General features: G+C 40.2%; 2 protein-coding genes and 4 non-coding genes across 6 annotated transcripts; 3 read left to right on the top strand and 3 right to left on the bottom strand.

Moving 5' to 3' along the window:
• Positions 1-16,815: 16,815 nt before the first annotated feature.
• Positions 16,816-16,922, bottom strand: LOC148916882 (small nucleolar RNA R71). The gene has a single exon (XR_016127614.1). It is a non-coding gene; the product is annotated as a small nucleolar RNA R71 (small nucleolar RNA).
• Positions 16,923-22,891: 5,969 nt separating this feature from the next.
• On the top strand, positions 22,892-22,998 carry LOC148916881 (small nucleolar RNA R71). Its single transcript, XR_016127613.1, has one exon. It is a non-coding gene; the product is annotated as a small nucleolar RNA R71 (small nucleolar RNA).
• Positions 22,999-28,907: 5,909 nt separating this feature from the next.
• Positions 28,908-34,498, top strand: LOC148916879 (uncharacterized). The gene is given in 4 exon segments (XM_089052311.1): positions 28,908-30,202; positions 30,318-31,618; positions 31,621-33,920; positions 33,922-34,498. Coding segments are annotated over 4 exon segments (5,355 nt in total). The 3' UTR covers positions 34,381-34,498.
• On the bottom strand, positions 29,469-29,575 carry LOC148916880 (small nucleolar RNA R71). Its single transcript, XR_016127618.1, has one exon. It is a non-coding gene; the product is annotated as a small nucleolar RNA R71 (small nucleolar RNA).
• Positions 34,499-37,713: 3,215 nt separating the features above from the next.
• On the top strand, positions 37,714-41,500 carry LOC148916877 (uncharacterized). The gene is given in 5 exon segments (XM_089052310.1): positions 37,714-39,003; positions 39,005-39,527; positions 39,530-40,615; positions 40,796-41,240; positions 41,329-41,500. Coding segments are annotated over 5 exon segments (3,339 nt in total). The 5' UTR covers positions 37,714-37,890.
• Positions 38,257-38,363, bottom strand: LOC148916878 (small nucleolar RNA R71). The gene has a single exon (XR_016127612.1). It is a non-coding gene; the product is annotated as a small nucleolar RNA R71 (small nucleolar RNA).
• Positions 41,501-56,605: the final 15,105 nt, after the last annotated feature.

Below are 56,605 nucleotides of genomic sequence, written 5' to 3'. Positions count from 1 at the left end.
TTGTCTGATTTCAAGGACCAATACATCTGATTGAGTCCAAAACTTGGGGAACACCAATATGGTGGAGGAGCTATGGTTTTGAGGAAATCAAATGGCTAATGTCACAAAATACACCATCCACTTCATTTCAAAACGAACTCGATTTAACTTCAATTGTCCGATTTCAAGGACCAATCGATATTGATTGAGTCCAAAATCTGGGGAACACCTGTAATATGGTGGGAGGAGTCATTTTGTGGTTTTGAGGAAATCAAATGGCCACGTATGCAATACACCATCCACTTTCATTTCGTAACGAACTCGCATTTAACTGAATTGTCCGATTTCAAGGACCAATCGATATCGGATTGAGTCCAAAACTTGGGGAACACCAATATGGTGGGAGGAGTCATTTGAGTATTTTAGTGAAATGCAAATGGGTAAAGCTATGCGATACACCATCCACTTCATTTCAGAACGAACTCGATTTAACTTGAATTGTCCGATTTCAAGGACCAATCGAGCATCGGATTGAGTCCAAACTTGGGGAACAATAATATGGGTGGGAGGAGTATTTGGTGGTTTTTGAGTGAAATCAAATGGCTACATGCAATACACCATCCACTTCATTTCAGAACGAACTTAGCAACTTGAATTGTCCGATTTCAAGGACCAATCGATATCGGATTGAGTCCAAACTTGGGGAACACCATAATATGTGGAGGAGTCATTTAGTGTATTTTAGTGAAATGCAATGGGTAAGCTATGCGAATATAACCATCCACTTCACCCGTAACGAACTGCATTTAATCAATTGTCCGATTTCAAGGACCAATTGAATCGGATTGAGTCCAAAACTTTGGGAACAATGATATGGTGGGAAGGAGTCATTTGGTGGTTTGAGAAATCAAATGGCTAATGCTGCAATACACCATCCACTTCATTTCGTAACGAATTTCAGATTTAATGAATTGTCCATTTTCAGACCAATGATATCGGATTGAGTCCAAACTTGGGGAACACCTATATATGGTGGGAGGAGTCATTTGGTATTTTTAGTGAAATGCAATGGGTAAAGCTATGCGATACACCATCCACTTCATTTCAGAACGAACTTCGTACGAACTTGAATTGTCCGATTTCAAGGACCAATCGAGCATCGGATAGAGTCCAAAACTTGGGGAACACCGTAATATGGTGGGAGGAGTCATTTGGTGGGTTTGGAGTGAAATCAAATGGCTAATGCTGTGAAATACACCATCCACTTCATTTCAGAACGAACTTCGTACGAACTTGAATTGTCCGATTTCAAGGACCAATCGATATCGGATTGAGTCCAAAACTTGGGAACAATTGCATATAAGGGGGAGGAGTGGTCAGAGGTTTGAGTGAAATCAAATGGCTAATGCTGTGCAATACACCATCCACTTCATTTCAGAACGAACTTTGTACGAACTTGAATTGTCCGATTTCAAGGATCAATCGATATCGGATTGAGTCCAAAACTTGGGGAACACCATAATATGGTGGGAGGAGTCATTTGGTGTATTTTTAGTGAAATGCAATGGGTAAAGCTATGCGATACACCATCCACTTCATTTCAGAACGAACTTCGATTTAACTTGAATTGTCCGATTTCAAGGACCAATCGACATCGGATTGAGTCCAAAACTTGGGGAATACCATAATATGTGAGGAGTCATTTGTGTATTTTTAGTGAATCCACAAAAGTTATGCGATACACCATCCACTTCATTTCATAAACGAACTGTACAATCAATTGTTCATTTCAAGGACCAATCGATATCGGATTGAGTCCAAAACTTGGGGAACACCGTAATATGGTGGGAGGAGTCATTTGGTGGGTTTGGAGTGAAATCAAATGGCTAATGCTGCAATACAACCATCCACTTCATTTCGTAACGAACTCTGCATTTAACTTGAATTGTCCGATTTCGACCAATCGACATCGGATTGAGTCCAAAACTTGGGGACCACCATAATATGGTGGGAGGAGTCATTTGGTGTATTTTTAGTGAAATGCAATGGGTAAAGCTATGCGATACACCATCCACTTCTATTTCGAACGAACTCGCATAAAACTTAAATTGTCCGATTTAAGGACCAATCGAGCATCTGATTGAGTCCAAAACTTGGGAACACCGTAATATGGTGGGAGGAGTCATTTGGTGGTTTTGAGTGAAATCAAATGGCTAAGCTGTAATACACCATCCACTTCATTTCGTAACGAACTTGTACAACTTGAATTGTCCGATTTCAAGGACCAATCGATATCGGATTGAGTCCAAAATCGGGGAAATACCATAATATGGTGGAGGAGTCATTTGGTGTATTTTTAGTGAAATGCAATGGGTAAAGCTATGCGATACACCATCCACTTCATTTCAGAACTAATCAGATTTGACAACTCTTGAATTGTCCGATTTCAAGGACCAATCGATATCGGATTGAGTCCAAAACTTGGGGAACACCGTAATATGGTGGGAGGAGTCATTTTGGTTTGATGAAATCAAATGGCTAATGCCGTGCACCACACCATCCACTCATTCAGAAATCTAATCCTTGTACCGAACTTGAATTGTCCGATTTCAAGGACCAATCGAGCATCGATTGAGTCCAAAACTGGGGAACAATTATAATATGGTGGGAGGAGTCATACGGTGTATTTTTAGTGAAATGCAATGGTAAAGCTTATATACACCATCCACTTCATTTCAGTAACGAACTCAGACGAACCGAATTGCCGATTTCTTACGACCAATTGATATCGGATTGAGTCCAAAACTTGGGGAACACCGTAATATGGTGGGAGGAGTCATTTGGTGGCTTTTGGAGGAAATCAAATGGCTAAGCCTGTAATACACCATCCACTTATTTGTAACTAACTGCATTTAATCTTGAATTGCATTTCAAGGACCAATCGATATCGGATTGAGTCCAAAACTTGAGGAAAACTAATACATGGTGGGAGGAGCATTTGGTGTATTTTTAGTGAAATCCAATGGCTAAAGCTATGATACACCATCCACTTCATTTTAGAAACTCAGAACTTCGCATTTAACCTAATTCGATTTTCAAGGACCAATCGAGCATCGGATTGAGTCCAAAATCTTGGGGAACACCATAATATGGTGGAGGAGTCATTTGGTATTTTTAGTGAAATCAAAGGGTAAAGCTATGCTATACACCATCCACTTCATTTCAGAACGAACTCGCATTTAACTTGAATTCTCCGATTTCAAGGACCAATCGATATCGGATTGAGTCAAAAACTTGGGGAACACCGTAATATGGTAGGAGGAGTCATTTGGTGGGTTTGGAGGAAATCAAATGGCAAATGCTGCGCAATACACCATCCACTTCATTTCGAAACGAACTTCGCATTTACGAACTTGAATTGTCCGATTTCAAGCGACCAATCGATATCGGATTGAGTCCAAAACTTGGGAACAATTATAACATGGTGGTGGGGAGTCATTTGGTATTTTTAGTGAAATGCGATGGGTAAGCTTAAGTGGCGATACACCATCAACTTCATTTCGAACGAACTTCGTACGAACTTGAATTGTTCGATTTCAAGGACCAATCGATATCGGATTGAGTCCAAAACTTGGGGAACACCATAATATGGTGGGAGGAGTCATTTGGTGTATTTTTAGTGAAATGCAATGGGTAAAGCTATGCGATACACCATCCACTTCATTTTAGAACGAACTTCGTACGAACTCTGAATTGTCCGATTTCAAGGACCAATCGATATCGGATTGAGTCCAAAACTTGGGGAACACCGTAATATGGTGGGAGGAGTCATTTGGTGGGTTTTGAGTGAAATCAAATGGCTAAGGCTGTGCAATACACCATCCACTTCATTTCAGAACGAACTTTGTACGAACTTGAATTGTCCGATTTCAAGGATCAATCGATATCGGATTGAGTCCAAAACTTGGGGAACACCATAATATGGTGGGAGGAGTCATTTGGTTGTATTTTTAGTGAAATGCAATGGGTAAAGCTATGCGATACACCATCCACTTCATTTCAGAACGAACTTCGTACGAACTTGAATTGTCCGATTTCAAGGACCAATCGATATCGGATTGAGTCCAAAACTTGGGGAACACCATAATATGGTGGGAGGAGTCATTTGGTGTATTTTTAGTGAAATCCAATGGCTAAAGCTATGCGATACACCATCCACTTCATTTAGAACGAACTTCGTCGAACCTGAATTGCCCGATTTCAAGGACCAATCGATATCGGATTGAGTCCAAAACTTGGGGAACACCGTAATATGGTGGGAGGAGTCATTTGGTGGGTTTTGAGTGAAATCAAATGGCTGCTGCGCAATACACCATCATTTCATTTAACGAACTTCGTGACGAACTGAATTGTCCGATTTCAAGACCAATCATCGGATTGAGTCCCAAACTTGGGGAAATTATAACGAAGGATGTCAATTTGGTGCCCGATTTCAAGGACCAATCGATATCGGATTGAGTCCAAAACTTGGGAGCACCGTAATACGGTAGGAGGAGTCATTTGGTGGGTTTTGGAGTGAAATCAAATGGCTAATGCTGTACATACACCATCCACTTCATTTCAGAACGAATTTGCGAACTCTGAATTGTCCGATTTCAAGGACCAATAGACATCGGATTGAGTCAAAATTTAGCGAACAACCATAATATGGTGGGAGGAGTCATTTGGTGTATTTTTAGTGAAATGCAATGGCTAAGCTTGCGTTGATACACCATCCACTTCATTTCAGAACGAACTTCGTACAAACTTGAATTGTCCGATTTCAACGACCAATCGATATCGGATTGAGTCCAAAACTTGGGGAACACCGTAATATGGTGGGAGGAGTCATTTGGTGGGTTTGAGTGAAATCGAATGGCTAATGCTGTGCAATACCCCATCCACTTCATTTCAGAACGATCTTCGTACGAACTTGAATTGTCCGATTTCAAGGACCAATCGATATCGGATTGAGTCCAAAACTTGAGGAAAACCATAATATGGTGGGAGGAGTCATTTGGTGTATTTTTAGTGAAATCCAATGGGTAAAGCTATGGATACACCATCCACTTCATTTCTGAACGAACTTCGTAGCTTGAATTGTCCGATCAACGCTATACGGATTGACCAAAATGGGGAACACCGTAATATGGTGGGAGGACATTTGTGGTTTTGAGTGAAATCGAATGGCTAATGCTTGCAATACCCCATCCACTTCATTTCGAACTGCTTCGTACGAACTTGAATTGTCCGATTTCAAGGACCAATCGGTATCGGATTGAGTCCAAAACTTGAGGAAAACCATAATATGGTGGGAGGAGTCATTTGGTGTATTTTTAGTGAAATCCAATGGCTAAAGCTATGCGATACACCACACCATCAAACGAACCATTTCTTGAATTGTCCGATTTAGACCAATCGTACGGATTGAGTCCAAAACTTGAGGAACACCATAATATGGTGGGAGGACATTTGGTGTATTTTTAGTGATCCATGGCTAAAGCTGATACACCATCCATTTCATTAGAACGAACTTCAGACAAAACGATTTGAAGGACCAATCGATATCGGATTGAGTCCAAAACTTGGGGAACACCGTAATATGGCAGGAGGAGTCATTTGGTGGGTTTGGAGGAATCAAATGGCAAATGTTGTTCATTACACCATCCAGTTCATTTCGAACGAACTTCGTACGCATTTAACTTGAATTGTCCGATTTCAAGGACCAATCGATATCTTATTGAGTCCAAAGCTTGGGAACACCATAATATGGTGAGAGGAGTCATTTGGTATATTTTTAGTGAAATGCAATGGGTGTAAGCTTATGCGATACACCATCCACTTCATTTCAGCGTAACGAACTTGCATTTAACTTGAATTGTTCGATTTCAAGGACCAATCGATATCGGATTGAGTCCAAAACTTGGGGAACACCATAATATGGTGGGAGGAGTCATTTGGTGTATTTTTAGTGAAATGCAATGGGTAAAGCTAATGCGATACACCATCCACTTCATTTCAGAACGAAGTCTGCTTCGTACGAACTTGAATTGTCCGATTTCAAGGACCAATCGAGATCGGATTGAGTCCAAAACTTGGGGAACACCATAATATGGTGGGAGGAGTCATTTGGTGTATTTTTAGTGAAATCCAATGGCTAAAGCAATGCGATACACCATCCACTTCATTTTAGAACGAACTTCGTACGAAACCTGAATTGCCCAATTTCAAGGACCAATCGATATCGGATTGAGTCCAAAACTTGGGGAACACCGTAATATGGTAGGAGGAGTCATTTGGTGGTTTGAGTGAAATCAAATGGCTAATGCTGTGCAATACACCATCCACTTCATTTCAGAACGAACTTCGCATTTAACTTGAATTGTCCGATTTGTGGATCAATCGAGCATCGGATTGAGTCCAAAACTTGGGGAACACCATAATATGGTGGGAGGAGTCATTTGGTGTATTTTTAGTGAAATGCAATGTCTAAAGCTATGCGATACACCATCCACTTCATTTCAAAACGAACTTCGTACGAACTTGAATTGTCTGATTTCAAGGACCAATCGATATCGGATTGAGTCCAAAACTTGGGGAACACCGTAATATGGTGGGAGGAGTCATTTGGTGGGTTTGTAGTGAAATCAAATGGCTAATGCTGTGCAATACACCGTCCACTTCATTTCATAACGAACTTCGTACGAACTTGAATTGTCAGATTTCAAGGACCAATCGATATCGGATTGAGTCCAAAACATGAGGAAAACCATAATATGGTGGGAGGAGTCATTTGGTGTATTTTTAGTGAAATCCAATGGCTAAAGCTATGCGATACACCATCCACTTCATTTTAGAACGAACTTCGTACGAACTTGAATTGTCCGATTTCAAGGACCAATCGATATCGGATTGAGTCCAAACTTGAGGAAACCATAATATGGTGGAGGAGTCATTTGTATTTTTAGTGAAATAATGGCTAAAGCTATGCGATACACCATCCATTTCGCTTTAGAACGAATCGTACGCATTTAACCTGAATTGCCGATTTGAAGGACCAATCGATATCGGATTGAGTCCAAAACTTGGGGAACAATTGTAATATGGCAGGAGGAGTCATTTGGTGGGTTGGAGTGAAATCAAATGGCAAATGCTGTTCATTACACCATCCAGTTCATTTCGTAACGAACTTCTGCATTTAACTTGAATTGTCCGATTTCAAGGACCAATCGATATCTTATTGAGTCCAAAAGTTGGGGGAACATATAATATGGTGAGAGGAGTCATTTGGTATATTTTTAGTGAAATGCAATGGGTAAGTTATGCGATACACCATCCACTTCACTTCAGAACTAACTTCGTTTAACTTGAATTGTTCGATTTCAAGGACCAATCGAGCATCGGATTGAGTCCAAAACTTGGGGAACAATGTAATATGGTAGGAGGAGTCATTTGTGGGTTTTGAGGAAATCAAATGGCTAATGCTGTGCAATACACCATCCACTTCATTTCATAACGAACTTCGCATTTAACTTGAATTGTCGATTCTAGACCAATCGACATCGGATTGAGTCCAAAACTTGAGGAGGAAACCATAATATGGTGGGAGGAGTCATTTGGTGTATTTTTAGTGAAATCCAATGGCTAAAGCTATGATACACCATCCACTTCATTTTAGAACGAACTTCGATTTAACTTGAATTGTCCGATTTCAAGGACCAATCGAGATCGGATTGAGTCCAAAACTTGAGGAAAACCATATGGTGGGAGGAGTCATTTGGTGTATTTTTAGTGAAATCCAATGGCTAAAGCTATGCGATACACCATCCATTTCGTTTTAGAACGAACTTCGTACGAACCTGAATTGCCCGATTTGAAGGACCAATCGATATCGGATTGAGTCCAAAACTTGGGGAACACCGTAATATGGCAGGAGGAGTCATTTGGTGGGTTTGGAGTGAAATCAAATGGCAAATGCTGGTCATTACACCATCCACTTCATTTCAGAACGAACTTCGTACGAACTTGAATTGTCCGATTTCAAGGACCAATCGATATCTTATTGAGTCCAAAGCTTGGGGAACACCATAATATGGTGAGAGGAGTCATTTGGTATATTTTTAGTGAAATGCAATGGGTAAGCTATGCGATACACCATCCACTTCATTTCAGAACGAACTTCGTACGAACTTGAATTGTCCGATTTCAAGGACCAATCGATATTGATTGAGTCCAAAACTTGGGGAACACCATAATATGGTGGGAGGAGTCATTTGGTGTATTTTTAGTGAAATCCAATGGCTAAAGCTATGATACACCATCCACTTCATTTTAGAACGAACTCAGCATTTACGAACCTGAATTGCGATTTCAAGGACCAATCGATATCGGATTGAGTCCAAAACTTGGGGAACACCGTAATATGGTAGGAGGAGTCATTTGGTGGGTTTGAGTGAAATCAAATGGCTAAATGCTGTAATACACCATCCACTTCATTTCAGAACGAACTCGCATTTAACTTGAATTTTCCGATTTCAAGGACCAATCGAGTATCGGATTGAGTCCAAAACTGGGGAACACCATAATATGGTGGGAGGAGTCATTTTGTATTTTTAGCGAAATGCAATGGGTAAAGCTACAGCGATACACCATCCACTTCATTTCGTAACGAACTGCATTTAACTTGAATTGTCCGATTTCAGGACCAATCGATCATTCGGATTGAGTCCAAAACTTGGGGAACACCGTAATATGGTAGGAGGAGTCATTTGGTGGGTTTGGAGTGAAATCAAATGGCTAAAGCTGCAATACACCATCCACTTCATTTCAGAACGAACTTCGCATTTATGAACTTGAATTGTCCGATTTCAAGGACCAATCGATATCGGATTGAGTCCAAAAGTTGGGGAACACCATAATATGGTGGGAGGAGTCATTTGGTGTATTTTTAGTGAAATGCAATGGGTAAAGCTATGCTATACACAATAACTTCATTTCAGAACGAACTTCGCATTTAACTTGAATTGTCCGATTTCAAGGACCAATCGATTTGGATTGAGTCCAAAACTTGAGGAACACCATAATATGGTGGGAGGAGTCATTTGGTGTATTTTTAGTGAAATGCAATGGGTAAAGCTATGCGATACACCATCCACTTCATTTCATAACGAACTTCGCATTTACGAACTTGAATTGTCCGATTTCAAGGACCAATCGATATCGGATTGAGTCCAAAACTTGGGGAACACCATAATATGGTGGGAGGAGACATGTGGTGTATTTTAGTGAAATGCAATGGGAAAGCTTATGCGATACACCATCCACTTCATTTCAGAACTAACCGTATTTAACTTGAATTGTCCGATTTCAAGGACCAATCGATATCGGATTGAGTCCAAAACTTGGGGAACACCGTAATATGGTGGGAGGAGTCATTTGGTGGGTTTTGAGTGAAATCAAATGGCTAATGCTGTGCAATACACCATCCACTTCATTTCGTAGAACGAACTGCATTTAACTTGAATTGTCCGATTTCAAGGACCAATCGATATTGATTGAGTCCAAAATTTGGGAACACCATAATATGGTGGGAGGAGTCATTTGGTGTATTTTTAGTGAAATCCAATGGCTAAAGCTATGCGATACACCATCCACTTCATTTCAGAACGAACTTCGTACGAACCTGAATTGTCCGATTTCAAGGACCAATTGATATCGGATTGAGTCCAAAACTTGGGGAACACCGTAATATGGTGGGAGGAGTCATTTGGGGGTTTGAGTGAAATCAAATGGCTAATGCCGTGCAATACACCATCCACTTCATTTCAGAACGAACTGCATTTGAACTTGAATTGTCCGATTTCAAGGACCAATCGATATCGGATTGAGTCCAAAACTTGGGGAACACCATAATATGGTGGGAGGAGTCATTTGGTGTATTTTTAGTGAAATGCAATGGGTAAAGCTATGCGATACACCATCCACTTCATTTCAGAACGAACTTCGTACGAACTTGAATTGTCCGATTTCAAGGACCAATCGATATTGGATTGAGTCCAAAACTTGGGGAACACCATAATATGGTGGGAGGAGTCATTTGGTGTATTTTTAGTGAAATCCAATGGCTAATGCGATCCACTTCAGAACGAATGCCACTTGAATTGTCCGATTTCAAGGACCAATCGATATCGGATTGAGTCCAAAACTTGGGGAACACCATAATATGGTGGGAGGAGTCATTTGGTGTATTTTTAGGAATCCAATGGCTAATGCTGTGCAATACACCATCCACTTTATTTCAGTAAAAACTTACGCATTTAACTTGAATTGTCCGATTTCAAGGACCAATCGATATCGGATTGAGTCCAAAACTTGGGGAACACCATAATATGGTGGGAGGAGTCATTTGGTGTATTTTTAGTTTGGCTAAAGTGATACACCATCCACTTCATCAGAACGGCAGAAGTAAATCGATATCGGATGTCCAAAACTGGGGAACAATTATAATATGGTGGGAGGAGTCTCCAATGGCGTAATACACCATCTTTATTTTCAGAAAACTCTACGAACTTTAATTGTTCGATTTCAAGGAACTTACATAATATGGTGGGAACATTTGGTGTATTTAGTCAATTGTCTAAAGCGATCAAGCGACCAACGACATCGGATTGAGTCCAAAACTTGGGGAACACCGTAATATGGTGGGAGGAGTCATTTGGTGGGTTTTGAGTGAAATCAAATGGCTAATGCTGTGCAATACACCATCCACTTCATTTCAGAACGAACTTCGTACGAACTTGAATTGTCCGATTTCAAGGACCAATCGATATCGGATTGAGTCCAAAACTTGGGGAACGCCATAATATGGTGGGAGGAGTCATTTGGTGTATTTTTAGTGAAATCCAATGGGTAAAGCTATGCGATACACCATCCACTTCATTTCAGAACGAACTTCGCATTTAACCTGAATTGTCCGATTTCAAGGACCAATCGACATCGGATTGAGTCCAAAACTTGGGGAACACCATAATATGGTGGGAGGAGTCATTTGGTGTATTTTTAGTGAAATGCAATGGCTAAAGCTATGTGATACACCATCCACTTCATTTCAGAACGAAATTCGTACGAACCTGAATTGTCCGATTTGAAGGACCAATCGATATCGGATTGAGTCCAAAACTTGGGGAACACCATAATATGGTGGGAGGAGTCATTTGGTGCATTTTTAGTGAAATGCAATGGCTAAAGCTATGCGATACACCATCCACTTCATTTCAGAACGAACTTGCATTTAACTCAATTGTCCGATTTCCAGGACCAATCGACATCGGATTGAGTCCAAAACTTGGGGAACACCATAATATGGTGGGAGGAGTCATTTGGTGTATTTTTAGTGAAATGCAAAGGGTAAACCTATGCTATACACCGATCCACTTCATTTCAGAACGAACTTCGCATACGAACTTGAATTGTCCGATTTCAAGGATCAATCGATATCGGATTGAGTCCAAAACTTGAGGAACACCATAATATGGTGGGAGGAGTCATTTGGTGTAGTTTTAGTGAAATGCAATGGGTAAAGCTATGCTATACACCATCTACTTCATTTCAAAACGAACTGCTTCGTACGAACTTGAATTGTCCGATTTCAAGGACCAATCGATATCGGATTGAGTCCAAAACTTGAGGAACACCATAATATGGTGGGAGGAGTCATTTGGTGTATTTTTAGTGAAATCCAATGGCTAAAGCTATGCGATACACCATCCACTTCATTTCAGAACGAACTTCGTACGAACTTGAATTGTCCGATTTCAAGGACCAATTGATATCGGATTGAGTCCAAAACTTGGGGAACACCGTAATATGGTGGGAGGAGTCATTTGGGGGTTTTGAGTGAAATCAAATGGCTAATGCTGTGCAATACACCATCCACTTCATTTCAGAACTAACTTCGTACGAACTTGAATTGTCCGATTTCAAGGACCAATCGATATCGGATTGAGTCCAAAACTTGGGGAACACCATAATATGGTGGGAGGAGTCATTTGGTGTATTTTTAGTGAAATGCAATGGGTAAAGCTATGCTATACACCGATCCACTTCATTTAGAACGAACTTCGCATTTAACTTGAATTGTCCGATTTCAAGGACCAATCGATATCGAATTGAGTCCAAAACTTGAGGAACACCATAATATGGTGGGAGGAGTCATTTGGTGTATTTTTAGTGAAATGCAATGGGTAAAGCTATGCTATACACGATCCACTTCATTTCAGAACGAACTTCGTACGAACTTGAATTGTCCGATTTCAAGGATCAATCGATATCGGATTGAGTCCAAAACTTGAGGAACACCATAATATGGTGGGAGGAGTCATTTGGTGTAGTTTTAGTGAAATGCAATGGGTAAAGCTATGCTATACACCATCTACTTCATTTCAAAACGAACTTCGTACGAACTTGAATTGTCCGATTTCAAGGACCAATCGATATCGGATTGAGTCCAAAACTTGGAGGAACACCATAATATGGTGGGAGGAGTCATTTGGTGTATTTTTAGTGAAATCCAATGGCTAAAGCTATGCGATACACCATCCACTTCATTTCAGAACGAACTTCGTACGAACCTGAATTGTCCGATTTCAAGGACCAATTCGATATCGGATTGAGTCCAAAACTTGGGGAACACCGTAATATGGTGGGAGGAGTCATTTGGGGGGTTTTGAGTGAAATCAAATGGCTAATGCTGTGCAATACACCATCCACTTCATTTCAGAACGAACTTCGTACGAACTTGAATGGTCCGATTTCAAGGACCAATCGATATCGGATTGAGTCCAAAACTTGGGGAACACCATAATATGGTGGGAGGAGTCATTTGGTGTATTTTTAGTGAAATGCAATGGGTAAAGCTATGCTATACACGATCCACTTCATTTCAGAACGAACTTCGTACGAACTTGAATTGTCCGATTTCAAGGACCAATCGATATCGGATTGAGTCCAAAACTTGAGGAAAACCATAATATGGTGGGAGGAGTCATTTGGTGTATTTTTAGTGAAATCCAATGGCTAAAGCTATGCGATACACCATCCACTTCATTTCAGAACGAACTTCGTACGAACTGAATTGTCCGATTTCAAGGACCAATCGATATCGGATTGAGTCCAAAACTTGGGGAACACCGTAATATGGTGGGAGGAGTCATTTGGTGTATTTTTTGTGAAATTCAATGGCTAAAGCTATGCGATACACCATCCACTTCATTTTAGAACGAACTTCGTACGAACCTGAATTTCCTCGATTTCAAGGACCAATCGATATCGGATTGAGTCCAAAACTTGGGGAACACCGTAATATGGTAGGAGGAGTCATTTGGTGGGTTTTGGAGTGAAATCAAATGGCTAAAGCTGTGCAATACACCATCCACTTCATTTCAGAACGAACTTCGTACGAACTTGAATTGTCCGATTTCAAGGACCAATCGATATCGGATTGAGTCCAAAACTTGGGGAACACCGTAATATGGTGAGAGGAGTCATTTGGTGTATTTTTAGTGAAATGCAATGGGTAAGCTATATGATACACCATCCACTTCATTTCGAACGAACTTCAGATTTAACTTGAATTGTCCGATTTCAAGGACCAATCGATATCGGATTGAGTCCAAAACTTGGGGAACACCATAATATGGTGGGAGGAGTCATTTGGTGTATTTTTAGTGAAATCCAATGGCTAAAGCTATGCGATACACCATCCACTTCATTTCAGAACGAACTTCGTACGAACTGAATTGTCCGATTTCAAGGACCAATCGATATCGGATTGAGTCCAAAACTTGGGGAACACCGTAATATGGTAGGAGGAGTCATTTGGTGGGTTTGGAGTGAAATCAAATGGCTAAAGCTGTGCAATACACCATCCACTTCATTTCGAACGAACTTCGTATGAACTTGAATTGTCCGATTTCAAGGACCAATCGATATCGGATTGAGTCCAAAACTTGGGAACACCATAATATGGTGGGAGGAGTCATTTGGTGTATTTTTAGTGAAATGCAATGGGTAAAGCTATGCGATACACCATCCACTTCATTTCAGAACGAACTTCGTACGAACTTGAATTGTCCGATTTCAAGGACCAATCGATATCGGATTGAGTCCAAAACTTGGGGAACACCATAATATGGTGGGAGGAGTCATTTGGTGTATTTTTAGTGAAATTCAATGGCTAAAGCTATGCGATACACCATCCACTTCATTTTAGAACGAACTTCGTACGAACCAGAATTTGCCGATCAGTTCACAATTGCATATCATTTTGTACCCTTTTAACTTATGATTTGTTATGTTATTGAGTCAAACGTGCTTTTAATCCCTTTTCTGTTTATCATTCAGTTCATTGAGCCTTAGGTAGCAATGGTGCCTTTGGATAAGAAAAGATGCAAATGGTGCAAAAACGAGCAGACTGGGTTGGCAACTCATTTCGCCTTAACGCCTTTCTCCCAACTTTGATTGGCCCATATAATATGTGCCTGGAAAGATGAGAGTCTGAACTGCAAGATGGACTACTCAAATAGATCAATTGATTAAGTCAACCCCAATCCGTGAGCCCATCAAAATGCACTCCATGCTCAGAATGCAATGCTAGCTGTTGAGTCATGTGCTGACAAGACAGCATGGAAACTCAGAAGGCATGGGCAGCTGACATTCCTAGAGGCATGGGCCACATCAAATCAGCAGCATGGAAACTCAGAAGGCATGGGCAGCTGACATTCCTAGAGGCATGGGCTACACATCAAATCAAGAAGATGGGAATCTAATGGGCAGCTCAGCATAAATGGGAATAGCTAGGAATGGCTCAGGCTTCACCAGCCAATGGGGAGCACGAATTTGCACTCTATAAATAGAGTGATGCACACTCATTCAAAGGAGTCACTCCATTCAGCCTAAAATTCACTTCAGCCATCCTCTAACACTCCCATCCTTCCCAAACACTCCATTCAGTCCCAAATCACCAAAACAGCTCAACAAGCCTTCCTTCCATTTCCTACGAATTTCCTCTTTCTCGCCATCACCACTCACCCAAACTCATCCCAAATCACCTCTTTAGTTGCCATACTCTAGATGAGAAAGCTCTTGAGCAGCATTAGGTGTGGAGAAGCACTTGGAGAAGCCTTGGACACCACAAGTAACTTCAGAAATGGGTTTTTCCACTCTTATTACATTCATTATGTTTTCATTTCTGTTTAAGTTTCATTTCCATTATGAGTAGCTAAATTCATAACTAGGACTTCATGTAACCTAACATGAATATTCTGGGTTTATAAGTTGAAGTTTTGAGTTTCAAGTTTGATTCATGATTCATGTTCTTATTCATTATGCTTATCAGTTAATATGCTTGTTTGGATGATTGATCACCATTAGAACTTGTATATTAGCTATCTTGGTTTGAATCAAGAGTAGACACCATGCTTTGATTCAATTGAACTATGAATAAGAAAAGTATGTATGGACATTCGACAACAGGATTAGATACATGCTTGGTTGTTTAAATTGTTCTTCTATGCTTAATGAGTTCCTAATGCTTAATTTAGGTTAGACAACAAATGATCAAGTTAGGGAATTAGGAACACAAGGTTAAGACCAGACACCATGGCCTAATCACACTTTAGCTAGAATCAATCTTTGAATCCGAATTAGACTTGTCACTTGACTCCTTATAACCTAGAATTGAATTGTTATGGTGAATCGAATGCCCTAGTCTCCCAATCTGTTTTCCAGCCCACAAAAACACTCTTTGTTACATTTGCTCACTTTGCTTTTGTTTCAAATTTCGTTTTGCCTCATTTGTTCAACAATTACAATCACTCTTGCTTTAAATTCTATTTTAGACTTAACCTCCTACTTTCTTGAATTTGGTAATCTAAGTACATAACTAATTTTAACTTCTCAGTCCTCGTGGGTATGACCTGTACTTGTCTTGCTATATTACTAATTGGCCCGCATACAATTGCGAGTTAACATATTAACAACAAATTTTGGCGCCGTTGCCGGGGATTGAATGAAAGTTCTTCCCTGGTTATGTGCCCAAGGTTACCCTATTCTTTTAGTAGTACTAATTAACTCAAGTTATTTTCTGTTTCAGGTAGTTTATGTCTAGAAATCCCTTACTTGAACAAGTGAGGTCTTCATTCCAACGTTCGAGATCTTTGAACACAAGACCATCTTTGCAACCAAACCGGGTGATCTCTGAAATTCAGAATCGTCTAGAAAGAGAGTTGGCAACTGCGAAAGAGCAAGCCATTGCCACATTCGAAGGTCTTGCTATCCAAACTGACCTCCCAGGTTCTTCTGCTATCCACACTGACCTCCCAGGTTCTTCACCTTCAAATTCGGAATCAAGTTCAGACCAAGAAGAAGAAGAAGAGATGGCTACCAATGAGTTCATGGGAGACCTTGATATCCCAACAATTCCAGCATCCCTTCAAGCATCTTGCTGCCCATCGCAGCTCAAACTATGAGCTTAAATCTTCTCATCTTAATATGTTGCCTTCCTTTTATGGTTTACCTAATGAAGATCCATTAACCCATATAAATGATATTTTTAATGTTGTGAGCTCTTTTCCCTTGACAGGTGTGACGGAAGATCAACTTCGAATGAGAGTGTTTCCTTACACTTTGAAAGACAAGGCAAAATATTGGTTGAATTCTTTGAAGCCTAGTTCACTCCTGACTTGGGGAGCCATTCAAAAGAAGTTCTTAGAGAAATACTTCTCCACGCAAAAAACCGACATGCTTAGGGACAAGATCTTACTATTTGCACAACAAGATGATGAGTCATTTTGTGAAGCATGGGAGAGATTCAATGGGCTGCTCAATCAATGTCCTCATCATGGGATTCCATTGAAGCTTCAGATGCGTATGTTTTATAAAGGACTAACCCCCTCTAGCCATAATATTGTCACTAATTTTGCAGGTGGTTCTTATAAGACTAAGGTTGCATTCTTCATTGATCTGCAAGGTATCATTGATTTAGAATGATATGGCTGCAACTTCATAGCATCATCTGGCATAGACCTTATATTTCACATTTAGATCAAATCGAAACACTTTCTCCGAAACACTTTCTCTTTATCTTTCTTATTTGCTGACTTGATCTACTTCTTCTTTAACTTCATTGCACATTTTCACACCAATTTACATTTAGGCATGTGGCAGCAACTTCCTTGCTTCAAACTTTATCTTGGCACACCTTGGTATATTTCTAAGCTATAGGGTATGGCTATAATAGGTTAAATATCTCAGATTGAGATACAAGGTTAGGGGAATTGTGAGGGTGATAGAAGAAAAAGGCTTGAAGTGTTTGGCTGCAAGAGAGCTGATGGAACACACGAATGGGTAGGGTGAAAAGAAAGCATAGAGAATGGTTATACACACATAGCCTAGCATCACTTCAATGAGTTCATTCATGAATGAGAGCACGCACCTGATATCTGCAAAGAGAATCATCCTTAGTATTCAATCAAAATGGAACAATGAGATCATTTAGAGTGAATTGAAGAAAATAAGTAGAGATGAGGAATAGAAACACTTTAAACCCTCTCAAGAATGCAATTAGGCTCGAAATAGCTCACTAGGGTAGTCTCCACTATTCTCCTTCAATAATCTGAGCATGGTACCTTAGCCACCAGAATTCTAAGAGCAAAAGCTTTGTGAAGTGTAAAATTTCTGATATGAAAATCTCAATGGCAGCTCCATAGCATTGATTGTATGAAATTCAAAAAAAATAAAAATAAATAAAAATAAAAATAGTGACAAGCGGACGAAAATTGTAAACACAAATGAACAAAAATTGAAAACCTCCCCCCCAGACCTGAATTGAACATTGTCCTCAATGTTAAAGCATAACAAAGATGAGTGAGAACATGTAAATAATAAGGGGAAAGTTTAAGACCAAGGATTAGAGAAACTCCCTCTTGATGCGATTAGGTCGACAGCTACCAAGCACCTTATTCTTCAACACATGGGTTGCCTCCCAAGAAGCGCCTTAGTTAATGTCTTGGCAAGACATTATGCGATTAGCTAACTTGATTGTACGAATGGAAGATGATCCACCACATGACCAGTTTGAATTCCAACTGACACTCCCTCATAGAATGGCTTTAAACGTTGTCCATTTACTTTGAAAGTCGAGCCATCTTTAGGGTTTTGAATCTCCACAGCTCCATAGGGAGAAACATTGACCACGGTGAATGGGCCAAGCCACCTAGACTTCAATTTTCCTGGAAAGAGACGCAAACGTGAGTTAAACAAAAGAACTGACATACCTTTGGTGAACTCTTTCCGTTGAATGTTCCTGTCATGGTAACTCTTGGTTCGTTCTTTGTAAAGCCTTGCATTCTCATAGGACTCATGTCTAATTTCTTCCAATTCATTGAGCTGAAACTTTCTAACATGGCCGGCCTTGTCCAAATCACAATTCAACTTCTTGATGGCCCAAAAAGCATTGTGTTCAAGCTCCATTGGCAAGTGACAGGCCTTCCCAAACACAAGACGATAAGGGCTCATTCCGATGGGAGTCTTATATGCAGTCCTATAAGCCCATAATGCATCATTGAGCTTGGCAGCCCAATCTTTCCTTGTACTATTCACCACCTTCTCTAGGATCTGCTTAATTTCTCTGTTGCTTATTTCTACTTGACCAGAAGTTTGAGGATGATATGGTGTAGAGACTCGGTGGGTGATGTTGTACTTCTTCATGAGTGCTTCAAATGGCTTGTTGCAGAAGTGGCTGCCTCCATCACTAATGACAGCCCTTGGAGTACCAAACCTTGTGAAAATATTGTTCCTCAGGAACTTCAGCACCACCTTATGATCATTGGTTTTGGTGGCTATGGCTTCCACCCATTTAGACACATAATCAACAGCAACAAGTATGTAGGTATATCCAAAGGAAGATGGGAATGGTCCCATGAAATCAATACCCCATACATCGAAGAGTTCCACAAAGAGTATGTTCTTTAATGGCATTTCGTTCACGCGGCTTATGTTTCCCATCCTTTAACACCTATCACACTTAACACAAAAATTAAATGCATCTTTGAATAGAGTAGGCCAAAAGAAACCTGATTGCAAAATTTTAAGTGCTGTTTTCTTAGCTCCAAAGTGGCCTCCACAAGCCAATTCGTGGCTATGCCTAAGGATGCTTTCTTGTTCTTCTTCTGGAACACATCTTCTAATGAGTTGATCTGGGCAATGCTTGAATAAGAAAGGTTCATCCCAGACATAATGTTTCACCATGGAAAAGAACTTCTTTTTGTCCTGATAAGTTAGATCATTTCTAAGAACACCACAAGCAAGATAATTAACAAAATCAGCATACCATGGCTCTTTGACTTGGGCAACAAATAGCTGTTCATCTGGGAAAGTCTCATTCAAGGGTAGTACAGCTTCTCCTTGCTCTTCAACCACAATTCTGCTCAAATGGTCAGCCACCACATTTTCACATCCCTTCTTGTCTCGAATCTCCAAATCGAACTCTTGCAGCAAGAGAATCCATCTGATCAAGCGTGGTTTGGCGTCCTTCTTAGTGAGCAAGTATCTAAGAGCAGCATGGTCAGAATAAACAATTACTTTAGAACCAACAAGGTAAGAACGAAATTTTTCTAAAGCAAAAACCACAGCAAGCAACTCCTTCTCTGTTGTGGAGTAATTGAGTTGGGCATCACTCAAGGTCCGGCTCGCATAATGAATCACATGGGGAAGCTTGTTCTTCTTTTGACCTAGAACTGCACCAATAGCAAAGTCAGAGGCATCACACATTATTTCAAATGGTAAAGACCAATCTGGAGCTATGATAATAGGGGCTGAAGTTAGCTCTTTCTTCAAGGTCGTAAAAGCTTCCATGCAAGTTTCGTCAAACTCAAAAACAGCATCCTTAGCAAGGAGATTACACAATGGTCTTGAAATGCTCAAAATTTTTGATGAACCTTCTATAGAATCCGGCATGGCCCAGAAAGCTTCTAACTCTTTTAACAGAGGAAGGGGGTGGTAGATTTGAGATGATATTTATCTTGGCTTTGTCCACTTCAATTCCCTTACTTGAAACAACGTGGCCTAGCACAATTCCTTGTCTTACCATGAAGTGACACTTCTCCCAATTCAAAATCAGATTTGTTTCCTGACATCTTTTAAGCACTAGAGACAAGTGGTGAAGACAATCATCAAAAGATGAACCAAAAACTGAAAAATCATCCATAAATACCTCCATGAATCGTTCCACCATATCAGAAAAGATTGCCATCATGCATCTTTGGAAAGTTGCTGGAGCATTGCACAAACCAAATGGCATCCTTCTATAAGCAAATGTACCGAATGGGCATGTGAACGTGGTTTTCTCCTGGTCTTCCGGAGCAATGGGAATTTGATTATACCCTGAAAATCCATCAAGAAAACAGTAGTAAGCATGGCCAGATAAACGGTCAAGCATTTGATCAATGAAAGGCAAGGGAAAATGATCTTTTCTTGTGGATGTGTTCAACTTCCTGTAATCGATGCAAACTCTCCAACCAGTGATAGTTCGTGTTGGAACTAGCTCATTCTTCTCATTCTTTACAACGGTGATTCCGGACTTCTTTGGAACAACTTGCACAGGACTCACCCACTTAGAATCTGAAATTGGGTAGATGATTCCCACATCAAGTAGCTTTAAAACTTCAGCCCTAACCACCTCTTTCATGTTGGGATTTAGCCTTCTTTGTGCATCACGAGATGGTTTGCTGTCTTCTTCCATTAAAATTCGGTGCATGCACATGCTTGGACTAATTCCTTTGATGTCTGCTATGGTCCATCCAAGGGCTGTTTTATGCTCTTTCAGAACTTCAATTAAGCTGTCCTCTTCATGTGAGGTGAGACCTGCAGCAATTATAACAGGGAGAGTTTCATTAGCACCCAAATAAGTATGTTTAAGATGATTGGGTAGAGGTTTAAGTTCTAGCTTTGGTGGGGTAATAATGGATGGCTCCAATTTTGTGGAGGATGGTCCAAGAGGCTCGAGCGGTGGCCTAAAGGATGGTGGGTATGGCTGAAACACTTCTAAGGCAGCCATCACCTCTTGGAACTCTGATTCATAGAGATCTTCCTCTTCTTGTGTTAGGACCGCTTCTAGAGCATCATTAGACTTTTTCTGCATAATTTTAGAAGAAACCTCATGATCCACAACATCAATTGAAAAACAAGTATCAAGAGTGATAGAAGGTTGAGAGAGAGCATCAAACACTTTAAATTCAACAGTTTCACCCAAAACAGTCATGGAGAGGGTGCCATCTTTCACTTTGATGATTGTGTCTGCAGTGGCCATGAATGGTCGCCCGAGGAGAATGGGATCAACGCGGTTTCCATATGGGTTATCCTCCATATCCATCACTACAAAATCAGCCGGAAGAATGAGTGTATTAACTTGAACTAAAATATCTTCTACAATACCTTTAGGATATTTGATAGAATGATCAGCTAGTTCAAGACGAATTGAGGTTTTCTTTATCCCTTCTAAGCCAAGCTCCTGATAAACTGAATATGGCATTACATTGATGCTTGCTCCCAAGTCCAACATGGCTCTTCCAACCGTCTTATCTCCGATGTTAATGGGAATGTCAAAGCTGCCAGGATCTTCTAGTTTTGGTGGAAGCTTCCTTTGCAACACAGCACTCACATTCTTGTTGAGCTTTACTTCTTCACTTGGAGCAAAATTAAGCTTGTGAGTCATCAAGTGCTTGATGAACTTTCCATATGCAGGAATCTGTTTAACAACATCAAGCAAGGGCAAATTAATATTAACTTTACTCAAAATATAATAAATCTCTTTAAAAGCCTTATCTTGATTTGCCTTCTTCAAAGGCCCTGGAAATGGAATCGGTGGAATATATGGAGGAGGTGGGATGTATCTATCTTGATGAAGATGCGATGGCACAAATTTGTCATCTCTTTTATGCAATTGAAATGGATTGGGTTCCTGAGAATCAGATTTGGCCTTAGGAGCAGATTGGGATGTTTTGGGTTGTTCTCCATCCATAGCTGTGGTTTCCTCTTCATCTTCATCCTCTACAACCACAACATCATTTGATAGATCAGAACCAACTTTGTTATCAACAATCTTACCTGATCTGAGCACATGAACGGCCTTGGCTTCTTGGTTTTTTGGATTGATCACGGTTTGGCTTGGCCATTTCCCAGGTTCTCTTTGAGCTATTTCGGTAGCTATCTGGCCTAATTGGACTTCCAACTTGGAGATGGCAGCTTGTGTAGTTTGCTGGAAATTGGATTGGTTGATTGCCATTTGCTTCACTATATCCTCCAACGATGATGACTGTTGTGGCCTTTGGAATGAAGGGGATTCGCTTGATTCTGTGTATTCCTCCATGAAAAGTTTGGATGATTCCTCCAACCTGGATTATAACTTTGAGAATATGGATCATTTATTGGACCTCGGTTGTAGGAATTCACCAACTTAGCTTGCTCTTGCACAAATTCTGGATATGCAGCCCCAAGGGGACAAGAAATGGTAGGATGATCATGAGTTTCACAGATGCTACACACTTCCTTTGAAGGGTTTCTTGAGTTCAATGCAAGGAGGGCATCAAGCTTTTGTTCCAATTTGGAAATCTGCACACTGGAAGAATCATTAGAACCACCAGCGATACGTTTACCTCTTGTATCGGTGTGTTGGGTCTCCATTGCTATCTCCTCAAAGAGTTCATATGTTTCTTCTGGAGTCTTAGTCTTATAAGAACCACCTGCAAAATTAGTGACAATATTATGGCTAGAGGGGGTTAGTCCTTTATAAAACATACGCATCTGAAGCTTCAATGGAATCCCATGATGAGGACATTGATTGAGCAGCCCATTGAATCTCTCCCATGCTTCACAAAATGACTCATCATCTTGTTGTGCAAATAGTAAGATCTTGTCCCTAAGCATGTCGGTTTTTTGCGTGGAGAAGTATTTCTCTAAGAACTTCTTTTGAATGGCTCCCCAAGTCGTGAGTGAACTAGGCTTCAAAGAATTCAACCAATATTTCGCCTTGTCTTTCAAAGTGTAAGGAAACACTCTCATTCGAAGTTGATCTTCCGTCACACCTGTCAAGGGAAAAGAGCTCACAGCATTAAAAATATCCTTTATATGGGTTAATGGATCTTCATTAGGTAAACCATAAAAGGAAGGCAACATATTAAGATGAGAAGATTTAAGCTCATAGTTTCGAGCTGCGGTGGGCAGCAAGATGCTTGAAGGGGATGCTGGAATTGTTGGGATATCAAGGTCTCCCATGAACTCATTGGCAGCCATCTCTTCTTCTTCTTCTTGGTCTGAACTTGATTCCGAATTTGAAGGTGAAGAACCTGGGAGGTCAGTGTGGATAGCAAGACCTTCAAATGTGGCAATGGCTTGCTCTTTCGCAGTTGCCAACTCTCTTTCTAGACGATTCTGAATTTCAGAGATCACCCGGTTTGGTTGCAAAGATGGTCTTGTGTTCAAAGATCTCGAACGTTGGAATGAAGACCTCACTTGTTCAAGTAAGGGATTTCTAGACATAGACTACCTGAAACAGAAAATAACTTGAGTTAATTAGTACTACTAAAAGAATAGGGTAACCTTGGGCACATAACCAGGGAAGAACTTTCATTCAATCCCCGGCAACGGCGCCAAAATTTGTTGTTAATATGTTAACTCGCAATTGTACGGGCCAATTAGTAATATAGCAAGACAAGTACAAGGTCGTACCCACGAGGACTGAGAAGTTAAAATTAGTTATGTACTTAGATTACCAAATTCAAGAAAGTAGGAGGTTAAGTCTAAAATAGAATTTAAAGCAAGAGTGATTGTAATTGTTGAACAAATGAGGCAAAACGAAATTTCAAACAAAAGCAAAGTGAGCAAATGTAACAAAGAGTGTTTTTGTGGGCTGGAAAACAGATTGGGAGACTAGGGCATTCGATTCACCATAACAATTCAATTCTAGGTTATAAGGAGTCAAGTGACAAGTCTAATTCAGATTCAAAGATTGATTCTAGCTAAAGTATAATTAGGCCATGGTGTCTGGTCCTAACCTTGTGTTCCTAATTCCCTAACTTGATCATTTGTTGTCTAACCTAAATTAAACATTAGGAACTCATTAAGCATAGAAGAACAATTTAAACAACCAAGCATGTATCTAATCCCTGTTGTCGAATGTCCATCCATACTTTTCTTATTCATAGTTCAATTCGAATCAAAGCATGGTGTCTACTCTTGATTCAAACCAAGATAGCTAATATACAAGTTCTAATGGTGATCAATCATCCAAACAAGCATATTAACTGATAAGCATAATGAATAAGAACATGAATCATGAATCAAACTTGAAACTCAAAACTTCAACTTATAAACCCAGAATATTCATGTTAGGTTACATCGAAGTCCTAGTTATGAATTTAGCTACTCATAATGGAAATGAAACTTAAACAGAAATGAGAAAACATAATGAATGTAATAAGAGTGGAAAAACCCATTTCTGAAGTTACTTGTGGTGTCCAAGGCTTCTCCAAGTGCTTCTCCACACCTAATGCTGCTCCAAGACCTTCCTCACATCTAGAGTATGGCAACTAAAGAGGTGATTTGGGATGAGTTTGGGTGAGTGGTGATGGCAGAGAAAGAGGAAATTCGTAGGGAAATGGAAAGAAGGCTTGTTGGAGCTGTTTTGGTGATTTGGGACTGAATGGAGTGTTTGGGGAAGGATGGGAGTGTTAGAGGATGGCTGAAGTGAATTTTAGGCTGAATGGAGTGACCTCCTTTTTTGAATGAGTGTGCATCACTCTATTTATAGAGTGCAAATTCGTGCTCCCCCTTTGGCTGGTGAAGCACACCCATTCCTAGCTATTCCCATTTGTCTGAGCTGCCCATTAGGTTCCCATGCTGCTGATTTGATGTGTAGCCCATGCCTCTAGGAATGTCAACTGGCCATGCCTCTTGGAATGTCAGCTGCCCATGCCTTCTGAGTTTCCATGCTGTCTTGTCAGCACATGACTCAACAGCTAGCAGTTGCATTCCTGAGCATGGTGTGCATTTTGATGGGCTCACGGATTGGGGTTGACTTAATCAATTGATCTATTTGAGTAGTCCATCTTGCAGTTCAGACTCTCATCTTTCCAGGTACATATTATATGGGCCAATCAAAGTTGGGAGAAAGACGTTAAGGCCGAAATGAGTTGCCAACCCAGTCTGCTCGTTTTTGCACCATTTTGCATCTTTTCTTATCCAAAGGCACCATTGCTACCTAAGGCTCAACGAACCGAATGATAAACAGAAAAGGGATTAAAAGCACACGTTTGACTCAATAACATAACCAAATCATAAGTTAGAATGGTACAAAATGATATGCAATTGTGAACTGATCACAATACACCATCCATTTCATTTCAGAACGAAGTTCGTACGAACTTGAATTGTCCGATTTTAAGGACCAATCGATATCGGATTGAGTCCAAAACTTGGGGAACACCGTAATATGGTAGGAGGAGTCATTTGGTGGGTTTTGAGTGAAATCAAATGGCTAATGCTGTGCAATACACAATCCACTTCATTTCAGAACGAACTTCGTACGAACTTGAATTATCCGATTTCAAGGACCAATCGATATCGGATTGAGTCCAAAACTTGGGGAACACCGTAATATGGTAGGAGGAGTCATTTGGTGGGTTTTGAGTGAAATCAAATGGCTAATGCTGTGCATTACACCATCCACTTCATTTCATAACGAACTTCGTACGAACCTGAATTGTCCGATTTCAAGGACCAATCGATATCGGATTGAGTCCAAAACTTGGGGAACACCGTAATATGGTAGGAGGAGTCATTTGGTGGGTTTTGAGTGAAATAAAATGGCTAATGCTGTGCAATACACAATCCACTTCATTTCAGAACGAACTTCGTACGAACTTGAATTATCCGATTTCAAGGACCAATCGATATCGGATTGAGTCCAAAACTTGGGGAACACCGTAATATGGTAGGAGGAGTCATTTGGTGGGTTTTGAGTGAAATCAAATGGCTAATGCTGTGCATTACACCATCCACTTCATTTCATAACGAACTTCGTACGAACCTGAATTGTCCGATTTCAAGGACCAATCGATATCGGATTGAGTCCAAAACTTGGGGAACACCGTAATATGGTAGGAGGAGTCATTTGGTGGGTTTTGAGTGAAATCAAATGGCTAATGCTGTGCAATACACAATCCACTTCATTTCAGAACGAACTTCGTACGAACTTGAATTGTCCGATTTCAAGGACCAATCGATATCGGATTGAGTCCAAAACTTGGGGAACACCATAATATGGTGGGAGGAGTCATTTGGTGTATTTTTAGTGAAATGCAATGGGTAAAGCTATGTGATACACCATCCACTTCATTTCAGAACGAACTTCGTACGAACTTGAATTGTCCGATTTCAAGGACCAATCGATGTCGGATTGAGTCCAAAACTTGGGGAACACCATAATATGGTGGGAGGAGTCAGTTGGTGTATTTTCAGTGAAATGCAATGGGTAAAGCTATGCGATACACACTACACTTATGGGATTGAATTTTGATTTTGCTCTAAGTGTGTGCGCATGTACTTATTTGAGTTGCAGGTGTTGTTCTGATTTGGCTTTCACACACTACACTTAAGGATGTCATTGTGAGCCTCGGTTACCCTTGAATCATGTGTGGAACTTAGATTGTGATTGTTGTGTTTCTTTGGAACCATATATTTCGGTGATTCTTTGAGGATATTGTTTGGAAGGCTAGCAGCTTATTTCCTGTTTTCTAAATGGTATTTTTCCTTTGTTTTGCTCGAGGACTAGCAAAATCTAAGTTTGGGGGTATTTGATAAGGTCATAATTTCACACATTTGCATGCCTTCTTTGCTTAGTAATTTTGTTTAGCTTCTCTTTATTTTGAGTCTCTTACCTATGTTTGTGTGTGTTGTAGGTTAAGACAGCAAGAGATCACATTTGATTCAATCCATGCTTGTTAAGGGCTGATTGGGATAAAGGAATATGGGCTTAAAGACAAACCCAATTTGGGCCACACTCCTTGTCAGTCCAGTTTCGTAGGTCATCTTGCAGGCCTCATTTCAGCAACTTACACAGGTCGGATGAGGAGACATCCTTGATAGAAGTTGTTCCAATGGGTGTCTATTATAACATATCCAAATTTCAGCCCAATTGGATAAATATGGAGCCCTTAGCACGTCAAAGACTGAACCAAGTTCACAGAAATGTCATGATTGGCTGCCATCACATCTACATCCCTAGAGCCATGTGCTCAGCATGGGCAGCCATACATGAGAGTCAAATCAGCTCAGGAACTCAGAAAGATGGACAAAAGTCAAGCTTTCCATAAAAAAACCATACCAAAGCATGTATTTGGCAGCTGGAGCAGTTGGCAAGCATGGGCAGAAGGGAGCAGTTGGGAGCAGCTAAGAGAGGTGTGCTTCACCATCCAAAGGGGAGGACGAAATTGCACTCTATAAATAGAGGGCTGCACACTCATTCAAGGATATAGAGAGTCAGATACACAATTTCACGTGAACCATTACTCTCATACACAAATTCAGATTCACCATAAAGAGAGAAGAGAGCTTGGAGCTGTCCTGGGAATTCCTTGCTGCCATCATCTAGTTCTTCTCCTCTCTTTATCCTATCTATGTATTTCTTATTTTCTGTATTCATAGTTATGTTTAACTAATCCATTTAGTTAGGGCTTAGGATGAAGCCCTAGTCATGAATATTCAATGTTATGGATGATTTTATAGTTAATTGGTTTCCTTGCTTTCATTATCAAGTTGTTAATCTCCAATTTATTATGTGCTTGATGTATGTTTTCTTAGAGTAGCTAACTAGGATTTTATGCATCTAGCACAGGTTGGGAAGGGGTTTAGATTCACCAATTCTACTCTCCTTTCACAAGCAACACATGAATGGCCTAAGAATCATTCAAGGGGTTAATAACCATAGGTTGACTAGGACAGATACCATATTCTAGGACTTGTGTGATTATCATATTTTCAAGGAGCTTAATGACTCTTGTATGCTTTATTCTAAGTAGATACCATGCTTAGGTTGCATATTAGAGATCACGTGTTGTGTAGATACCATGCATAATCACATGCCTTAGGAGAATCATGCATCCTGCACCTAGATACCATAGGCTTGTATGCGATAATCTATTGTTGATGAAGCTTGAGTCAATTTCTATGCATTCATAACTTGGATAGGAAGACTAGTGGTAGATTCCGAGGCTCTAACACCTCTCAATCTTTGTTTCACAACTTGTTGATTGCTGCCAGTGTTTACTTTCGAGCACTTTCATTTTACGTTCTTCTTTTCATTTCAAACAACAAAACCCCCCACTTCGAGTGCGTGTGTGGTGCTAGGATTCTGTCCTAGACCTTGAGTAATTAGCAAGAGGCATTGTTGAATTCGACCTTGCCTTTAGCTAGTTAGTCAGTTTCCTTGTTCTATGTTTTTCTAGCATTCTAAGTAATTTAACTTGGAACCAAGTTACCATTCTCCGTGGGATCGACCTCGTATTTACATAAGCTATACTATAAACGGTTCGTGCACTTGCGAGAATTAAAGTTGCTGTTTTTAATAACTCATTTTAGTTGTTAGGAATTGAATCAACAAGTTTTTGGCGCCGTTGCCGGGGAACCGGTAACGTTGGTGCTATTGTTAGATTACTTTGATTGTTTTGTTTTTGGTTGTTTCATTTGTTTCTTTTCGTTGGTTTTTCTTTTAGTATTCAGTTTTTGTATTTAGTTGTTATCTCCATTAAAAGCACTGAATTGAGTTCCTTGGTGTGTGCATGTCCGAATCTGACCAAGAGCAAAGTTCACCTGAGCCACTTTCACCAAGAACCGCTGTTGTACGTGCTGGTTTGAGGAGGAATTATAGTTCTTCAAGCGCTGATTCTAAAAGTTCCGACTCTGAAGGTTCAAGCACGATGGCAGAGATTCCGAACACCAACAATAATGTTGAAGGAGGTGGTGCGCTTGTTGTCCAACCTCGGAAACCCCTGCGTGAGTTTTCCATTCCCAAAGTCACCGATCAACCTTCGTGCATCGTCTATCCTCAACTCACAGTTGACAGGTTTGAGCTTAAAAGTGGTATGATTCATCTTCTTCCAACTTATTATGGTAATACCACTGAGGATCCTTACATGCATATTAAGCAATTCTTTGAAATATGTGCTACGATCAAAATTCATGGCCTTGATGATGAGCAGATTAAGATGAGGCTATTCCCATTCAGTTTAAAAGATAAGGCTAAGTCTTGGTTATACTCTTTGCCTAATGCTTCAATTCGTACTTGGGATGAGCTTTCTAATAAGTTTTTGCAGAAATTCTTTCCGGCTCAAAAGACTAACAAGATTAGAAAGGAAATCCTTGGTTTCACACAAAAGGAAGGAGAAGCTTTTCATGAATGTTGGGAGAGGTACAAGGAGATGATAAGTTCTTGCCCACACCACAACATAGAGAGTTGGATGCAAATGCAATCTTTCTATGAAGGTTTGCTTGATTCCGAAAGGATGATGGTAGATGCAACAAGTGGAGAAGGATTGATGAACAAAACAGCAGATGAGGCTTTTACTCTCTTTGAATCTTTGAGTGCTAACTCTCAACAATGGAGCCACAATAAAGGAAGAGGAGCTCCTATGAAAGCTGTGGTCTCTGAGGTAAGTACTAATAATGAGATTGCTGCAAAACTTGATGTTATGTGTTCTTTGCTTCAACAGGCAGTGACTGGCCCTCTAGGAAACAAAGTAGAAGTTCAAGATCAATCTTTTGCAGAGCACATGCTAGAACAAGCAAATGCCCTTCAAGCAAGGAATCCTAATAATGATCCTTACTCAAACACGTACAATCCGGGGTGGAGAAATCATCCTAATTTCAAGTGGAGCAATAACTCAAATGTGCAACAATCTCAAGGACCTCCCCCAGGATTTCAAATACAACAAAGGCAATTCCAGCAAGCTCCCCAACAAGTGCAAGAGCAAAGGGGTGATCAAATGGGAGAATTGCAAGACATGTTCAAGAAGTTCATGGGGCAACAGATGCAAACCAATCAGAATCTTCAAAATGCAGTTAACAAACTAGAAGTGCAAGTTGGGCAGATTGCATCCTCCATGAGCAATAGGGCGTCCGGAACATTTCCAAGCCAAACAGAGGTGAATCCCCTATCAAGAGCATGCTAAAGCAGTACACATCTTGAGAAGTGGTAAACAAGTTGATAACAAGGTTGGAGATGTCAACGAAGAGCAAGAAGATGGAGAAAACGTGGAGATCATTCAGCCACCACATGGGCAGCCCACAGCTTCCGACAAACAGTCCCTCAATCCTTTTGGAAAGAGCACAAACCCTAAGGTATCATCTAATGCTAATCAAGTTCCAATTTCAACTAATGCTTTTAGGCCTATTGCACCCTTTCCCAGCAGGTTATCAAAGTCAAAGAAAGATCAAGGCTTGGATGAGATAATGGAAACATTCAAGAAAGTGCAAATCAACATCCCATTGCTCAATGCCATTGCTCAGATTCCAAAGTATGCAAAATTTTTGAAGGATCTATGCACTAACAAGAGGAGATTCAAAGAGCATGAACAAGTTGCATTGAGTGAAGAGGTAAGTGCAGTGTTACAAAGAAAGCTACCTCCAAAGCTAAAGGATCCAGGTTCATTTTCTATACCTTGTATAGTTGGTGATTTTAAGTTTGAAAAAGCTTTGCTTGATCTTGGTGCTTCTATAAACCTTATGCCATATCATGTTTATGAGAAACTTAACCTTGGTGAGTTGCAAGCCACATCTGTGAGCATTCAATTGGCAGATAGAACTATTAGGTACCCTAAGGGCATTCTAGAAGATGTTTTGGTGAAAGTGGAAGAGCTAATTTTGCCAGCAGATTTCTTGGTGTTGGAAATGGAAGAAGCACCAATTCATGACAATCAGTTACCACTCATTCTAGGTCGGCCATTCATGGCAACTGCCGGTGCTATTATTGATGTGAAGAAGGGTACATTGACCATGAACGTGTTTGATGAGACAATAGCATTCAAAGTGTTTGAAGCCTCCAAGTTTCCAAGTGATGAGCATGAAGTTTTCCAGCTTGATGCAATTGATACTATGGTGAAAGAAGCATTGCCAATGAGTTATTTGGAGCCCATTGAAGCATGCATCACACAAAGCATAAGGAAAGAAGAAGCGGACAGCTTAGAGGCTGTGATCTCTCCTTTACTTTTTGAGCTTGTTTGCAGCATGGATAGCTACATAGAAGTTGGAAAGAGGTATGCAAACCAATTTGAATCATTACCCCCACCTACTAATAAGGTTTTACCTTCTATTGTGCAGGCACCAGAGTTGGAATTAAAGCAATTGCCAAAACACCTTAAATATGCTTATTTAGGTGAAAATGAGACTCTACCTGTTATCATTGCCTCACACCTCGAACCAAATGATGAGAAGAAGCTTTTGAGAGTTCTAAAAGAGCACAAAACTGCAATTGGGTGGAGCATTGCAGATATCAAAGCATAAGTCCAACACTATACATGCACAAGATATTATTGGAAGACAATGCAATGCCTAAGAGGGATGCCCAAAGACGTCTCAATCCAAACATGAAGGAGGTGGTAAGGAAAGAGGTAATGAAGCTTTTAGATGTTGGTATTATTTACCCTATATCTGATAGTAAATGGGTGAGCCCAGTGCAAGTTGTCCCCAAAAAGTCAGGTATCACAGTGGTGAAGAATGAAGCAAACGAGCTTGTACCTACACGGGTGACCACGGGCTGGAGAGTTTGCATTGATTATAGGAAGCTCAACACAGCAACAAGCAAAGATCACTTCCCTCTTCCATTCATTGATCAGATGCTTGAGAGATTGGCTGGCCATAGCCACTATTGCTTCCTTGATGGATATTCAGGCTACAACCAAATCGCCATAGCCCCAGAGGATCAAGAGAAGACGACCTTCACATGTCCCTTTGGCACTTTCGCTTATAGGAGGATGCCTTTTGGTCTCTGTAACGCCCCAGCCACTTTTCAAAGGTGCATGATGAGCATTTTCTCCGACATGGTAGAAAGGTTCATTGAGGTATTCATGGATGACTTCTCTGTCTTTGGTGATTCTTTTGATCAATGCTTGCATAACTTATCCAAGGTGTTAGCTAAATGTGAACAGACTAACCTTGTGCTTAATTGGGAAAAATGTCATTTTATGGTTAACCAAGGCATAGTTCTTGGTCATGTCATCTCTAGTAAAGGAATCGAGGTAGATAAAGCTAAGATTGATTTGATTGCCTCCATGCCCTCACCTACTTCAGTCAAAGAAGTACGTTCTTTCCTTGGCCATGCAGGTTTCTATAGGCGTTTCATTAAGGAATTTTCTAAGATTGCGAGGCCTTTGTGCAATCTCCTTGCCAAGGACATGGATTTTGTCTTTGATCAAAACTGTGAGAATGCTTTCAATGCTTTGAAGAAGATGCTCACAACTGCCCCAATCATTATACCACCAGATTGGAGCTTGCCTTTTGAATTGATGTGTGACGCCTCTGATTATGCCGTTGGAGCTGTTTTGGGACAGCGAGTTGATAAGAAGCCACATGCCATCTACTATGCTAGTAGAACCCTCAATGATGCCCAACTCAACTATTCCACCACAGAGAAGGAGTTATTAGCTGTCATATTTGCTTTAGAGAAGTTCAGATCATATTTGATTACTAACAAGGTTATTGTTTACACTGATCATGCAGCATTAAAATACTTGTTAGCCAAGAAGGATGCCAAGCCACGACTCATTAGATGGATTCTCTTGTTGCAAGAGTTTGACTTGGAGATAAAAGATAAGAAAGGAAGTGAGAATGTCGTGGCTGATCACTTGAGTAGATTGGTACATGTATCTAACGAAGAGGAGGATTCATTGCCATTGCGTGAAAGCTTCCCTGATGAGCAACTCTTCTCCATTTGTGCTTTGAATTCCCTCAATCCATTGCCTTGGTTTGCTGATATTGTTAACTATTTGTGCACTAATGAACTCCCTACAGGGTTATCTACGTTCCAACGTGACAAGCTTAGGAAGCAAGCAAGATACTACTTTTGGGATGATCCATATCTATTCAAGCATTGCCCAGACCAAGTAATTCGAAGGTGTGTGCCTGAAGGTGATTTTAAGAGCATTCTAGAGTTTTGTCACTCCCATGCATGCGGAGGCCATTTTGGAGCAAAGAAGACTGCTAGCAAAGTGCTACAATCAGGTTTCTTTTGGCCTACCCTTTTTAAGGATGCTTATGCTTTTTGTGCTTCATGTGATAGATGCCAACGGATGGGTAATTTAAATGCTAGAAATCAGATGCCTCTCACTAATATCTTAATCATTGATATATTTGATGTTTGGGGAATTGATTTCATGGGCCCTTTTCCTACCTCTTATGGATTTGAATATATATTAGTTGCTGTCGATTATGTTTCCAAATGGGTGGAAGCCATTGCCACTAGAACTAATGATGCTAAGGTTGTGATCAGTTTTCTCAAAGGAAATATTTTTACAAGGTTTGGCACACCTAGAGCAATCATTAGTGATGGTGGCTCCCACTTTGTTAACCAAGCTTTTGCAGCACTCTTGAAGAAATATGGAATCACGCATAAGGTGGCAACACCCTATCATCCTCAAACTAGTGGGCAGGTTGAGATAAGCAATAGGGAGATTAAGCACATACTTGAAAAGACAGTGAACACCACAAGGAAGGATTGGTCCATGCGTTTGGATGATGCACTGTGGGCTTATAGGACTGCTTATAAGACTCCTATAGGTATGTCTCCGTATAGGCTTGTTTTTCGGTAAACCTTGTCACTTACCAGTGGAGCTTGAGCACAGGGCTTATTGGGCAATCAAGGCCTTCAATTTTGATATGAAAGCTGCTGGTGAGAAGAGGAGGCTTCAACTCAATGAGTTGGAGGAGTTGCGACATGAAGCATATGAGAACGCTAAGCTTTACAAGGAGAAAACAAAGCAATATCATGACAAGAAAATTCTTAGGAAGACGTTTGAGAAAGGGCAGAAGGTTCTCCTATTCAATTCACGCCTTAAGCTCTTCCCAGGTAAGCTTCGTTCTCGGTGGATTGGTCCTTTTGTTATTACTAATGTGTTTGATCATGGCGCAGTGGAGATTCAAAATATTAAGGATGGCAGCACCTTCAAGGTGAACGGACATCGGTTGAAACCTTACTTTGATGCCAACTTTGATGCCAATATTGAGTCTCAAGCACTCAAGGAGCCTCCACCACTCTCTTGAAGCTCACCAGTGTTCGGACGTCCGGCTCAAGACATAAAACTTAGCGCTTCTTGGGAGGCAACCCAAGGTGACAAGGAGAAGATAGAATATGCGAGGAAGCTTGCTTGCGTCCTAATTGCCTCAAAGGGGAGTTTTTCTGAACTCTAACCTTTGGTTATGTCTTTCCCTTATCCTCTTTCCTTTCATTTATGAGGCATTGCTTTTTCTTACACTCTAGACATTGAGGACAATGTTTCATTTAAGTTTGGGGGGAAGGATTTAGTTATGTTGTTTCAAATTGTCAAATTTTAAAAATTTTAAAAATTTTAAAATTTTGAGTGTGTCTAATGTCTAAAAACGCAGGATTTTGTGTCTTGTCTTGTTATCCTTCCAAACACCTATGATAAGACTTGGATCTAATACTAATATGGTTTCTCAGAGATTGATAGTCATTGTTTAAGGACTTTGTGTGGTTCTGAGTTAACTTTGTCTTGCATGCCATCCTTGCACTTATTGAGCACTTTGCTGAGTTAGTCCAATTTCTTGCTACTTGGAGATGTTATGCAATTCTACTTATCTCATGATCTTGGTTTCGTACTCTAGAACTTATTTGAATATCTCTTGAGACATTTTGTTGCCATACAATGCTTAGGAAGTGATTTAGGCCATGTTTGAACCGTTTGAGCTTTTCTAACCATCCCTCTACATGTATTCATCCCTACTCAACCTATTTGAGCCTGCGTTAAGCCTTTCTTTGTGTAAACCATTCCTACCATAATGAACCTTTATTTTCTTATTCTTACTTATTCTATGAGCAATTAAAGTTATCTTCAAAAAAGAGTTATAAAGAATGCAAGGTTTTTGGAGCAAAAGTGAATCATTAGTGCCATAACCCAAGTGTTGAAAAGAAATAAGTTTGGGGGTAGTGGTAACTAATCAAAAGAGGTAATGAAGTGTGACCAATGTAGTCACGGCCCTAGGGTGTTATAAAAGAGAAGATCATGGTGATCTAGGGTAAAGAGCCACAAAATTAGGCCAAATAAACAGATATGAAGGTGTTGAAATTATGTTGAAAATCTGCTCATGTATGTGTTCCTTGCTTGTTACAAAGTTCAGTAATCTCTTATGCTCTTACCTATGCTTTAATTATGCTCAAAATATTGTATATCTCATATCCCTTCTTTCATTCAACCACTACCCTAAACCTCATTACTACCCTTGTAAAGTCCTTTTGATCCTTGGTGTTGCATGGTATTATGTGGAGAGAAGATTGGATAATGAGCTTATGGGATTTGGAATTTTTGATTTTGCTCTAAGTGTGTGCGCATGTACTTATTTGAGTTGCAGGTGTTGTTCTGATTTGGCTTTCACACACTACACTTAAGGATGTCATTGTGAGCCTCGGTTACCCTTGAATCATGTGTGGAACTTAGATTGTGATTGTTGTGTGATCAGTTCACAATTGCATATCATTTTGTACCCTTCTAACTTATGATTTGGTTATGTTATTGAGTCAAACGTGTGCTTTTAATCCCTTTTCTGTTTATCATTCAGTTCATTGAGCCTTAGGTAGCAATGGTGCCTTTGGATAAGAAAAGATGCAAAATGGTGCAAAAACGAGCAGACTGGGTTGGCAACTCATTTCGGCCTTAACGTCTTTCTCCCAACTTTGATTGGCCCATATAATATGTGCCTGGAAAGATGAGAGTCTGAACTACAAGATGGACTACTCAAATAGATCAATTGACTAAGTCAACCCCAATCCGTGAGCCCATCAAAATGCACACCATGCTCAGGAATGCAACTGCTAGCTGTTGAGTCATGTGCTGACAAGACAGCATGGAAACTCGAAGGCATGGGCAGCTGACATTCCTAGAGGCATGGGCTACACATCAAATCAGAGGCATGGGCTACACATCAAATCAGCAGCATGGGAACCTAATGGGCAGCTCAGACAAATGGGAATAGCTAGGAATGGGTGTGCTTCACCAGCCAAAGGGGGAGCACGAATTTGCACTCTATAAATGAGTGATGCACACTCATTCAGAAAAAAGTCACTCCATTCAGCCTAAAATTCACTTCAGCCATCCTCTAACACTCCCATCCTTCCCCAAACACTCCATTCAGTCCCAAATCACCAAAACAGCTCCAACAAGCCTTCCTTCCATTTCCCTACGAATTTCCTCTTTCTCTGCCATCACCACTCACCCAAACTCATCCCAAATCACCTCTTTAGTTGCCATACTCTAGATGTGAGAAAGCTCTTGGAGCAGCATTAGGTGTGGAGAAGCACTTGGAGAAGCCTTGGACACCACAAGTAACTTCAGAAATGGGTTTTTCCACTCTTATTACATTCATTATGTTTTCTCATTTCTGTTTAAGTTTTATTTCCATTATGAGTAGCTAAATTCATAACTAGGACTTCGATATAACCTAACATGAATATTCTGGGTTTATAAGTTGAAGTTTTGAGTTTCAAGTTTGATTCATGATTCATGTTCTTATTCATTATGCTTATCAGTTAATATGCTTGTTTGGATGATTGATCACCATTAGAACTTGTATATTAGCTATCTTGGTTTGAATCAAGAGTAGACACCATGCTTTGATTCGAATTGAACTATGAATAAGAAAAGTATGTATGGACATTCGACAATAGGGATTAGATACATGCTTGGTTGTTTAAATTGTTCTTCTATGCTTAATGAGTTCCTAATGCTTAATTTAGGTTAGACAACAAATGATCAAGTTAGGGAATTAGGAACACAAGGTTAGGACCAGACACCATGGCCTAATCACACTTTAGCTAGAATCAATCTTTGAATCCGAATTAGACTTGTCACTTGACTCCTTATAACCTAGAATTGAATTGTTATGGTGAATCGAATGCCCTAGTCTCCCAATCTGTTTTCCAGCCCACAAAAACACTCTTTGTTACATTTGCTCACTTTGCTTTTGTTTGAAATTTCGTTTTGCCTCATTTGTTCAACAATTACAATCACTCTTTGTTTAAATTCTATTTTAGACTGAACCTCCTACTTTCTTGAATTTGGTAATCTAAGTACATAACTAATTTTAACTTTTCAGTCCTCGTGGGTACGACCTCGTACTTGTCTTGCTATATTACTAATTGGCCCGCATACAATTGCGAGTTAACATTTTAACAACAAATTTTGGCGCCGTTGCCGGGGATTGAATGAAAGTTCTTCCCTGGTTATGTGCCCAAGGTTACCCTATTCTTTAGTAGTACTAATTAACTCAAGTTATTTTCTGTTTGGGTAGTTTATGTCTAGAAATCCCTTACTCGAACAAGTGAGGTCTTCATTCCAACGTTCGAGATCTTTGAACACAAGACCCTCTTTGCAACCAAACCGGGTGATCTCTGAAGTTCAGAATCGTCTAGAAGGAGAGTTGGCTACTGCGAAAGAGCAAGCCATTGCCACATTTGAAGGTCTTGCTATCCACACTGACCTCCCAGGTTCTTCACCTTCAAATTCGGAATCAAGTTCAGACCAAGAAGAAGAAGAAGAGATGGCTGCCAATGAGTTCATGGGAGACCTTGATATCCCAACAATTCCAGCATCCCCTTCAAGCATCTTGCTGCCCACCGCAGCTCGAAACTATGAGCTTAAATCTTCTCATCTTAATATGTTGCCTTCCTTTTATGGTTTACCTAATGAAGATCCATTAACCCATATAAAGGATATTTTTAATGCTGTGAGCTCTTTTCCCTTGACAGGTGTGACGGAAGATCAACTTCGAATGAGAGTGTTTCCTTACACTTTGAAAGACAAGGCGAAATATTGGTTGAATTCTTTGAAGCCTAGTTCACTCACGACTTGGGGAGCCATTCAAAAGAAGTTCTTAGAGAAATACTTCTCCACGCAAAAAACCGACATGCTTAGGGACAAGATCTTACTATTTGCACAACAAGATGATGAGTCATTTTGTGAAGCATGGGAGAGATTCAATGGGCTGCTCAATCAATGTCCTCATCATGGGATTCCATTGAAGCTTCAGATGCGTATGTTTTATAAAGGACTAACCCCCTCTAGCCATAATATTGTCACTAATTTTGCAGGTGGTTCTTATAAGACTAAGACTCCAGAAGAAACATATGAACTCTTTGAGGAGATAGCAATGGAGACCCAACACACCGATACAAGAGGTAAACGTATTGCTGGTGGTTCTAATGATTCTTCCAGTGTGCAGATTTCCAAATTGGAACAAAAGCTTGATGCCCTCCTTGCATTGAACTCAAGAATCCCTTCAAAGGAAGTGTGTAGCATCTGTGAAACTCATGATCATCCTACCATTTCTTGTCCCCTTGGGGCTGCATATCCAGAATTTGTGCAAGAGCAAGCTAAGTTGGTGAATTCCTACAACCGAGGTCCAATAAATGATCCATATTCTCAAAGTTATAATCCAGGTTGGAGGAATCATCCAAACTTTTCATGGAGGAATACACATAATCAAGCGAATCCCCCTTCACTCCAAAGGCCACAACAATCATCATCGTTGGAGGATATAGTGAAGCAAATGGCAATCAACCAATCCAATTTCCAGCAAACTACACAAGCTGCCATCTCCAAGTTGGAAGTCCAATTAGGCCAGATAGCTACCGAAATAGCTCAAAGAGAACCTTGGGAAATGGCCAAGCCAAACCGTGATCAATCCAAAAAACCAAGAAGCCAAGGCCGTTCATGTGCTCAGATCAGGTAAGATTGTTGATAACAAAGTTGGTTCTGATCTATCAAATGATGTTGTGGTTGTAGAGGATGAAGATGAAGAGGAAACCACAGCTATGGATGGAGAACAACCCAAAACATCCCAATCTGCTCCTAAGGCCAAATCTGATTCTCAGGAACCCAATCCATTTCAATTGCATAAAAGAGATGACAAATTTGTGCCATCGCATCTTCGTCAAGATAGATACATCCCACCTCCTCCATATATTCCACCGATTCCATTTCCAGGCCGTTTGAAGAAGGCAAATCAAGATAAGGCTTTTAAAGAGATTTATGATATTTTGAGTAAAGTTAATATCAATTTGCCCTTGCTTGATGTTGTTAAACAGATTCCTGCATATGGAAAGTTCATCAAGCACTTGATGACTCATAAGCTTAATTTTGCTCCAAGTGAAGAAGTAAAGCTCAACAAGAATGTGAGTCTGTGTTGCAAAGGAAGCTTCCACCAAAACTAGAAGATCCTGGCAGCTTTGACATTCCCATTAACATCGGAGATAAGACGGTTGGAAGAGCCATGTTGGACTTGGGAGCAAGCATCAATGTAATGCCATATTCAGTTTATCAGGAGCTTGGCTTAGAAGGGATAAAGAAAACCTCAATTCGTCTTGAACTAGCTGATCATTCTATCAAATATCCTAAAGGTATTGTAGAAGATATTTTAGTTCAAGTTAATACACTCATTCTTCCGGCTGATTTTGTAGTGATGGATATGGAGGATAACCCATATGGAAACCGCGTTGATCCCATTCTCCTCGGGCGACCATTCATGGCCACTGCAGACACAATCATCAAAGTGAAAGATGGCACCCTCTCCATGACTGTTTTGGGTGAAACTGTTGAATTTAAAGTGTTTGATGCTCTCTCTCAACCTTCTATCACTCTTGATACTTGTTTTTCAATTGATGTTGTGGATCATGAGGTTTCTTCTAAAATTATGCAGAAAAAGTCTAATGATGCTCTAGAAGCGGTCCTAACACAAGAAGAGGAAGATCTCTATGAATCAGAGTTCCAAGAGGTGATGGCTGCCTTAGAAGTGTTTCAGCCATACCCACCATCCTTTAGGCCACCGCTCGAGCCTCTTGGACCATCCTCCACAAAATTGGAGCCATCCATTATTACCCCACCAAAGCTAGAACTTAAACCTCTACCCAATCATCTTAAACACACTTATTTGGGTGCTAATGAAACTCTCCCTGTTATAATTGCTGCAGGTCTCACCTCACATGAAGAGGACAGCTTAATTGAAGTTCTGAAAGAGCATAAAACAGCCCTTGGATGGACCATAGCAGACATCAAAGGAATTAGTCCAAGCATGTGCATGCACCGAATTTTAATGGAAGAAGACAGCAAACCATCTCGTGATGCACAAAGAAGGCTAAATCCCAACATGAAAGAGGTGGTTAGGGCTGAAGTTTTAAAGCTACTTGATGTGGGAATCATCTACCCAATTTCAGATTCTAAGTGGGTGAGTCATGCAAGTTGTTCCAAAGAAGTCCGGAATCACCGTTGTAAAGAATGAGAAGAATGAGCTAGTTCCAACACGAACTATCACTGGTTGGAGAGTTTGCATCGATTACAGGAAGTTGAACACATCCACAAGAAAAGATCATTTTCCCTTGCCTTTCATTGATCAAATGCTTGACCGTTTATCTGCCATGCTTACTACTGTTTTCTTGATGGATTTTCAGGGTATAATCAAATTCCCATTGCTCCGGAAGACCAGGAGAAAACCACGTTCACATGCCCATTCGGTACATTTGCTTATAGAAGGATGCCATTTGGTTTGTGCAATGCTCCAGCAACTTTCCAAAGATGCATGATGGCAATCTTTTCTGATATGGTGGAACGATTCATGGAGGTATTTATGGATGATTTTTCAGTTTTTGGTTCATCTTTTGATGATTGTCTTCACCACTTGTCTCTAGTGCTTAAAAGATGTCAGGAAACAAATCTGATTTTGAATTGGGAGAAGTGTCACTTCATGGTAAGACAAGGAATTGTGCTAGGCCACGTTGTTTCAAGTAAGGGAATTGAAGTGGACAAAGCCAAGATAAATATCATCTCAAATCTACCACCCCCTTCCTCTGTTAAAAGAGTTAGAAGCTTTCTAGGCCATGCCGGATTCTATAGAAGGTTCATCAAAAATTTTTGAGCATTTCAAGACCATTGTGTAATCTCCTTGCTAAGGATGCTGTTTTTGAGTTTGAAACTTGCATGGAAGCTTTACGACCTTGAAGAAAGAGCTAACTTCAGCCCCTATTATCATAGCTCCAGATTGGTCTTTACCATTTGAAATAATGTGTGATGCCTCTGACTTTGCTATTGGTGCAGTTCTAGGTCAAAAGAAGAACAAGCTTCCCCATGTGATTCATTATCGAGCGGACCTTAAGTGATGCCCAACTCAATTACTCCACAACAGAGAAGGAGTTGCTTGCTGTGGTTTTTGCTTTAGAAAAATTTCGTTCTTACCTTGTTGGTTCTAAAGTAATTGTTTATTCTGACCATGCTGCTCTTAGATACTTGCTCACTAAGAAGGACGCCTTAAACCACGCTTGATCAGATGGATTCTCTTGCTACAAGAGTTCGATTTGGAGATTCGAGACAAGAAGGGATGTGAAAATGTGGTGGCTGACCATTTGAGCAGAATTGTGATTGAAGAGCAAGGAGAAGCTGTACTACCCTTGAATGAGACTTTCCCGGATGAACAACTATTTGTTGCCCAAGTCAAAGAGCCATGGTATGCTGATTTTGTTAATTATCTTGCTTGTGGTGTTCTTAGAAATGATCTAACTTATCGGGACAAAAGAAGTTCTTTTCCATGGTGAAACATTATATGCAGGATGAACCTTTCTTATTCAAGCATTGCCTGATCAACTCATTAGAAGATGTGTTCCAGAAGAAGAACAAGAAAGCATCCTTAGGCATAGCCACGAATTGGCTTGTGGAGGCCACTTTGGAGCTAAGAAAACAGCACTTAAAATTTTGCAATCAGGTTTCTTTTGGCCTACTCTATTCAAAGATGCATTTAATTTTTGTGTTAAGTGTGATAGGTGTCAAAGGATGGGAAACATAAGCCGCAGGAACGAAATGCCATTGAAGAACATACTCTTTGTGGAACTCTTCGATGTATGGGGTATTGATTTCATGGGACCATTCCCGTCTTCCTTTGGTTATACCTACATACTTGTTGCTGTTGATTATGTGTCTAAATGGGTGGAAGCCATAGCCACCAAAACCAATGATCATAAGGTGGTGCTGAAGTTCTTAAGGGACAATATTCTCACAAGGTTTGGTACTCCAAGGGCTGTCATTAGTGATGGAGGCAGCCACTTCTGCAACAAACCATTTGAAGCACTCATGAAAAGTACAACATCACCCACCGAGTCTCTACACCATATCATCCTCAAACTTCTGGTCAAGTAGAAATAAGCAGCAGAGAAATTAAGCAGATCCTAGAGAAGGTGGTGAATAGTACAAGGAAAGATTGGGCTGCCAAGCTCAATGATGCATTATGGGCTTATAGGACTGCATATAAGACTCCCATCGGAATGAGCCCTTATCGTCTTGTGTTTGGGAAGGCCTGTCACTTGCCAATGGAGCTTGAACACAATGCTTTTTGGGCCATCAAGAAGTTGAATTTTGATCTGGACAAGGCCGGCCATGTTAGAAAGTTTCAGCTCAATGAATTGGAAGAAATTAGACATGAGTCCTATGAGAATGCAAGGCTTTACAAAGAACGAACCAAGAGTTACCATGACAGGAACATTCAACGGAAAGAGTTCACCAAAGGTATGTCAGTTCTTTTGTTTAACTCACGTTTGCGTCTCTTTCCAGGAAAATTGAAGTCTAGGTGGCTTGGCCCATTCACCGTGGTCAATGTTTCTCCCTATGGAGCTGTGGAGATTCAAAACCCTAAAGATGGCTCGACTTTCAAAGTAAATGGACAACGTTTAAAGCCATTCTATGAGGGAGTGTCAGTTGGAATTCAAACTGGTCATGTGGTGGATCATCTTCCATTCGTACAATCAAGTTAGCTAATCGCATAATGTCTTGCCAAGACATTAACTAAGGCGCTTCTTGGGAGGCAACCCATGTGTTGAAGAATAAGGTGCTTGGTAGCTGTCGACCTAATCGCATCAAGAGGGAGTTTCTCTAATCCTTGGTCTTAAACTTTCCCCTTATTATTTACATGTTCTCACTCATCTTTGTTATGCTTTAACATTGAGGACAATGTTCAATTCAGGTCTGGGGGGGAGGTTTTCAATTTTTGTTCATTTGTGTTTACAATTTTCGTCCGCTTGTCACTATTTTTATTTTTATTTTTTTATTTTTTTGAATTTCATACAATCAATGCTATGGAGCTGCCATTGAGATTTTCATATCAGAAATTTTACACTTCACAAAGCTTTTGCTCTTAGAATTCTGGTGGCTAAGGTACCATGCTCAGATTATTGAAGGAGAATAGTGGAGACTACCCTAGTGAGCTATTTCGAGCCTAATTGCATTCTTGAGAGGGTTTAAAGTGTTTCTATTCCTCATCTCTACTTATTTTCTTCAATTCACTCTAAATGATCTCATTGTTCCATTTTGATTGAATACTAAGGATGATTCTCTTTGCAGATATCAGGTGCGTGCTCTCATTCATGAATGAACTCATTGAAGTGATGCTAGGCTATGTGTGTATAACCATTCTCTGTGCTTTCTTTTCACCCTACCCATTCGTGTGTTCCATCAGCTCTCTTGCAGCCAAACACTTCAAGCCTTTTTCTTCTATCACCCTCATAATTCCCCTAACCTTGTATCTCAATCTGAGATATTTAACCTATTATAGCCATACCCTATAGCTTAGAAATATACCAAGGTGTGCCAAGATAAAGTTTGAAGCAAGGAAGTTGCTGCCACATGCCTAAATGTAAATTGGTGTGAATCTGTGCAATGAAGTTAAAGAAGAAGTAGATCAAGTCAGCAAATAAGAAAGATAAAGAGAAAGTGTTTCGGAGAAAGTGTTTCGATTTGATCTAAATGTGAAATATAAGGTCTATGCCAGATGATGCTATTAAGTTGCAGCCATATCATTCTAAATCAATGATACCTTGCAGATCAATGAAGAATGCAACCTTGGTATGTTCTTAAGTTAATTGTGTTCTTTCCAACTCTTCCATTTCCCCTAACCTTAGCCATTCATTACAACCTTGTGAAAGACCTAGCTGATCTTTGAGGATGTATTCATGGGTGCTGGTATGTATGTGTGTATCTCTATTCTTAGTATTTGATTCCCTTCATGAGATCTAACCAAATATCCTGCTTCTATTTCATATACTCACTTATGCTTGTTTGAGAGAATAAAACCATAGGTTCTGAGTGATTGAGTGCTATATGTGAGAATTAGAGTTGAAGCATGTTCTTCCTTCAAGATTTGAGTATGTTTACTTTGAAGCCGTGTGCCTTTGAGCTATAGCTTCCACTTTACACACTTATTGATCATCTATCTTGGCAACTCTCTGGTGTTGGAGGTATGATTAAAGTTTTCTTTCATTTTCATTAGTCGTTTTCAAAGTTAGTTTTCTAACCTTTGTTTTGTAGAGTCAAGTAAAGCGTTTGTGGGTATCGTTTCTGTTAAACCCTCAGGAGACACAACTCCTCCTACTAGGGATGCCTAGAGGTTTAAAGGCTTGTTGCATATGCTCAATGCAAACGAGTTACCCGCAGAAGTGGTTTAGTTAAACTTCTTGTTTTGTTTTTAACTTTGTTTTCTTTTGTTTTGCTCGGGGACTAGCAAAATCTAGGTCTGGGGGTATTTGATCAGTTCACAATTGCATATCATTTTGTACCCTTCTAACTTATGATTTGGTTATGTTATTGAGTCAAACGTGTGCTTTTAATCCCTTTTCTGTTTATCATTCAGTTCATTGAGCCTTAGGTAGCAATGGTGCCTTTGGATAAGAAAAGATGCAAAATGGTGCAAAAACGAGCAGACTGGGTTGGCAACTCATTTCGGCCTTAACGTCTTTCTCCCAACTTTGATTGGCCCATATAATATGTGCCTGGAAAGATGAGAGTCTGAACTACAAGATGGACTACTCAAATAGATCAATTGACTAAGTCAACCCCAATCCGTGAGCCCATCAAAATGCACACCATGCTCAGGAATGCAACTGCTAGCTGTTGAGTCATGTGCTGACAAGACAAGCATGGAAACTCGAAGGCATGGGCAGCTGACATTCCTAGAGGCATGGGCTACACATCAAATCAGAGGCATGGGCTACACATCAAATCAGCAGCATGGGAACCTAATGGGCAGCTCAGACAAATGGGAATAGCTAGGAATGGGTGTGCTTCACCAGCCAAAGGGGGAGCACGAATTTGCACTCTATAAATGAGTGATGCACACTCATTCAGAAAAAAAGTCACTCCATTCAGCCTAAAATTCACTTCAGCCATCCTCTAACACTCCCATCCTTCCCCAAACACTCCATTCAGTCCCAAATCACCAAAACAGCTCCAACAAGCCTTCCTTCCATTTCCCTACGAATTTCCTCTTTCTCTGCCATCACCACTCACCCAAACTCATCCCAAATCACCTCTTTAGTTGCCATACTCTAGATGTGAGAAAGCTCTTGGAGCAGCATTAGGTGTGGAGAAGCACTTGGAGAAGCCTTGGACACCACAAGTAACTTCAGAAATGGGTTTTTCCACTCTTATTACATTCATTATGTTTTCTCATTTCTGTTTAAGTTTCATTTCCATTATGAGTAGCTAAATTCATAACTAGGACTTCGATATAACCTAACATGAATATTCTGGGTTTATAAGTTGAAGTTTTGAGTTTCAAGTTTGATTCATGATTCATGTTCTTATTCATTATGCTTATCAGTTAATATGCTTGTTTGGATGATTGATCACCATTAGAACTTGTATATTAGCTATCTTGGTTTGAATCAAGAGTAGACACCATGCTTTGATTCGAATTGAACTATGAATAAGAAAAGTATGTATGGACATTCGACAATAGGGATTAGATACATGCTTGGTTGTTTAAATTGTTCTTCTATGCTTAATGAGTTCCTAATGCTTAATTTAGGTTAGACAACAAATGATCAAGTTAGGGAATTAGGAACACAAGGTTAGGACCAGACACCATGGCCTAATCACACTTTAGCTAGAATCAATCTTTGAATCCGAATTAGACTTGTCACTTGACTCCTTATAACCTAGAATTGAATTGTTATGGTGAATCGAATGCCCTAGTCTCCCAATCTGTTTTCCAGCCCACAAAAACACTCTTTGTTACATTTGCTCACTTTGCTTTTGTTTGAAATTTCGTTTTGCCTCATTTGTTCAACAATTACAATCACTTTGTTTAAATTCTATTTTAGACTGAACCTCCTACTTTCTTGAATTTGGTAATCTAAGTACATAACTAATTTTAACTTTTCAGTCCTCGTGGGTACGACCTCGTACTTGTCTTGCTATATTACTAATTGGCCCGCATACAATTGAGAGTTAACATTTTAACAACATTGTGTTTCTTTGGAACCATATATTTCGGTGATTCTTTGAGGATATTGTTTGGAAGGCTAGCAGCTTATTTCCTGTTTTCTAAATGGTATTTTTCCTTTGTTTTGCCTCGAGGACTAGCAAAATCTAAGTTTGGGGGTATTTGATAAGGTCATAATTTCACACATTTGCATGCCTTCTTTGCTTAGTAATTTTGTTTAGCTTCTCTTTATTTTGAGTCTCTTACCTATGTTTGTGTGTTTTGTAGGTTAAGACAGCAAGAGATCACATTTGATTCAATCCATGCTTGTTAAGGGCTGATTGGGATAAAAGGAATATGGGCTTAAAGAAACAAACCCAATTTGGGCCACACTCCTTGTCAGTCCAGTTTCGTAGGTCATCTTGCAGGCCTCATTTCAGCAACTTACACAGGTCGGATGAGGAGACATCCTTGATAGAAGTTGTTCCAATGGGTGTCTATTATAACATATCCAAATTTCAGCCCAATTTGGATAAATATGGAGCCCTTAGCACGTCAAAGACTGAACCAAGTTCACAGAAATGTCATGATTGGCTGCCATCACATCTACATCCCTAGAGCCATGTGCTCAGCATGGGCAGCCATACATGAGAGTCAAATCAGCTCAGGAACTCAGAAAGATGGACAAAAGTCAAGCTTTCCATAAAAAAAAAACCATACCAAAGCATGTATTTGGCAGCTGGAGCAGTTGGCAAGCATGGGCAGAAGGGAGCAGTTGGGAGCAGCTAAGAGAGGTGTGCTTCACCATCCAAAGGGGAGGACGAAATTGCACTCTATAAATAGAGGGCTGCACACTCATTCAAGGATATAGAGAGTCAGATACACAATTTCACTTCACCCATTACTCTCATACACAAATTCAGATTCACCATAAAGAGAGAAGAGAGCTTGGAGCTGTCCTGGGAATTCCTTGCTGCCATCATCTAGTTCTTCTCCTCTCTTTATCCTATCTATGTATTTCTTATTTTCTGTATTCATAGTTATGTTTAACTAATCCATTTAGTTAGGGCTTAGGATGAAGCCCTAGTCATGAATATTCAATGTTATGGATGATTTTATAGTTAATTGGTTTCCTTGCTTTCATTATCAAGTTGTTAATCTCCAATTTATTATGTGCTTGATATATGTTTTCTTAGAGTAGCTAACTAGGATTTATGCATCTAGCACAGGTTGGGAAGGTTTAGATTCACCAATTCTACTCTCCTTTCACAAGCAACACATGAATGGCCTAAGAATCATTCAAGGTTAATAACCATAGGTTGACTAGGATGTATACCATATTCTAGGACTTGTGTGATTATCATATTTTCAAGGAGCTTAATGACTCTTGTATGCTTTATTCTAAGTAGATACCATGCTTAGGTTGCATATTAGAGATCACGTGTTGTGTAGATACCATGCATAATCACATGCCTTAGGAGAATCATGCATCCCTGCACCTAGATACCATAGGCTTGTATGCGATAATCTATTGTTGATGAAGCTTGAGTCAATTTCTATGCATTCATAACTTGATAGGAAGACTAGTGGTAGATTCCGAGGCTCTAACACCTTCTCAATCTTGTTTCACAACCTGTTGATTGCCGCCGGTTTACTGAGCACTCTCATTTTACGCTCTTTCTTTTCATTTCAACAACAAACCCCCACTTCGAAAAGGTGTGGTGCTAGGATTCTGTCTCAAACCTTGAGTAATTAGCAAGAGGCATTATTGAATCTGACTCTGCTCTTTAGCTAGTTAGTCGGGCCTTGTACTATGTTTTTCTAGCATTCTAAGTAATTTAACTTGGAACCAAGTTACCACCTCCGTGGATCGACCAGATTTACATAAGCTATAATTATAAACGGTTCGCAGTAATTTGCTAGAATTAAAGTTGCTGTTTTTAATAACTCATTTTAGTTGTTAGAATTGAATCAACATCCACTTCATTTCATATAACAAACTTCGCATTTAACCTGAATTGTCCGATTTCAAGGACCAATCGATATCGGATTGAGTCCAAAACTTGGGGAACACCGAATATGGTGGGAGGAGCATTTGCGGGTTTTGAGTGAAATCAAACAGTCTAATGTCAGCATTACACTATCCACTTGGCATTTTAACGAACTTCGTGATTTAACTTGAAAATTTCCGATTTCAAGAACCAATCGACATCGGATTGAGCTCCAAATTTGGGGAACACCATCATATGGTGGGAGGAGTCATTTGGTGTATTTTTAGTGAAATGCAATGGGTAGTTATGCGATACACCATCCACTTCCATTTCGGGAACGAACTGTGACTTGACCTTAACTGACATTTCAAGGACCAATCGACATCGGATTGAGTCCAAAACTTGGGGAACACCGGTAATATGGTGGAGGAGTCATTTGGTGGTTTTGAGTGAAATCAAATTGCTAACGCCGCAATACACCATCCACTTCATTTCAGAACGAACTCGCATTTAACCTTAATTGTCCGATTTCAAGGACCAATCGATATCGGATTGAGTCCAAAACTTCGGGAACACCATAATACGGTGGGAGGAGTCATTTGGTGTATTTTTAGTGAAATGCAATGGGTAAAGCTATGCGATACACCATCCACTTCATTTCAGAACGAACTTCGTACGAACCTGAATTGTCCGATTTCAAGGACCAATTGATATCGGATTGAGTCCAAACCTTGGGGAACACCGTAATATGGCGGGAGGAGTCATTTGGTGGGTTTTGAGTGAAATCAAATGGCTAATGCTGCGCAATACACCATCCACTTCATTTCCGACGAACTGCATTTAACCAATTGTCCGATTTCAAGGACCAATCGATATCGGATTGAGTCCAAAACTTGGGGAACACCGTAATATGGTGGGAGGAGTCATTTGGTGAGTCTTGAGTGAAATCAAATGGCTAATGCTGTGCATTACACCATCCACTTCATTTCATAGCGAACTTCGTACGAACCTGAATTGTCCGATTTCAAGGACCAATCGATATCGGATTGAGTCAAAAACTTGGGGAACACCGTAATATGGTGGGAGGAGTCATTTGGTGGGTTTTGAGTGAAATCAAATGGCTAATGCTGTGCATTACACCATCCACTTCATTTCGAACGAATCGATTTAACCTTAATTGTCCGATTTCAAGGACCAATCGATATCTGATTGAGTCCAAACTTCTGTGGAACACCATAATACGTGGGAGGAGCTATTTGGTGTATTTTAGTGAAATGCAATGGGTAGTTATTTATACATCATCCACTTCTATTTCGAACGAATTCGATTTAAATCAATTGTCTGATTTCGCTGACCAATCGATATCGGATTGAGTCCAAAACTTGGGAACACCGTAATATGGTGGAAGGAGTCATTTGGTGGTTTGAGTGAAATCAAATGGCTAGTGTCACAAGAATACACGATCCACTTCATTTCCGAACGAACTTCGTACGAACCTGAATTGTCCGATTTCAAGGACCAATCGATATCGGATTGAGTCCAAAACTTGGGGAACACCGTAATATGGTGGGAGGAGTCATTTGGTGAGTCTTGAGTGAAATCAAATGGCTAATGCTGTGCATTACACCATCCACTTCATTTCAGCGAACTTCGTACGAACTTGAATTGTCCGATTTCAAGGACCAATCGATATCGGATTGAGTCAAAACTTGGGGAACACCGTAATATGGTGGAGGAGTCATTTGGGGTTTTGAGGAAATCAAATGGCTATGCCGCATTACACCATCCACTTCATTTCGAACTTTGCGAACTTGAAATGTCCGATTTCAAGAACCAATCGACATCGGATTGAGCCTAAAAACTGGGGAACACTCATCATATGGTGAGGAGTCATTTGGTGTATTTTAGTGAAATGCAATGGGTAAAGCTATGCATACACCATCCACTTCATTTCGTAACGAACTTCAGATTTAACCTTAATTGTCCGATTTCAGGACCAATCGAGATCGGATTGAGTCCAAACTTGGGGAACACCGTAATATGGTGGGAGGAGTCATTTGTGGGTTTTGAGTGAAATCAAATTACACGCAGGCACACCATCCACTTCATTTGTAACGAACTGCATTTAACCTCAATTGTCCGATTTCAAGGACCAATCGAGATTTGGATTGAGTCCAAAACTTGGGAACGCCAATATGGTGGGAGGAGCATTTGGTGTATTTTTAGTGAAATTAATGGCCAAAGCTATGCGATACACCATCCACTTTATTTTTAACGAATCGATTTAACTCGAATTGTCCGATTTCAAGGACCAATCGATATCGGATTGAGTCCAAAACTTCGGGAACACCATAATACGGTGGGAGGAGTCATTTGGTGTATTTTTAGTGAAATGCAATGGGTAAAGCTATGCGATACACCATCCACTTCATTTCAGAACGAACTTCGTACGAAACTCAATTGTCTGATTTCAAGGACCAATCGAGATCGATTGAGTCCAAAACTTGGGGAACACCGTAATATGGTGGAAGGAGTCATTTGGTGGGTTTTGAGTGAAATCAAATGGCTAGTGCTGCGCAATACACGATCCACTTCATTTCCGAACGAACTTCGTACGAACCTGAATTGTCCGATTTCAAGGACCAATCGATATCGGATTGAGTCCAAAACTTGGGGAACAATTTAATATGGTGGGAGGAGTCATTTGGTGAGTCTGAGTGAAATCAAATGGCAATGTCGATTACACCATCCACTATCATAGCCATTGAACTTGCATTTAACTCAATTGTCCGATTTCAAGGACCAATCGAGCATCGGATTGAGTCAAAACTTGGGGAACACCGTAATATGGTGGGAGGAGTCATTTGGTGGGTTTTGAGTGAAATCAAATGGCTAATGCTGTGCATTACACCATCCACTTCATTTCAGAACGAACTTCGTACGAACTTGAAATGTCCGATTTCAAGAACCAATCGATATCGGATTGAGCCCAAAACTTGGGGAACACCATCATATGGTGGGAGGAGTCATTTGGTGTATTTTTAGTGAAATGCAATGGGTAAAGCTATGCGATACACCATCCACTTCATTTCGTAACGAACTCGCATTTAACCTTAATTGTCCGATTTCATGACCAATCGAGCATCGGATTGAGTCCAAAACTTGGGGAACAATGTAATATGGTGGAGGAGTCATTTGTGGTTTTGAGTGAAATCAAATTGCTAATGCCGCAATACACCATCCACTTCATTTCGTAATCGAACTTCGCATTTAACCTCGAATTGTCCGATTTCAAGGACCAATCGACATCGGATTGAGTCCAAAACTTGGGAACACCATAATATGGTGGGAGGAGTCATTTGGTGTATTTTTAGTGAAATTCAATGGCCAAAGCTATGCGATACACCATCCACTTCATTTCGAACTAATCAGACGAACTCGAATTGTCCGATTTCAAGGACCAATCGAGCATCGGATTGAGTCAAAACTCGGAACACCATAATACGTGGGAGGAGCTCATTTGGTGTATTTTTAGTGAAATGCAATGGGTAAAGCTATGCGATACACCATCCACTTCATTTCGTAACGAATTCGCATTTAAATCAATTGTCCGATTTCAAGGACCAATCGATATCGGATTGAGTCCAAAATTGGGGAACACCGTATTATGGTGGAAGGAGTCATTTGGTGGGTTTTGAGGAAATCAAATGGCTAAAAAGAATCACACGATCCACTTATTTCAACGAACTCGCATTTAACTCAATTGTCCGATTTCGCGACCAATCGATATCGATTGAGTCAAAAACTTGGGGAACACTGTAATATGGTGGAGAGTCATTTGGTTTTTTGAGGAAATCAAATGGCTAATGCTGTGCATTACACCATCCACTTCATTTTAACGAACTTCGCATTTAACTCTGAAATGAAATGTCCGATTTCAAGAACCAATCGATATCGGATTGAGCCAAAACTTGGGGAACACCATCATATGGTGGGAGGAGTCATTTGGTGTATTTTTAGTGAAATGCAATGGGTAAAGCTAGCGATACACCATCCACTTATTTCGTAACGAATCAGATTTAACCTTAATTGTCCGATTTCGACCAATCGATATCGGATTGAGTCCAAACTCGGGAACACCATAATGGTGGGAGGAGCTATTGGTGTTTTAGTGAAATGCAATGGTAAAGCTATGCGATACACCATCCACTTATTTCGTAACTAATCTCAGACAAATCAATTGTCCGATTTCAAGGACCAATCGATATCGGATTGAGTCCAAAACTTGGGGAACACCGTAATATGGTGGAAGGAGTCATTTGGTGGGTTTTGAGTGAAATCAAATGGCTAGTGCTGCAATACACGATCCACTTCATTTCCAACGAACTCGTATTTAACTCAATTGTCCGATTTCGCAGGACCAATCGATATCGGATTGAGTCCAAAACTTGGGGAACACCGTAATATGGTGGGAGGAGTCATTTGGTGGTTTTGAGTGAAATCAAATGGCTAATGCTGCATTACACCATCCACTTCATTTTTAATTAACTTGCATTTAATTCGAAATGTCCGATTTCAAGAACCAATCGAGATCGGATTGAGCCTAAAATTTGGGAACACCATCATATGGTGGGAGGAGTCATTTGGTGTATTTTTAGTGAAATGCAATGGTAAAGCTATGCGATACACCATCCCTTCATTTCGTAACGAACTGCATTTAACCTTAATTGTCCGATTTCAAGGACCAATCGATATCGGATTGAGTCCAAAACTTCGGAACAACCATAATACGTGGGAGGAGTCATTTGTGTATTTTTAGTGAAATGCAATGGGTAAAGCTTACATACACCATCCACTTCTATTTCGAACGAACTCGCATTTAAATCAATTGTCCGATTTCAGGACCAATCGAGCATCGATTGAGTCCAAAACTTGGGAACACCGTAATATGGTGGAAGGAGTCATTTGGTGGGTTTTGAGTGAAATCAAATGGCTAGTGCTGCGCAATACACCATCCACTTCATTTCCGAACTAACTTCGACGTAACTCGAATTGTCCGATTTAAGCGACCAATCGATATCGGATTGAGTCCAAAACTTGGGGAACACCGTAATATGGTGGGAGGAGTCATTTGGTGAGTCTTGAGTGAAATCAAATGGCTAATGCTGCATTACACCATCCACTTATTTCATACGAATCTCGCATTTAACTCAATTGTCCGATTTCAAGGACCAATCGATATCGGATTGAGTCAAAAACTTGGGGAACACCGTAATATGGTGGGAGGAGTCATTTGGTGGGTTTTGAGTGAAATCAAATGGCTAATGCTGTATTACACCATCCACTTCATTTTAACGAATCTCAGATTTAACTTGAAATGTCCGATTTCAAGAACCAATCGATATCGGATTGAGCCCAAAACTTGGGGAACACCATCATATGGTGGGAGGAGTCATTTGGTGTATTTTTAGTGAAATGCAATGGGTAAAGCTATGCATACACCATCCACTTCATTTCTCGTAACTAACTTCAGACGAACTCTTAATTGTCCGATTTCATGACCAATCGATATCGGATTGAGTCCAAACTGGGGAACACCGTAATATGGGTGAGGAGTCATTTGTGGGTTTTGAGTGAAATCAAATTGCTAATGCCGCAATACCATCCACTTCATTTCGAACGAACTCGCATTTAACTCAATTGTCCGATTTCAAGGACCAATCGATATCGGATTGAGTCCAAAACTGGGGAACGCTTAATATGGTGGGAGGAGTCATTTGTGTATTTTAGTGAAATTCAATGGCCAAAGCTATGCGATAACATTTATCCACTTATTTCCGTAACGACTTGATTTAATCAATTGTCCGATTTCAAGTGACCAATCGATATCGGATTGAGTCCAAAACTCGGGAACACCATAATACGTGTGGAGGAGCTATTTGGTGTATTTTTAGTGAAATGCAATGGGTAAAGTTATATATACACCATCCACTTATTTCGTAACGAACTTTTATTTAAATCGAATTGTCTCATTTCGGACCAATCGATATCGGATTGAGTCCAAAACTTGGGGAACACCGTAATATGGTGAAGGAGTCATTGGTGGGTTTGAGAAATCAAATGGCTAGTGCTGCATACCATCCACTTTATTTCCAACGAACTCGCATTTAACTCAATTGTCCGATTTCATGACCAATCGATATCGGATTGAGTCCAAAACTTGGGGAACAATTGTGATATGTGGGAGGAGTCATTTGTATCTTGAGTGAAATCAAATACACGTCATATTGCACCATCCACTTCATTTCATAGCGAACTTCGTACGAACTCCAATTGTCCGATTTCAAGGACCAATCGAGCATCGGATTGAGTCAAAAACTTGGGGAACACCGAATATGGTGGTGGGAGTGAGTCATTTGTGGTTGAGAAATCAAATGGCTAATGCTGCCAGGTATTACACTGGCCCACTTATTTCGTAACTAACTTCGCATTTAACTTGAATGTCCGATTTCAAGAACCAATCGACATCGGATTGAGCCTAAAATTGGGGAACACCATCATATGGTGGGAGGAGTCTTTGGTGTATTTTTAGTGAAATGCAATGGGTAAAGCTATGCGATACACCATCCACTTCATTTCGTAACGAACTTCAGATTTAACCTTAATTGTCCGATTTCAAGGACCAATCGAGCATCGGATTGAGTCCAAAATGGGGAACACCGTGAAGGTGGGAGGAGCTATTGGTGGGTTTTGAGGAAATCAAATTGCTAATGCAGTAATACACCATCCACTTATTTGTAACGAACTTCGTTTAACTCAATTGTCTCGATTTCAAGGACCAATCGATATCGGATTGAGTCCAAAACTTGGGGAACGCCATAATATGGTGGAGGAGTCATTGGTATTTTTAGTGAAATTCAATGGCCAGCTTACATACACCATCCACTTCATTTCGTAACGAACTCGTGACAATCAATTGTCCGATTTCAAGGACCAATCGATATCGGATTGAGTCCAAACTCGGAACACCATAATACGGTGGGAGGAGTCATTTGGTGTATTTTAGTGAAATGCAATGGGTAAAGCTTATGATACACCATCCACTTCATTTCGAACGAATCTCGTGACGAAACCAATTGTCCGATTTGGGGACCAATCGATATCTGATTGAGTCCAAAACTTGGGGAACACCGTAATATGGTGGAAGGAGCTATTGGTGGGTTTTGAGAAATCAAATGGCTAGTGCTTGCGAACACACGATCCACTTATTTCCGAACTAATTGTATTTAACCTTGAATTATCTGATTTCATGACCAATCGACATCGGATTGAGTCCAAAACTTGGGGAACACCGTAATATGGTGGGAGGAGTCATTTGGTGGGTTTTGAGGAAATCAAATGGCTAATGCCGCAATACACCATCCACTTCATTTCGTAACGAATCGCATTTAACTTGAAATGTCCGATTTCAAGAACCAATCGATATCGGATTGAGCCCAAATCTTGGGGAACACTCATCATATGGTGGGAGGAGTCATTTGGTGTATTTTTAGTGAAATGCAATGGTAAAGCTTATGCGATACACCATCCACTTCATTTCGTAACTAACTTCAGACGAATCTTTAATTGTCCGACAAGTGACCAAATCGATATTCATTGAGTCCAAAACTTCGGGAACAATTACAATACGGTGGGAGGAGCTACGGGTGTATTTTTAGGAATGCAATGGGTAAAGCTATGTGATACACCATCCACTTCATTTCCGTAACGAACTGCATTTAAATCAATTGTCTCGATTTCAAGGACCAATCGAGCATCGGATTGAGTCCAAAACTTGGGGAACAATCGTGAATATGGTGGAAGGAGTCATTTGCGGTATTTTGAGTGGAAATTGAATGGCTATGTTATAAGAATACACGATTCCACTTATTTCGAACGAACTTCGTATTTAACCTGAATTGTCCGATTTCAAGACCAATCGATATCGGATTGAGTCCAAAACTTGGGGAATAATTGTAATATGGTGGGAG

Source organism: Prunus mume, linkage group LG5, assembly GCF_029339155.1.
Source record: "Prunus mume cultivar Tortuosa linkage group LG5, ASM2933915v1, whole genome shotgun sequence".
NCBI lineage: Eukaryota > Viridiplantae > Streptophyta > Magnoliopsida > Rosales > Rosaceae > Prunus > Prunus mume.
This window is presented reverse-complemented; position numbering and strand designations above follow the sequence as displayed.